General features: G+C 39.2%; 3 protein-coding genes across 5 annotated transcripts; 1 reads left to right on the top strand and 2 right to left on the bottom strand.

The window, feature by feature from the left end:
• Positions 1–2,220: 2,220 nt before the first annotated feature.
• HEBP1 (heme binding protein 1) lies at positions 2,221–9,231 on the bottom strand. The gene is made up of 4 exons (XM_014052246.2): positions 9,068–9,231; positions 4,423–4,561; positions 4,126–4,306; positions 2,221–2,778 (listed from the first exon to the last, which is right to left on the bottom strand). The coding sequence occupies exons 1-4, from the start codon at positions 9,143–9,145 to the stop codon at positions 2,598–2,600; spliced, it is 579 nt and encodes a 192-aa protein (XP_013907721.2). The 5' UTR covers positions 9,146–9,231; the 3' UTR covers positions 2,221–2,597.
• A 4,142-nt stretch (positions 9,232–13,373) lies between these two features.
• Positions 13,374–27,126, bottom strand: LOC148044086 (uncharacterized). 2 transcript variants are annotated; one of them, XM_087723273.1, is made up of 5 exons: positions 26,743–27,126; positions 21,821–21,877; positions 19,702–19,865; positions 16,406–16,535; positions 13,374–14,095 (listed from the first exon to the last, which is right to left on the bottom strand). In XM_087723273.1, exons 3-5 carry the CDS (start codon positions 19,826–19,828, stop codon positions 13,888–13,890), a joined length of 465 nt encoding a protein of 154 aa, XP_087579399.1. In that variant the 5' UTR covers positions 19,829–19,865; positions 21,821–21,877; positions 26,743–27,126; the 3' UTR covers positions 13,374–13,887. The 2 variants fall into 2 exon arrangements, with proteins under 2 accessions (XP_087579399.1, XP_087579400.1); XM_087723274.1 differs by lacking the exon at positions 21,821–21,877.
• Positions 27,127–36,089: 8,963 nt separating this feature from the next.
• Positions 36,090–63,226, top strand: FAM234B (family with sequence similarity 234 member B). Of its 2 annotated transcripts, none has more exons than XM_087723271.1 (13): positions 36,090–36,222; positions 39,549–39,941; positions 41,290–41,388; positions 41,747–41,935; positions 43,300–43,430; positions 43,861–44,008; positions 46,105–46,246; positions 49,468–49,623; positions 50,931–51,012; positions 53,093–53,248; positions 59,001–59,103; positions 60,021–60,244; positions 61,373–63,226. In XM_087723271.1, the coding sequence occupies exons 1-13, from the start codon at positions 36,186–36,188 to the stop codon at positions 61,376–61,378; spliced, it is 1,866 nt and encodes a 621-aa protein (XP_087579397.1). In that variant the 5' UTR covers positions 36,090–36,185; the 3' UTR covers positions 61,379–63,226. The 2 variants fall into 2 exon arrangements, with proteins under 2 accessions (XP_087579397.1, XP_087579398.1); XM_087723272.1 differs by lacking the exon at positions 36,090–36,222 and adding an exon at positions 36,648–36,666.
• The last annotated feature ends 8,675 nt before the right edge of the window (positions 63,227–71,901 follow it).

Here is a 71,901-nt window from a genome sequence, read left to right as displayed (position 1 = left end):
AGCAAAAGACACTGGGTATTTCTTGGCTTGAAATTCATGCACCTGTGTAATATTCTGTTGTTCTGCTTCAATAGCATTAAGAATATGAATTGTTGATTCCAATTCCAAGAAGCATGGCCAAGAGAGTGTTGGTCCTCAGAATCCCATTAAAGAATAAAGCAAAGAGATATATTCATTTTCCAAGGGTCTTCTTGGTCTCACCCTCTGAACCAAATCTGGAAGATCAGCTTTTGGTAGAGTTGAACTATTGACTCCACACCTGAATTACTTGAAATTGGTCATGATCCCAGTGAACCTGAGTCTGGATAACCTCAAAAAACTTCATTATCTAACAAAACTCTTGCCAGTGGAGGCATGGCATTTCTTCATATTCTTTAACATATGTTAGGTATTGAGGAAAGAGGAATTTATATTGAGATTCTAACATCCTTCATTATTAGAAGAGAGAGAAATGAATATCTTCAATCATACTAAGTGCACACATAACCACCCCAAAACTTCAGAGTATATTTTTAATTTATTTGTGCTAAAATTGAGATTTCATTTAAAAAAATTGCACAAACCAAAGATGTATCAAACATGCAACATAATTATAGGCATTAGAAACCAGAAATGATTGTACATCATGTGGCAAAAATAGGAAGGGGATATGTATGAAAAACTAGCAGAAGATGGTGTTTCTTATATAAAACGTTAACAGTAATAACTTTATTTCCCATGATCAACCTTCCAAGCCTGGCACCATCTTCCCATTGTGCTGAGAATATTTGCTACACACCCAGAAAACATTAGGTTGGTGTTTTTTTTGACATATTCAGGTCAGATTGAAAACCTGTCTGGATTTCTGGAATGCTGTTAGTTTAGTAGACATACTGATTCAAAAGTAGCCTATTTACATATTGTCATTTCCCAATAATGAAAATATCATCAGCAACACAGGAACTGTCTTTTTCAGCTTTCTCTCCTGCTCTTTATCATCTGGGAGACACCAGGGGGCCTCAGCAAGAAACATTTTTTGACTTGGCATCTCTTACCCTGCCAAGTTATCAATACTTTGGGTGATTTGCCTTTTTAGGTCAGTTGTCAAGAATTTTCTTTTGGAACAGGCTTTTTTCAATGGGATATAGCTTTATTTTGATAGCATACTTTGTTGCTCTTTATTGTGATGACACTGACATCATTTCCCCCCCCCCTTTTTTATGAGAGGAGGATCAGAGAGTATGCTATAAATCACCAAATAAATAAATTTGTTGGCTGGGATATAGGAATATTTGCCTTATTGAGACCTTATTCTGCATGTTATGCCATTCATTTATTGGCTGTGATATCTGCAGGTATGATTTAATGTGGGACCTTTGGACAGATGTCAAAAACCCACCACTTATCCAGTATTTTTTTTTTAAAAAAAATCACTTTTGAAGGGCTCAATAGAGTTCCAAAGAAATAATTTTCAATTTTCCATTCATTTATTTCTGCCCTTCCAAATGTAACTAGGGGAGACATAGCTACATTTTTTTTAGTGTTGAGTCCTAGTGACTGCCTGGGCAAATCCTTACACTGCATCATGTTAAAAAGTTCTCTCTCAGGAACAAGAATATGTTCCCTTGTCTAGGGTGAAGACACCTCCCTTATAAATATATAAAAAGGTTATACTTTATTCCTCTGCCATCTATACATTCCCATAGTATCCAGTGTCCATCTTTCCCAAGACTGCTACACTTGGAGATGGTAACTATTGTCATGTTTGTAGCAAGTCCTGTTACAGACCAAGTTGAACTATTGAACATAAAATGACTATTTTAAGTTTGAAGGGCCCTGGTTTAGGACTATGAATTGCCCAGTCAATTGCTGTTGTCAACAGCCATCTGTCATGGGCATCTCATGAGATGAATGAGGATATCTGCATATTGATGTCATCAGGTGTCATGATGCAGGGCTGTCAAACTTGTGGCTTGCAAGCCAGATGCATCATGCGCTGGCCACGCCCACCCTGTTTAGCAAAGGGGGGAAAAGTCCCAATATGTCACATGATGTCACCATGATGATGCAAGTTTGACACCCCTGTCATGATGCAAGAAAGTAGTTGCGTGTTTATGTCATTATGGTTTGTTACAGATCTTACCATCACTGATAATAACATGAACCAAGGGGAAAATAACTTACTAGAATAGAGTTTAGTTTGGCTGTATTTTAAGGTCTGGGTTAATAAGAACTGACAGAAAAGAGATAACCTGGATTTATTTGAATTAATATTTGCTCTTCCCACAATTCAATAATTGGTCTGTTCATTTGTTCTGGTGCAATAAAAAACTATTTCTTATGGCTCACTTAGTGCAGTTTAAAAATATTGTTCTTTGTAGAAGGCACTTTATTCTTCCTATTCTGTAAGGAGAAAAATCATTTCAAGAAATGTAAATATGTGCCTTGTGAAATAAATGGCAAATACAAAAGAATTTTATGAATATATGTTCATTAAAAATTTAAAAAAAGAAATGCTGAATGAATCTCAAAAGCAAGCCCTCTTAGTTTTCTTGTTTTCACTTTCATTGCTTTCCATGGCACTGGTGAATATTTTTCTAGAATTCCTTCCAGCTTTTTTAATTGGTCACTTTTTTCAACAGCCAAACTTCATTGCGCCGCCCATAGGGTTTCATGGGGGGATCGTAACCACTGCAAAAATAGAAGTCTTTGTGGAAAGATGCCTCATTTCCTAAAGCAGAAGTTAGCTTGGCTGCATTATTCACATAGTCTATTTCTTTTGCATAGCCTCCAAACAGCCTATGAGGGGGGAAAAGAACAACAACAATTAAAAAAAGCCCACAGTTCAAATCATGTGTGAATGAATTCCAGACAGATGAATCGGAAAATGAATGCATCAGGGATGACAGTATTTGTATTTGACAGGAAAAAAGTGAATGATTGAAAGTTAAATGTCAGTGATGGCTAACCGTTTTGTTGTCGCGTGTCGAAAGAGTGCACATGCACTTGCATCCATAGTGCAATGCACATGTGATCCCCCGCTCCCATGCATGAACACATGCATTCCCCCCACATTCCCCCCGCGCATGTGCAGGTGACCCCCACTGAGCCCCATTTTGGGCCTAGTAGGCCTCCTTGCAGCCTCATGGGATCAAACATGGGCCATGAGGGATGCACCACACCCCTACTTCCTGTGCATGCATGCACAACCTCTTTCTCCCCCTGTGCATGCGCATGCATGTCCCGCATGCGCCCCATGCATCTGTGGCAGGGACATGAAAATCAGCTGGCCGGTGGGAGGAATGCGCATGCGTGTTGGAACTGAGCTGGGGCAACGGCTTGTGTGCCTGCAGAGAGAGCGCTGCATGCCACCTGTGCCATAGGTTCGCCATCATGGTTATATGTAAATAGTAAAAAAATAGAGCAAGCAGATTAATTTGTGTGCTTCAGTAAATTTTAGTACTTTAGTAACTCATCCATTCTCAAGATCTTTGTCTGGATTGTTTCACAGTTATTCCATTTTACTTCTTCGCTCTATAGCATCTGAAATAGTCCAAGTTCAAGATCCAATTTGATACATCTAATACAGGGTCTTAATTTTGTTGAATTGTCAGCGTATATAATACCTTACAGAATTATATTAGCAAAATAAAATTGTAAAATGGAACTTCTTGCTTCAATTAACTTAAAAGCTAACGATTCAATACAGTAGTTATAATTCCCATTTGACCCTTGCATCCATAAGAATCATGCCTTGACACACAGATATTGCCCTTGAAATATATGGAAGCTATTGTGAAATTAAAGCTATATTTTTGGGTTGTGCTAATAGAAAAATGCTTTGTACCACTGCATGATGAAATAAGCACTCAAAATAACTCACTGATCCAAACTTAACTATGATTATAATCTGCTGAATATTAAAAATTAACAAAGATAATAAAATCCAAAGTATTCTTAGGAAATCTTGGGTCTCCCCAGTTGTTCAATCCTCATAGTCTCTGTAGCCAAGGTCAACAGCTTTGTTAGAGAGGCTGATGAGATTTCAGGTGGAATATATCTGGGAAGTACCAACTTAAGGAAAGTGAATGGCAGCCATGGACAAATCTATGAGTCCTTCACTCAAACTTGTTTAAAGAAACTTACGTAGAATAAACAACCATTTCTTCCCTTTTCTCAACCCGGATGCTCTCATCACTCGGTGAAGGGGGGTTGTCTTGGAACTGGCTTGGAATCCGTAGCAGGACTTTCACCTTCTGCTGCAATGATCCGTCCTCTGCAGGATAGACTGTGCTACACACTGGGGCCATCATGCCCATGCCAGCTCCTGAGAGTCAATGAATAATTGGTTCTTCATTGAGAAACAAAATTATGTTCACCTACACATAGGTTTTTCAGTGTTGCAAATATACAGCTAAACAACTGTGTTATAAAGAACCTCACCTTGATTATTGCTTCCTCCAACATATTTAAGAAGCTTCGGCACTGCTTCATGTAAAGCCTCGTCAAAGGGCTTTCCGGAGAGTTCAACACTGGCAAACATCCCACCTTCATATGTCCTTTCCTCATAGGCTACATCATCCTAGTATCCCAAGAGATTTTTGAAAAAAAAAGACTAATTGATGCATTGCTATAAATATTCATACAAAAAGTGGAACTCGTTGCAAGAAGTAATGCTGGTATAGAGGTTGGCTACTTATCTAAGAACTAGGAAGCTCTTTAAGAGAGATAATGAATTATCTATACCTAGGTTTTCTATTCAAAGAGAAGTTTTGAAAAATAAATCCCATTAATTCCATTACCCAATTCTAACCATAACACCATTCTACATGTGATGTTGTACAATTATTGAATAGTCAGAGAGGCAATAATAAGCCGAACTCTGTTCTAGCCTAATTCCCACTCCTGCCCAAGGGTTGGCCACCAACTGTCCAATGGGCGATATAAAGTGCTATAATGATTGCAGTATAAATATTTATACAACCTAAACATAAGAAAATTAAAGAGCATGGATGCCATAAATAAATAAATGCTTATGTTAAGCACACAGATAAACTTCTTGACAACAGAGTATCCACCAAGAAGTAGAGAACTTGCTTCAATCATGCGACGACTGAATTCATGAAATAAGTGTTTGAAACCATGTATATGCAGTGATACTCAGAGGTTTTGCAAACTATATCTTCTGTTTAAAAAGAAAATCTGCAGCAGTCTATATTACAAGCCAATGAGATACGGGCTGGCTTAGTTGTCCCAATATACTTAATGGGGTGGTGGGAGTAAATGGGGCAGATGTGGAACTGTGTAGCTGAGATAAGGCCATGGCTGGCAGGCTGGCATGCAGAAAAAGAATGGCCCCATTTGCTGCATATTTGATTGAGTTTCCTTATTTGCGTATGTATGTACAGATCTCTTTTATAAAGCGTTTTATTATTTCAATTACTCTTTTTATTCACTCTGATATTGTCTGTGAAATAAAGTGCTTGAAATCTCAATGAGACCATTTGGCTGCCCTCTTCCACATAGCTCGGCAAAGGTTGCTGATATGGTAGGAGATATGCCAGGAGAATAACTTTCCAGGTGCCTGGGCACCCCACACTCATTCAGTGCAAGTCGTAGCTTCCCTTCTCCCAATTCAACCAGGCAGGCAATACCAAAACCTCAAATGCTTTAAATGAAAGGGAAATTGTGTCTAAGTTCGCCCCAGCCCCACTCCATCTTTTCTCCTGTTTGAAAAACCTTTGCCTCCTTAAATCCTTAAATAAAATGCATGCACATATTTAAGTTGGCTGTGAAAAGACTGCTCAGCACTGATGTAGCTTGCCTCCTGAAGCATAGTCATGCTGATCTTGGCACAATATTGGGAGAAGCAGGGCTGGAAAGAGGTATTTTAAGCCAGAATCATCACTGGGATCACCCCACACCCTTCTTGTTCCCACAAGTTGGCATACAACTCCATGCAATTAGAGTAGATTTTCAATATACACATAGAACTCCTGTTCTATTTCATTCTCATCTATTTTGCAGGTCTGAGCACTACATAAACTTTCCTAAATTCCTTAGGGAAAGGTGGGATACAAATGTGGCAACTATATGATAGATTTGGAACACACACATTCATGCTGAGTAGCAGGAGAAAACACTACCAGCTGTGAAATGGCTAGTAATTTGCCTTCTATGCTTTTCATAGAAAGAAAATGTAAGATTTGACTAGCGTCTATGCTGTTGGTTTTCTATATCACAGTGCAAGCATTGGGCTGTGGATGTGTTATTCCTCAGTGTGCAATTTTCATACAAGAAAGAAAATGTTCACATTATTAGATAGAATAGTTACAGCCATAAGCCTACAGCTGGGAGCTATAAAGGATTTAAGATATGTGGCTTGCTATGTCATGTAAAATACTTCCAAATATCGCAAGGTTTCTCTGCAGATATTTTTGCATCATCCATTTTGCACCTGGTAGAAATTGTGTCTGGAGCCATAAAGGCCAGGACGAAGAGAATAATTAAGATTAGATTAACAGAGTTGGAAAGGTCATCTAGTCCAACCCCCTGCCCAAGCAGGAGACTCTACACCATTTCTGACAAATGGCAGTGTAATTCTCTTCTTCAAAGCCTCCAGTGATGAAGCTCCCACAACTTCTGAAGGCAAGCGGTTCCATTGGTTGATTGTTCTGTCAGAAAATTTCTCCTGATTTCTAGGTTGAATCTCTCCTTGGTCAGTTTCCATCCATTATTCCTTGTCTGGCCTTCAGGTGCTTTGGCAAATAGCTTGACCCCTTCCTCTCTGTGGCAGCCCCTCAAATACTGGAACATTGTTATCATGTCTCCCCTGGTCCTTCTCTTCACTAGATTAGCCATGCCCAGTTCCTGTAACCGTTTTCATGTTTTAGTCTCCAGTCCCCTAATCATCCTGGTTGTTCTTCTTTGCACTTTTTTTTCTGATCTCAACATCTGTTTTATAGTATAGTGATCAAAACTGGATGCAGTATTCTAAGTATGGTCTTAGTACGGCTTTATAGAGTGCTATTAGTACCTCACTTGATCTTGATTGAATTCCTCTTAGGATTCAATCAAATTTAGAATTGAGCTTTACAGGAGTTGGGCTGAAAAAACCTATCTGGAGTTCTCATTCAGCTACTGTTAAAAGATCAGATGGAAGCCATAGGCAGGAAAGCTTTCCTCAGTTTTGAATGGTGTACCTGTAATGGTCTTTCTTGACCAATGATCAATTCTGACATCCTATTTAGAGCACCATAACTCACTTAACAAGAACCTGCTTTTGAAGACTGTCCCAAAATTCAATTACTGTGTACAGAACATACTCACATACTAATATAGAGAATTCATGGCTACTGTTATAATAGTACAGCACTGGTTGCTGGTTTGTTCCAAACACAATTGAAGTTGCTGGTTATAACCTAATCAGATTGCAATCTGATTATCTTCACACGTATCTATTCCAAATAGAATCTAATAGCTGGTTTGTCCAAGGATGGATGTTTAAAGCATAGACACACACTGTCCTGTGTGGTATGACAAATAGCAGGTTGGAACCAACATATTGTGTTGGCCTTTCTTTATGGAATAGTTTCTCCCAGATGAGAATCCCCCCTTGTTAAAGATTCAATCTGGGTTGGTCACTGGGACCAGAGGTTTAGTCTTTTCGTGCTGGAGCCCATCCTCAGAGAATTTCTCTCTCACCAGAATGTGTGCTTTGAGCTATTATATATATATTTTATGTAAGCCGCCCTGAGTCCCCTCAGGGAAAAGGGCGGCCTATAAATGTTAATAAAATCTAAATAAAATCTAAATCTATATAGCATTTATATGGCGCCTGATTGTGTGGCCTTTTAATTGATTGGGCTGTTGATGGTCCACTATTAAGTTGTTGGCTGTTGTTTCCTTCTGTTGCCAAGTCTTCAGCTCCTAAGTACCTGATAAGCTGCTGGTAAATCAGCACTCCTGTTGATTGACAAGGGGCCCCATTTCCCAGTCTTGTTAAATTTGATTTGGTCCTTTGGGGACTGAGATTAGTATGTTATCCTGGAATGAGAAGATTGCTCCTTTCAAAACTTCTGGATTGTATCAGATTTGAGTTTGACTGAATTAAAGAGTAGAACAACTTCTCCTTAATGGGCAGCAATTGCAAATATTACCCATTCTAGCAGTCGCTCAGTTATTGTAGAATAGAATAGAATAGAATAGAATAACAGAATTGGAAGGGATCTTGAAGGTCTTCTAATCCAACCCCCTACACCACTTCAGACAAATGGCTATCCAACATCTTCTTAAAAACTTCCAGTGTTGGAGCATACACAACTTTTGGAGGCGAATTGTTCCACTGATTAATTGTTCTGTCAGGAAATTTCTCCTCAGTTCTAAGTTGCTTCTCTGCTTGATTAGTTTCCACCCATTGCTTCTTGTTCTACCCTCAAGTGCTTTGGAGAATAGCTTGACTCCCTCTTCTTTGTGGCAGCCCCTGAGATATTGGAACACTGCTATCATGTCTCCCCTAGTCCTTCTTTTCATTAAACTAGACATACCCAGTCCCTGCAACCGTTCTTCATATGTTTTAGTCTCCAGTCCCCTAATTATCTTTGTTGCTCTTCTCTGCATTCTTTCTAGAGTCTCCACATCTTTTCTACATCGTGGCGACCAAAACTAGATGCAGTATTCCAAGTGTGGCCTTACCAAGGCATTATAAACTGGTATTAACACTTCACGTGATCTTGATTCTATCCCTTTGTTTATGCAGCCTAGAACTGTGTTGGCTTTTTTGGCAGCTGCTGCACACTGCTGGCTCATATTTAAATGGTTGTACACTAGGACTCCAAGATCCCTCTCACAGTTACTACTGTTGAGCAAGGTACCATCTATACTGAACTGGCTTTAAGAAGTCTGTTAAACTACTGCTTGCTTAATCGCTCTTGGTTAAGCCAAAATTGACTCGGTTTGCATTATGAAGCCCTCAAGATGGCCCTTTCTTCCTGTCCCTCCCTCTGGGAGGCTCCCACTTCCTTGTCCAGTCGAGTAGGCGACCAAGGCCATCCCTGTGGTCCTAGGCAGACCCCGCCTCTTTTCCTACCTTCTCCCCTCTGCTCAGAACCCGGCAGGGCCAAACCTCCGCGGTCCCAAAAAGGGAATTTCTGATCATTCCAAACATGCTGGAAGGGCTGTGGCGGATGATCCGCTCCGTAAGAAGCAGCGTTTCCCGGCCGATTGGCTTTCGCTCAGACAGAGAGGCAAAGGCTGTCGCGGCTCTCTGCTCCGCCCTCGGGCCCGGCGAGGGAAGGGCGAAGGACGAAGGCAAAGCGAGCACCAGCGGTTGGATAAGCCGGCGTGGACCAGAGCACGAACAGCGCCGACGCCCGTTTCCCTATTCCTGCGAAGAGGGTGGGGAGGGATGGGGGGGGGGTGCCAGGCAAAAGAGGAAAAAGATATTTTGGCAGGAATTTTTGTTGTTGTTGAGCGGAGAAAGAGAAGACAAACTTCACTCCCCTGCCGCCTTCAACAGTCCGAAGGGTAGAAATTAATACTAATTGTTTATTGTCAGTGCACAACATTAAAGTGCCCAGCAGAAATTAAAGGGACGGAAGCTTTTCCCACGAGTGGTAGAAGCTTCCTGAGTGAAGTAGAGCAGGAACAAGTTTTGAAAAAAGTTGCTTGCGAAACAGGAGCAGTTGGAAGAAGGCAATGCGGATAGCTACCAATTTACTTTGCTGCTCTCGTGTAATCAGATGTCGCAGGCAGGCCATTTTAATGTCGGTGGCCTTTTTCTGATCTTATTATCTACGTTTGTTCTTTGTGATGGCTTAACTCAAAGCATATCTTGTTCTGTCGCTTTTTTCCATTGCATGAAGTAGTAGATAAAATAATTAGTTTATATTGATTGAAATGTTCCCAGGCGATCCCTTCCATGCTGTTCCTCTTTGATACAAAGTAGTGGTTTTCTCTGGCAGGTAACTTAATACAAGGTCCATCTGCTAATCCTGACCCTTTAAATCAGGGGTCCCCAAATTTGGCAACTTTAAGACTTGTGGATTCCCAGAATTCCCCAGCCAGCTGACTGGAGAATTCTGGGAGTTGAAGTCCACAAGTCTTAAAGTTGCCAAGTTTGAAGACCTCTGCTTTAAATGTAGTTGAAAGGCATCATAGACAGGCAAACCTGTCTATGCTGTGATTCCAGTCTGAGTAGGAGCTGCAGATGCCAAGGGCTGAACATTATTACATGTTACTTGTGATATGTTATAATGGATGAAGTGGCAAGGAGGTAACTATAATCATTGTTTATTTAACTGAAACTACCAGAACACAGACCAGGAAACAAACTTGATATCAAGAATTTTTTCCTAAAGTCTATTCTTTTTCTCAACCAAAGGACAATAAAGAACTTTAAAATAAAATTTGAACAATTGGGGGGGGGGGGGAGATGTTTTGGAATTGCATTTATGTTACAATTTTCCAGGCCTTTTTGTACATGTCAGCTCTGTTATAGTTGTGTCTCTATTACTGTGTATATTAGTGCATTTTTTTTTTACTCTATCGGGCCTTTGTGTTGTAAATTAGATAACAGGATGACAGTTGTCACTCACTGAAAAAAACAGATTGTGATGAATAAAAAGTGGATGGAACAAATTTTCACAGCTATGCACTAAAATAAAGGCTAATGAAAGACTAATGTAAAACTCAACTACTTTGGCCACCTAATGAGAAGGAAGGACTCACTGGAGAAGAGCCTAATGCTGGGAAAGATTGCGGGCAAAAGACGAAGGGGACGACAGAGAATGAGATGGCTGGAAGGAGTCAGCAAAGCAGTAGGCGTGAGATTAAATGGACTCTGGGGATGGTATAGGACAGGAAGGACTGGAGGAGCCTTGTCCATGGAGTCGCGATTGGTCAGACACGACTTCGTGACTAACAACAACAAATGAAAGACAAAGGAGTAGAAGTGGCATGCTTTTAAAAAAAAATCTGGAAAGTTTCAGGTATATGTGGATTTCAGGTATTTTGGAGAGGGTTTATAGGCGGGAAAATATCACCTGTGAGGATTCAAAAGAGCTTCAATGTCTGTAGGGCAATACAGAACCACTTATTTTTGGAGTAAAAAGTTAAATATTCTAAAGAAATGTAATTTTCTGTAGAAAAGAAAAAAATGTCGGAATTAGTTGAACGTGCTCATCAGTTCTTGGCTAGCTCATGATTAGTCTCAAGCAACAAATAAAGCAGATGTGCAAAACTTAAGAGTTTCCATATGAATTGGTTTCCTTCCCATCTATATTCTGAATCAAATAGATTTAAATGCCCTACTGAAGATATCTCCAGAGAAAAGAATGAGCCGATTCCTTTTAAAGTTTTAAATATGCTTTATGCTTCTGATGATTGACTATAAAACAAATTCTTAAAACAGCAGCCGGTGGAGACACTTATTCACACGCTCCTGAAAGAGTCATGGGGAAATAGGTCGGTGCAGATCTATAGTGAAGTATCTTGATTCAATAAAGTTTTAATCATTCACACAAGTCTTAAAATAACTGAAGCATGTTGAAGGTGCCCATTTTGACTCCATGCATTGAATTTCTTAGCTAGCTGGATAGACGTTTTCACTTCTAGTTCACTTATGGCGTTGGCTGAATCTACTATAGTGCGATCACCACTTCCATATCTGGGCAAAAGTTTAGGGTAGGAAATTTGTGACAATTCTCTAAAATTAATATGATTAGCCAGACTTGCTTTTTTCAGAGCATACTTAGGGCAAGATTTGCTTTTATTATTATAGCTTTCTTCTGACCATTCTATTCTCCTAGCTGGATTTTGTTTAGGCAGATTTGTTTGGAGAGAAATAAATTGTTAAGGTTTTTTCCCCTTGTTTCTTTTATGATCCTCAACCCTCCCCCAAATCTTATCTATATTTTCATTTGTCTGGCATACATACCCCATTACTTTGCAAGTGTGTGACTATCTCAGTTTTTAGTTGCTTTAATTCCCAGAGACAGCCTGGATGCCCCTGCAAATTTTCTTGGCAAGGTTTTCCAGAGTGGTTTGCCTTTGGCTCCTTCCTAGGATGGAGTGTATGTGACTGGCCCAAATTTACCCAGCTGACTTTGTGCCTGAAGTGGCATTAGAATTCACAATCTCCCTGGTTTTAGCCCAGGTGTTGGCAACCTTAAACACTCAAAGAGCCAGAAAGGTCCTAACTGGAAGCCCCCCGTTCAATTCTGGAGCCGACTGGAAGTTCGGTTTCCCCATCATAGAGTCTCCTCCTAGCATGGCATCCTTTTTCCTCTACCTGTCCTAAACGAAAGTCCTATCAATTGTGGAGCTGACTGGAAAACCCACCCCTTGCCATAGAGTCTCCCCTGGTCCCTCCACCCCAACTGGAAGCTCCTCTCAAAATTGTGGTGCCGAATGGTGACAGGGAGCCGCAAGAAAGAGCCACATGCGGCTCCAGAGCCATGGGTTGCTGACCCCTGTTTTAGCCTGATGCATTAACCACTACACCAAACTGGCATTCAAAATAAAAATTTCTAAATGGAGGGAATTATGCACAAATAGTTCTGAGTTTGTCCGTTTGCTTTCAGACTGATTTATATATTTTATTTAGAAGACTATTCAACTCAGTTGGCCCGTTCCAGTGACCTGAACCATCTTCTACTTTAGTATTGACTATTTACTGCCTTTTATCTTTATACTCACTGCTCTCAATAAGGTGCCTTCTTTTTTCTTCAGATCCTCCTCCAATATTCTTTCTTCTGTCTTTCATACAATATCTGTGTGATTTTCACCATTTCTGATGAATCTTGAAAAAGAAATACTTCTACCTTCTAACAAGAGAGATGCCTACATTTGCAAACTATGAAATTAGTATGATACTCAGTTAATTCAAACCTGGTGGTAAACTTCACTATTAGGTTTCCAACAAATGCTAACACTGATTTGCTTGATCTCTCTCCCTTGCAGTTCTGCCCCATTCCTCTAATTTTTGTTAGTTCTGTTGCTTCTTCTTGTGGTTGAAAGGTCCTAGGTCACATGTCCTTTTGCCAAAGTGTATTAGCTAAGAATGAGCTGCTAGCTGAGGAATGTGACTCTGCTTCCTCTCATCTGATCATTGAATCAGCTACAATTATAAGCTCCCTCCTTAGACATACATTCAACAAACAAAAGTATACTCCTTTAACCAGAAAACCACAGAATCAATCATTCTTCCTCAAGGTTCAGCAGATCAGTTTCACAATCATTTGATTCCCTTGCAAAACTTTCCTGACTTTTTTTTTTGCTTCTTCTCATAACAACCATCTATTCTTTTTCTAAAGAATGCTGGCTTTTAGGGTTGTTTTTTAAAATTTGAATCTCATAGCAAGATCAAATGAATAATTTTGAAATACAAAATTGAATTGAATGTTGATGCATCAAAATTTCAAATCTGAATACACAGCTTATATGGATTGAAAACTCACAGTGGGAAAGGAGATTTCTTGAGACTTCATGGGCTACATCAGGGCTGTCAAACTCCCAGCCGGTGGGCTGGATGTGTCACGAGCTGGCCGCGCCCATGTCTGGTTTAGCAAAGGGGGGGGGAAGTCCTGATACATCACGTGACACTGCCATGACGCCGTAAGTTTGACACTCCTGGGCTACATGGACCAGCCTAAAGACTGGAGATTTTTGTTTGTTTGTGTTCTATAGAAACGGTGCTTCACTGAATTTAGAAATAGGGTTGAAAACATCAGTTGAAGAGTAAGAAGGAATTATTTTTCCAAATAGTCACAAGTTGAAAAAGCACTTGTGAGAAGAAGCATCTTCAGTGAATTAGCGTTATGTCCTTTTAACCAGGCTTTTATTGTGTGGTTTCTTAAAAATCTCAGGAATTGCTAGTCGTCTTCCTTCATAAAAGACAAATTAATCCCTCTAAGCTTGCCTCCATGCATGAGTCCTCTTCTCAGGTAGTCTTTGCAGCTGGAGATTAGTCAGCTTTTGACTCCTTCTGGCCTTGTAGCGGATAATAAACAGAGCCCTTTCTATGATCCCAAGCCTCTCATTCAGTTCTGCCAGTCTTGACTTTATTGAAGCCACTTGTTTCAGGAGATTATCAATGGCTTCTGAAGCAGGGCGGAGGCTGCAGATTAAAAAAAAGTGTCATGAGGTGGTGTACAGATTGGTATTCAACAGAAACCATAGCAATCTGTTGCCTATGTCACAGTTTATGATAAAGTATCAACAAAGTCTTTCCCTTCCTGGAACTCTTCAGATATGGCGGACTGAAATTTCTGCCATTCCTAGCCAATGTGGCACTGACAATTTAGACAGGGAGATGTAATCCAATTCTTCTGGATCAGAGGTCTCCATCCTTGGCAACTTTAAGACTTGTGGACTTCAAGTCCCAGAATTCCTCAGCCAGCAAAGCAGAACTGGCTGTGGAACTCTTGGAGTTGAAGTCTACAAGTCTTAAAGTTGCCAAGGTTGGAGACCTCTGCTCTGGATAACTAGTTAGCTTTTGACAAGAAAAAAAATCTAAGTTTTTTGCTAGTTGGGTTAACCCGACTTCCTCTGAGGGAACCAGCTTACACTGGTCGGGTCTTTTGATTTGTACCAGATTTAGATATATTTTACCACCGAGGAAGCAAAATAATCTTTTGAAAGATGGGGCACATTGTACATTAAACTTGCTTTAAAAGCATAACATAGACAACTATTTAAAATGTTACAGGTTAATATGCAGCTGTTTGCTAGTTTGAAAAATGTTTTGATACAAAGCAGAAGATACATTCACCGACAGAAAATAAAATCCCTAAATAATATTGTTTATATGACTATGTATGACACTGACCAGGACATTTTACAAAGTAGCCTACAATTTAAATTCAGCATTAAAGACGTCTAAGATACCAATAGTACAAAGTATTTGAATACTGCAGATATATGTCATGAACTGCAGATACATATATTGGTATAAATTGTTAGGATTTGAAGCTCATGATGTTAAAATAGACCTCATTCTCCTTCATGTGATCAGTATTAGTCATCTGAAACAAATATGCATTCTAAGATTAATAATAACTGATAGAGGATCATTTGAATGTTAAAAGTGCTTCATTTATGTTATTTCAGCAATCCTTATTACATAGACTAATGATATTTTATTTATTTGATATTCATTTTAAACAACACGCAAAGAGAAATGGTTATGTTGATATTTTTCTATGGATCACAATTGCTTGAATTCATCTGTCTGAAGTAATGTCTGATAAAGGATTTTTTTACTGTATATTCTGTTTGTGTTTATATAAATGCCTGCCTACTGATTTCAGTCAGCCCAGGTAATAATATATTAAGTGTCTGTGTGCATGGCTGTATGAAAGAAAAAGAGAGGGAGGGAGGGAGGGATGGAGGGAGGGAGGCTCGTGCTGAATATATCTTTAATCTTTGGAAAATGGATTAGGAAAGGCATTTTATTATGTATTTAGCATGACATTTAAAATCCTTTGGAGACTCCTGTACACTTAACTACCACTTTGCATTTACTTTAAGAGCATATTTTACACAGGGGAGCATTTCATGCTTACAACTGATACCATAAATGTTTCAGAAGATAAGCAAATAGCACTCATCTTTTCTAATATTGAAAATTCCATCCTTCTTATTTAAAAAGAGGTAAGTGCAGTAATGTATTTGTTGTCAATGGGAACCAGTCCTCCTCCTCCTCTCCCGTATAACCTGCACCCAATCCTACCTACCCCACCCCACTCTCTCTATTTTTCTCAGTTTTCTCCTGCTACTTTTGAATGATGAACAGCAATTTCTTGCTTTCTGGTGGATCACTTATCTCTTGATCTTTACAAGTCTAACTCATTTGTTAAACTGAAGCATCACTATCTAAGCTTGTTTAGATTTATCTATCAGAGATGCAGCCTGATCCTTCACACATTTACTCAGAAATCAGTTGATGAGATCAAAAGAACTGTCTTGCTTCTTCAGTCCTGCTCAGGCTTGTGCCTATTCTCTTGTAGGCAAATCTTAAAGGTGCCAACATTATTCTAAACACATTACATATTTCTATAATACCATTATATTTGCTGTTTTTATTTCTAGAACACACACACACACAAATGCATACGCTAACGACAGAGTATTGTGGTTCCAGGAGAAGACATGATAATTGATAGCTGAAACTCATTTTGTCTTCATGGAGGTGCATACAAGTGAAACATGTCTCAAGCAAGAGGAAAGTGGAACCACCACCCCCATTTCTCATGTACTGTTAAGCCTCTTAGAGCCTTGGGTGGCCAATGGCAAGAAAAGTCTGGAGCTGTAGCTTAGCAGCAATAGATGTGAGCCACACAATCTCCCCATCATCAATGTTAATCTAGTCTTTCCTACAGAAGGACAGATGATACAGAATGATGAACTGCCATTTTCTTATTCTTACCTGGACAGTTCTGGCAGCAGGGTGTCAGGGTGACTCAACAGAGAGAACTTTATTTGCCAAAAGATGCTGTTCCCCCACTTCTCCAATAGGTGTGTGATGCTCTTGATGCCTCGAATGTTGACCTTGTCAGCTAAAAAACCAAAATTGACATGATTTCGTGCAGGGAAAAACAAAGACTCGGAAACAAAATAGTTTTCTTATCAACTATCAATACACAGCTACTTTTGTGAATTAAAGAACAGCTTTGAATAGTGTAATCTGCGATACAGGTACATTTTATTCAAGTCCTGATTATGGCCAATATTGGGAGGGTACCAATAAAGAAGAATATTTATGGCTCAGGGTTGAAATGAGGGGTTCTTAGTGCTCTCTGAGCTTGCTTGTTTTCTTGCAGACATTTCATTACCCAAACTATCACTGATGATGTTACCTAGTTTGGGCAATGAAACATCTGCAAGAAAGCACAGAGAGCACCAAGGACCCTTCACTGCGAGGGGAGGCAGGGAGAAAAAGAAGAATGCTAAATGAGAATGCTAAACCTACTCCATTAAACTATTTTCTTCATACATATGAGAGCAAGATTGCTTTCAGTTTTCTAAGATTAGCTTTAGAATTTTTTAAAGACTTTTTAGAAATGTGGGTGGCTGATCCATTGTCGACTTCTCTTTTGTACTCCTGCAGATTGTCTAGTTTGCACTTCTGGGAAGAAGAGTTCCTGCCAATTTTTGGAAGGAAACTAGAGGTAACAGATACATCAAACCTGCATTAGGCTTTGATTTCATTGAGGATGTACACATCTCCCACCAAAACCCCACACAAACCACATAAAATAAGTTCCCAGATTGAGGCTTTATTGCCATCATTTAGAAACCTAATAAGGTTTAATGTTTTTATTACAATAATGCATGTTGACTACTGTATATGCTCGAGTATAAGCCTAGTTTTTCAGCCCACTTTTTGGGCTGAAAAAAGCCGCCTCGGCTTATACTCGAGTCAGTGAAAAATTTGCCCGAAATGGAGGAGAAAAAGGGGCGGGGCCATGCCGCTGGGTGACACTCGTGAATGGCCCAGTGCCCCTGTGAGTTTCCCCTCCCTCTGTGTCAGTTTGCCGCGCAGCGCGCACCACACCATCCCCCCTCCTCACGTTCTAATGTAATGCAGGGCTGTCTTACGATTCCCCTTCCTCCCCCTCCTGCCGCTCTGCAACGATGTCCCACCTCCTCCTTGTTATGGCAAGTAGCCACATAGCAATGTCCCACCTCCTCTGGTACAGTGATCCAATGATAGGAATCACTGTGCCGTGTGTCATAGGAGGCGGGACATCATCATCACAGCGGGACATCAGCATCATGAGGTGTATGAAGTATTTCATTGAATACACCGCTAGTTTACTGTTTTTCTTTGAAATAAATATTCAAAAACATTATTGGTATCTATTTTTATTTTTGAAATTTACCGGTAGCTGCTGCATTTCCCACCCTAGGCTTATACTCAAGTCAATAACTTTTCCAATTTTTTGTGGTAAAATTAGGTGCCTCGGCTTATATTCGGGTCGGCCTATACTCGAGTATATACGGTACTTCTGAAATATCACTACCTTTATTTTTACAATATTGTCTTCATATGCACTCTCTTTTGCTAACTTTAAATTCCAGTTTAAAAATTAGTGTAATGTTGTGCTTGAATTATATTTGGATAGGTGGTGCTAATTTTCTATACTTATTTTTATTAGTCTGATTTTTGGAAAGATGGGAACTATGAATGCATATAGAGATAGGGTAAGTTAAGGGAACCAAAAGCTACAGAAAAATGAGTGTTTCTTTTTAGCTTTCTCCCAACACTTAGAGGTTTTTATCTTTAGTGCACCAGTATGTTCTAGCACTCCTATCTCAATGTCTACATAAAAATTGGAAAAGCTGGCCAACTGAGATAGGGTTTCTATGGAGAGAACTCTTCCTGGGTTTAAGCTTTTTAGTAAGGTTGGGGAACTGTCCATGCTTCATTGTTGGAGATGAGTTTACACATTTCAAAGAATAAAAATGAAAAGAATAAAAGTCTGATTAGGTACTTTCAAAAGTATAAGCATAGATAGGAATGTCCGAACCTCCAACTCTGGAAACTTATCTAGTATTTTACTGAGAGGTAACTATTCAGTGGGGCTGTACTAAATGAATGTGGTAGATTTTACCTAAAATACATCCCAGTAATAGCTGCACTGACAATACAAACTGGAGTAATACTTTTGTTTGTCCAGTTGCGAGATACTGGAGATATGTGATATTTCAGAAAAGCAATGGCAGTCCTTTGAGGAAAGACAACCCAACCGTTTCAGGGAGGAAAATGCAGGGGCAGTGGATTAACTATTGTAATTATTGTATGAGAATACAATAATGATACAGCTTGAAAACAGTGATGAAAAGAAAAGAATATTTGGAACCACCCCCTGAGTTTGATAAAATGTAATTCACAGATTATTTCAAAGGCATGTTTTGTAGAAATGTTGATTGCTGATGTAGATAAGGGAGATTGAATAAATCAACCTCCATTAATTGTTTTTTCCGAATCTACAGCCAGCTCTCCTTTATTTCTAAGGGACAATATAATGAAATTATTTTTTCATTGTGGTCTAATGAGCATGCTATGTTCATTGTGGTCTAATGAGCATGAGATATGCTATTAAGAAATTTTAGAGTTTTCTTATTTCTCATGGAGAACTTTGGAGAAAGTTCTCCATCAGCATTTGATGGAGAATTTTGAAAGATATGTGCTCTTTTCTCAACCTTTATATTAAATTCTAGAGTTGTGCAAATCAGGTTAAATCTCACTAGAATGATGGATCTCTGAATTGGATTGTTGAATTCAGTTGATCCAATCTGAAAAGATCTGATCTGGGAAAAGTCTTTCTGTGTGAAAGAAAAGGTCATTAAATTGGCAGATAAATTCAAATTGATTTATCTGTTTTATCAGACCTGATTATGTGATTTGGAAAACTGACTGAATCTAGAAGTTATATTGTTACTTTGTATTATATTGTTACAATACCAGACATACATATATGGACAATATCTTCATCTTGCATTTGTTTGTAGTTTAGTGTTCTGTACTCAGATTGTAAAAATAAAGAAATCATTCAGTACCTTACAAAAACATTCATATTTGTATTAATGCAGAACCATCTGTACTCATGAATTCTTTGGAGGGTTAAACAAGCAAACTTAGATAGCCTTCCTCCCTCAAGAATGTGACTCATGCAATGTTCCACAACTGCTGTTTTCTTGCCTTATTGCATCACTTACCTCCGTCTCTGTAGTCCCACTCCTGAATCTGATCCAGAAACTCCTTCTTACAAAGGCTATTGGGCAGGGAGTGGAACAAGAGAAGAAGTGGGAGAACACCTATGAAGGGCTTGGTCAGAACTTTCATCTTCTAGGTCAAGAAAATATAATCCAATTCTGAATTTCTTTTAAAAAAGAAAAGAGAAAAGAAAGCTAATTCAAAGAAACAGAAATAACAGAATATAAATTAAATCTCTATGGAGATTCTCAGTCATCCAGGTCATGGTTGTCCCAAAAGTGCTTTTTCAAGAGGCAACTGGACTTTCTGGTTTTTCTTTGAAGATGTTTTGCTTCTCATCCAAGAAACTCAGCACTTTTGGGACAACACAATATAAGTCCTTGCTAGGCTATACATTATATTCAACACATGAGGAATTATATTTTTGGATAATTTTTATCTTTGAAAAAAATAGCAAGTTGTAGAGATCACTAAGGAGAGAATGAATGAAACTCCCTTAAAACCTGCTATATGATGCCAGATGCAATTTTCCCAACCAAATAATTTTGCCCAATTTAATGAAATTTGAACTTACTGGATAAAGGTCATTAGACGATTGGCATATTAGTAACACAGTGACCCCATATGTTCTGTTAGTTTTCACAAATAAGGCTTTAAAGAAAGATGTATGAAAGTCTTCCCATTCCTTAACTTCCTTGGAACCAATACAACAATCTGTACCCTAATAAGGAACTAATACAATTGCAAGGGAAGGTTAACCCTTCCCTATTTCTTCTTGGTTGACACAATTTTTGGATTAGAAGGCAAAGTGCCACCCCATCTCTAATCCTATCCTGCTTGTCTGGTTCACTGCAGAGAGCCAAGGACTAGACTCTGAGAGAAGGAAGCTAAAAGCCAGCATTCTCAGTTTAGAGCTGACATATCTACACCAAAACCTGCTCTCTTTCAGGGTCACCAAGCACAACAGAAAGACTGATGGGCACAGTCTGGGATAGACATTTTGTACTGATGTCTCAATGATGCACACAAGTGTGTAAAGATGGAACTTGCATCATGAACTTGTCTCTTATGCTGTGGAAGAAATCAATTCTTTTCAAGATCAGAAGCAATGAACTATATTGTAACACTAAATACCAGATGACCTTTTCTTGTTTTTCCTCCAATGGATTAGCATAATTGTGGCTGTGATTATGGCTACTGATCGTTATTGCATCTCACACTTGAGTTTTGTTGAGCTGGGTGTTCGGTACAGCTGATCACAACAGGTTGCAGCACCCAGCCGGCCTTAGCCATCTTGAAAAAGCTGAGCAGCTGATTATAATTAAATAAGAATTACAAAGAAATTCCCAGACTTTAGGCTATATTGGGAAGTTAGGAAACCATCCAAGACAATGGCAATCCACTTCTGTCTTAGTGCCAAAAAAGCTGGATAGCCATCTGTGTTTATATAGGTTCCATGGGTTGAACTGTGACTGATTTTGCATTATTATGGATATTTGATGATTGCTATAGCAAGGGCTTCTAGCAGCCAGTAAGCAGTTGCAGTAATTCTGTTAGTTCTGTTAAATTGCAGAGGATTAAAAGAAACCCCAGTACTCTCAGGATTACTAGTAATAATTCAACAAGATTTATATCATTATAAACTTAAGTTCTCATATGAGAAATGAAAAGTAGATATTTCATGTAGAATTCATGTGTCAATTACTTATGGTAAGCTTTGAAAAACCTAAATTATCCTTCCAATTAAGTATGATTTGCATTACTTAATGACCTAGAAATCATCATAGCCTCTCTTCTGAATACCCTTAGGAATTATTGGGAATTGACTCAAATATGAACAAAGGTGAGCATTTTTCCAAATTGGGGAGTGCAGCTATAGTTTAAGAAGATTTAATACTCAATGGAACATTAAAATTTATTTCATGCTTTCCCATCCCACAAGTGCATGGTGTAAGTTTCACAGTTTTTAGATTAATGATGTTACACCTTTCTAGTATTATGACATTTCCCCCATCAACACTCATATCTCCTTCTCCTCATCCTTTAGCAGGAAAGAAGGAAGTGAGTTAAAAAAAGTTTTGTAAATTTTATTATTGACAAATGCTTAACTATGCAATGTACCTTTGATCCTAATGTTGGACTTTTAGGCAGATTAAGTGGAAGCAGGTACCATGATCTCTGAAATAAAAATTGCATAGTGGCTTACTAGTTGCCCCAAGATATTGTTGGTAACTTTGTACAGGAAGAGTTATACACCAATATTTTTTCACAGCAAGATTTGTGAACTTCTCTCTCATGTGAAATATGTACAGCCTCACTGATTTTCTACAAGCTGCTAAAGATTTTTCTTAATCCATTTGTTGAACAGTGCTATATTTCACTAGTATTATCCTTAGTGAGTTTCTCTGCCAATTCTGATTAATAATTGAAATTTCTCCTTTCCTAATAAACTGCTATTCCTTTTTATATTAAATTGGTAATGAAAATGCCCAATCATTTTCTCCCAGCAGAGACAGATCAAAGTTTATTATATCAAAAGGCTGAAATTGTAGCACAAATCTCATAGGTCAAATAAATGAAAGTGGAGGCAATCTAACAACTCCCACCCCTTTACTGACTCAGTCCTATGAGATAAAATATCTCAACTCTTTCTCCATTGAGGATATAAAAGGCAGAAATAATCTCTCTCATATCTGGAAATATCTTCTTGACTGTAGATTCTCTATAAGGTATTTACCTTATAAAGGTACCTTTAAAAATTGCACATATTATATTGTCAGGGCATTGTTAGACCAATCTTCCTCCCCAATTTCTTTGTAACAATATACTTTCAATTTATATTGATTAATTTGTAATAGGTATGATGGCATATTACAAATTAATCAATATAAATTGGTTAGGTAGTTGCATTTGGATTACTATGCTGTTTTCCTTCTTTACTATTCATAATTTAAAACTGAAGATTTAAAAAAAATGTATTTGTCTTTCAGACAGGTGTTGGAACAATCAATTAATTATTGTTGAGAATAGCTTCTTATAGTCCTCTCCAGATAGTTGACTATGAACCAATTTTCGTTGTATTTAAGTACAATGACAATAAAGATTATACTTATACTTATGACATCACAAAGAGAGACATAGCAGTTAGAGGTTGGAAAGAAAGTTATAATCAGAAGCCAATAAGTGTTTGTCAAAAACAGATCATGCCAGACAAATCTTATTGCATTCTTTGACAATGTGACAAAATTAGTGGATCAGAGAAATGCTGTGGATATAATTTACCTGGACTTCAGTAAGATATTTGATAAAGTAGACCCCAACCTTCTACTTTATAAGATATAAAAATGTGGGTTAGATAGCATCACCACCAGGTAGATTCATAACTGGTTGACCAACCACACTCAATGTGTAGTCCTTAATAGAACTGCATCTACATGGAGGGAAATACATAGTGGGATACCCTAAGGCTCTGTCTTAGGCCCAGTACTTTTCAATATCTCCATTAATGATTTAGACAAGAGAATAGAAGGGAAACTCATCAAATTTGCAGACCATACCAAGATGAATAGCCAACACTCCAGAAGATGGGCTCAAGATACAGAAGGATCTTGACAGACTTGAACACTGGGTCCTATCTAACAACATGAAACTCAGTGGTGAGAAAAGTAAAGTTCCAAGCTTAGGCAACAAAAACCAAATGCAGAGATATAGAATAGGTAATACGTGACTCAATAGCTGTAACTGCGAGAGTGATCTTGGAATCATAGTGAACAATTACTTAAATATGAATCAGTAATGTGCTGCAGTTGCCAAAAAAGCTAATGCAGTCCTAGGCTGCATTAACATAGGGATAGAATCAAGATCATGTGAAGTGTTAGTACCACTTTATAATGCCTTGGTAAGATCATATTTGGAATATTGCATCTGATTTGGGTTACTGCAATGTAAAAAAGATGTTGAGATTCTAGAAAGAGTGCCGAGAATAACAACAAAGATGATTGGGGGATTGGAGGCTAAAGCATATGAATAACAGGTGCAGAAATTGTTATGTGTAGTTTAATGAAAAGAAGGATAGGGGAGACATGATAGCAATGTTCCAATATCTCAGGAGTTGCCACAAAGAAGAGGGAGTCAACCTATTCTCCAAGGCAGCTGAAGGCAGAACAAGAAGCAATGGATGGAAACTAATCAAGGAGAGAAGCAACCTAGAACTAAGGAGAAATTTTCTGACAGTTTACAACAATTAATCAATGGAACAACTTGCCTTCCAAAGTTTTGGATGCTCCAACACTGGAAGATTTTAAGAAAAGAATGTTTGAAATGTTATAGGACTTTCTACTTGAGTAGGGATTTGGACTAAACTAGACGATCTCCAAGGTCCCTTCCAACTCTCTTATACTGAAATCCACTCAAATGGAGCTGTCCAAGCAATGTTGCCCCCCCGTCTCCAAGTAATATAATACAGTTTCTTATTACTGCCAGCATCTGAACTAGAAGGACTAAGGAATTTTAAAACAACTCTTACTTGCCATTCGCTTTAAAATAAAACTACTAGATTCATTGTGGTTACAAAGTCCTACTTCCAGACCTCTGCAATGGCATCTTTTTCAAGTCCTAATCATATAATAATTTAAAAATATTAATTAAAGAGCCAGGGAAGAAAGATGGTAGTTGGTATTCCCTTGAAAACTGAAGTTCACATTTTAGTGACTTGCAAGATGTATGAATCGGACTTTGAGTGAGAGAGAGCCATTCAGGCTGCCAAACAAGCTCTCTTCTCAGATCTTAAGCTCCTATATTGGCGAGGAGTGGAAGTTCTAGAACAGGGGTTTCCAACCTTGGCAACTTTAAGACTTGTGGATGTCGACTCCCAGAGTTGAAGCTGGCTGAGGAACTCTGGAAGTTGAAGTCCGCAAGTCTTAAAGTTGCCAAGGTTGGAGACCCCTGTTCTAGAGACAGTATGAGGAACTGTTGGGTAACTGTCCAAGGTAAACAACTGTGTACTTACCTTGAATATATAGAGAATATACAAAAATGGGATGGAACTAATTTTCAATATTTCAGTTGTTGAAAATAGCTGTTGCTATCCCTGATTTACATGGGCTTTTCAGGTATACTTTTACAAAACGTTTTTTTTTAAATCCAGTAACCAAATCAATTTATATTTGTCTGTACCATTGGCAATAATAGCTATTTATCTTTTTTACTGCCCTAAAATTATGTTCTGTTTCCAGTTAGCAAGATAAAAAGAAAAAAAAAATAGAAAAAGCAAAGATGACAAAGGGAGTGCAAATGTTTTGTTTTATTTCACTGGATTTTCAGCCAATTTGTCACTGCAGAAAAGTGATTATTTTATGGCTGCTGTTCATTTAGTTGGATAATGATGATATTAAAGGTTCCTGGGTCTAAATTGGGGGAGGGGGAGTAATACAAAAATAAGTAATAATAATTTTAAAAACTTTATTGATTTCTCTTCCCCTCCCCCATCTTACACATTTGCCAATTTGCAACATTTGTAAGCATTCAGGCCTCCTTAAAAGGCATACTGTAGGTCAGTGGTTCCCAAACTTGGCAACTTTAAGACTTGTGGACTTCAACTCCCAGAATTCTCCAGCCAGCTCTGCTTAAAGTTGCCAAGTTTGGGAACCACTACTGTAGGTGGTTATGTCTACCATGCTGCATGAGATATTGCATGTATGGTAACCATTCTTGCTTAAATTTAATTAGATTTCTGTTGTACATGTACTGTATCCTGTTAGTTTTCCCATTGCTGCATATTCTTCATGTTTAAATTCCCAATCAGATCATTCTGGATTGTGTTTTTCTTCTAGAGTTGAGCAGTTTATTCTCACTGCTATGAACATATCATTAAATTGATATTTTTTCTGAGATTAATGCCTAATAAAAACAATTGTGGTTTCACTTCAAATTTAAAATCCAAATTTTTCTGCATTATACCATGTATGTCTTTCCAATACTTTTGAATTTTTTTTTACATGTCCACTATATGTGATAAAATGTTCTTCCTGTATTATGGCATTTCCAACATTCATTATTGTAAGATTTGTCCATTTAAAATATCATTGATGGAGTGGTGTAACATTTATATAACATTTGGTACCAATTTTCCTTCAAATTATAAAGTAATGTTTATTTTTATAGATTTTTATAGATTTAGTCTATTATCCTTCTTATTGTTATAGTGTAACTGTGACTTTGAAATTTCAGTCTCTAGTTGATTTATTTCATGGATCATTGTGTGAGATTTTTCATGTACATTCCATATTCTTACTGTCTAAGTCTGTCTTTGCAGCTTCAAATTTTCCTTTCGTTCCCGGCAGCATCAGCAACTAGACATCCCAAAGGGTTTATTCTAACCGGGCAACAATTATGCCTTTTAGTTTGCCTACTATATTCATTGCTTCTTAGGCTATAGGCCTATGCACATTTACCTAAGCGTGAATGTTAATTGGTAGCTGCCTTTATTATAAATGTTTTTATTTTTAGATTTTGAAAAATGAATCTTTTTATATGAAATGAAGAAAACAAAGGGGAAAATTAGATAAATTAAAGTGAAATAAATAAAATAAATTTTGGTAAACAAAGTAGCAATAAAATCCAGAGAAATTCAACCCTGCTTATAGCTTCTACAACTTATATATTATTGAGTACATATTGTTAAGCAACAAGTTGCTTTGGAAGGAATAAATAAATGATTGAAATGAGTTAAAATTTATGACTGTTGATACAGATATATTTCAAAAGAGGCATAGTTATTTCATAACACAGATAACTTATATATGTCCAGAATCTAAACATTTATGTACAGAAGATCTATTCAAAGGTTCTCTCCCCGCCCTCTCTCTAACCACTTGAACTACTGCCTCATTTGTAAAAAAAAGCACATACATTTTCACATTTGGGTAACTAGACTCATCCAGAGAACTGATAGAAATATTCACAGGTCACATAATACCCCTTGAATATTGGACATTTACCTTATTCCTGGCTAGGTAAGCAAATATATTCTATGTAAAATTTACCTGGATTTCACAGGACGATGCTCTCAAAAAGTCTCTGTTTCCTCTTCTTCTCTATCACAGACACTCTTCTATGTTCAGCTGGTAAGTGATGTATCCTATTATGTACTATTGTGCTTCTTATTCCACATGTTTCCCCAAACTGTGTTCAGAGTTTTGTCCAATTTCTTCTTTCTCAGCCTCCCAATTTATCCATTCAAGCTAAACGTATCTTCCCCAGTATAGAGGACTAGCAGAGAACTGAAAATATCATTAACTGGCTTTTTTCAAAGCTACGGTACTTCTGTCCAGCATCTTCTGATTCATCTTTCTACTTCCCGTTATAGCCCCACAATCATTTGGCAGCCTCAATGATGATATAACCCCATTTGCTGTCCACAGTAGTTCTTACTACTCTGTTGTTTTCCTTTATGGAAGACAAAGTTTGTAGCCAACTCTGAATCTGTTCCCCAGGATGATCCTGCTGTTTGTCAAATTAATTCTTCGTTGATTACCTCATTTGGGATATATTATGCCAAAACTTTTTTTTGTAAAAGTAAATAAGGAAAAGAAGGGTGTTTCTGTTTTTTGCTTTTTCTTTTTTTGGTCACGCAGTCTCTTACTCTCAAAGTTCCTGGATTGTCAAACTAAACAAAACCAGAATTACTCAACAGTTTCATAATAGCACAATCCTAAACATGTTTACTTAGGATTAAATATTATGGAGTTCAGTGAAACTGCAATGAAAGAACTTCCAAAGAAATATATGGCATGATAAGAAGTAGTTTTTGTGTCTGAACTTCTGTGTTCTTATTCATCTTTCAAAAGTGAACTGACAATTCAGAGGTACCGTAGAATAAATCCTATATATCACTCCTTCAAGGTAGACAAATTTAGAAAAAAGGAATTATTAGGAGTCTTGTAAATGTTCTTTAATATTGTTAAGGTATTGTCACAGAATCTTGAAAAACTGTCAAATATCCTCCCTACTTCAACTTATATCTAACCCAATCAAGCTGGAGTAGTTTTGAGTTTCTTTTTATGCTTTATTTTTCCGGGGCTCCAATCTATTTTCTGTAATGTCTTGGCACTTCACTCCTCTGAGTCAAACATGTTGCCTTCCCAACCAGAATTACTCTTGCTTGCCATGAGGCAGATCTAGCAGCTCATCATGGTAGGCCAAGGTGACCAAGTTAGGCCAAGGTAGGCCAAGGTAGAAAACTTATGTATTTTTTGGAGTATAAAATGCACCTTTTTCCCTCAAAAAAGAGGCTGAAAATCTAGGTGCATTTTATACATCAAATACAGCATTTTTTGCCTCCCGAAGCCCCGCCTTCTTCACCAAAATGGCCCTGCATAGCTTATAGGAGGCTTTCAGAGAGCTCCTGGGGGCTGGGGAGGGCAGAAATGAGCAAAAAAGGGCCATTTTTTGCCCCCCAGTCCCCAGCAGCACTCTATAAGCCTCAGTAAGGCTATGCATGCATTTTTTTGACAAAAAACGGGCCCGCTTTTGCGAAAAATGGGCAATTTTCTGCTCATTTTTGCTCCCCCACCCCCCAGGAGCACTCTGCAAGCCCCCCCCCCCAAGGCTATTCATGCCTTTTAAAAAAAAACGGCCTGTTTTTGCGAAAAACTGGCCGTTTTGGGGAGGTTTGCAGAGTGCAAAAACTTTTTTTTCCCTTTTGGAAAGCTCTTTAACTGATTGATGAGAATTACATTGATCAAGTGCTGTGCCAGCAAAAACAAAGTCTTAGGTGCTGCAGATTGTCAGCGATTTCCTCCTCCAGCACATGGATAAATACACCTGGAATATCTACCTACATACCTACTCTCTCTCTCTTCCTGCCTACCTACTATATATATATATATATATATATATATATATATATATATATATATATATATATATATATATATATATATATATATATATATATATATATATATATATATATATATATACTTAAAGTCACAACCCCTGGTATGCCCAAGTGTGGGAGGAAGGTCACACTTCCACTCTCTGTCATTAGGCTCGTCACAAGAGTCCATCCAGACAGAAACCCAATATTTTTACTGTTGCCTTTGATATATTTGTGTTTTTATTTGTGCTGATAAATAAATAATATATATATCCCCCTCCCTCTATCTACCTAACTATCTACTCTCTCTCTCTCCCTACCTATCTACTGTATTTCTCTCTTTCTGTCCCCCTTTATCTACCTACATACCTACCTATTCTCTCTCTCTCCCTACGTATCTACTGTATTTCTCTCTCTCTCTATTTACCTCCCTCTATCCCTCTACCTGCCTACTTACCTATACCCGCTCTCTCTCCCTCCCTACTTACTGTATTTCTCTATCTCTCTTCTATTTCCTTCTATCTCCCCATTGAGATCCGGACCCTCACTACCCTTCCGGCCTTCCGCAAAGCGACTAAGACCTGGCTGTTCCGGCAGGCCTGGGGCTGTTGAGTTGTCCAGCCCCACTTCAGGTTTGTGACTGTTGTGTAATTTTAAACTGTTGTTTAATTTTTTTTATCTATCCCCCCTCCCTTTTATTGTAAGCCGCCCTGAGTCTCTTTGAGAGTGGGCGGCATACAAAATTTTAATAATAAATAAATAAATCTCTATCATACCTACCTACCTACCTACTCTCTCTCTCTCCCTACCTACCTACTGTATCTCTCTCTCTTTCTCTCCCACTCTATCCCTCTATCTATCTACCTACTTTAAAAAAAATGCCTCTTCAAAACCTTTGTGCGTCTTATACTCCGGTGCGTCTTATATTCCGAAAAATATAGTAGATTAATTCAGAATTCCCACCCCAGCCTACCCCCTATTGCCAAGCAACACCAACTAGAAAGACTAAGGTGGCAGGAAACAAAGTGTTCATTGTCTAGTGAGTCTAAAGTTCATAGAGTTGGTGCTTGCATGGATATTTCATATGATATTGTTAGGCCAATTATGATGCATGTAGTAGTACTTGTGAGGGATAGCCCTTCCATTTAATTAAATATTCATTCCTCCTCTACTTGCACCCAGAATTAAAAAAAAACAACCAATACTCCACCTTGTATTCTTCTTCCATGTCTCTGAAACTAGACAGGGAGGAGAAATTGCTGAATATGAGGAACAACTGCTCCAACCACTGGCTACCAGAGCACTCTGAGCAAAAGATGCAATCTGAGCACTCTGACATCTTATTTTAGAGTTTTGGCAATATTACAATATATTTTCTCAGAGAGGAAGAGGGACATATAAATGACTTTTGTGAAACAGTTGTCTGTCAGTACAGAAGGAGGCGGCAAATCAGTGTATAGGTCTCCATCTAAGCTTTGATTATGGGTTTGCTGTTGTGATAAGTAAATCTCATCCTATTTATCTATTTATTTATCTATTGGTGATCTTCCTGCCTTTAGCTTCTTTAGAATGCACTTTGAGGGGTGGTGCTGGCAAAATTTTCAGATATCATGATTGTGATAGAGGGAAATGGACAGGAAATGTTAATTCAGGTTTGCATGATGGCACATTTGCCAATTTATTTTATGAATTAGGACTATAGGTGATGTAGAAATTGAAGCAGGATAGAAATAGCACCTACCTGATCTTCTATTGAGAGACTATCCATTCCGCACGTTTTCCTGATTCTTGGGGTCTGTCTCCACTTGCCCAAGATGGCTGGCTCTTGTTAAAACGTCCTTCATCTTATTATTGATATGCTGCTTTATTATCTTTGATGAGGGTATAATAATTCCCTTCCGCGGGGGGGAAAATAAGGTGAAGAGGGCCTTGTAAGGTGAAGTAAGAGGGCCTTTCCCCCTTCCACTGAAGCCTCGAGGAGTAAAGTTCAGTGTATCAGTTTGCACAAAAATGGAGATCTGGATGTCTGAATAATGGTTTGGATGAAAATGTACTCCAGTCGTCAAAGGTGTTTTGCTTTTGATTAGACATTTAAGTTGGCATTCTTAGTTAAAGTTACACATTCTGTTAAACAGGAATGACGCTTCTAAAAAATGGTAATATACAGAACATTTTGGAGATCTTTAACTTTTCTAGGTGTTTGCATGTAAATATGGAATGAACTTTTATAGGATCCATCTGCACATTATTTATAGAAATATGATACCTCTAATAGTCCAATATAAAAAACACTTTTCCCAACTTGGTATACTGTTTGTCTTCATGTTGGTGCTGTATCCTGACTTGAATTGAATATAAAGGATATCTGGAAAAAAATGTTGTTCAGATAAATTACTACACAATTATTCAAAATATCAGAGAATAACTTACCCATGAATCTAGAGAATATAACAGGGCAGGTAAGTACACCACAGGGCATTACTATGCATTCAAGTTTGTCACATCAGCTGCCAAACTGATAAATATCCATGTTCCCCTTTCATTCAAATGGCTTTGTAAGCTCTTTCAATTTAATGAAAATGCATTTAAGGAGAAGGCGGGGCAGAACGTGGGAGAAGAGTTAAAAGAGGGCTCAGCCTAGAATTCCTATGTAGCCATAAGCAAATTATATGGAGCAGGTGTTAACCATTAGTTGAGAAGACTCTTGTGCATAGGCATGATTAGCAATAAATCAGTTTGATTGGACCTTCATGTGTGGACCTGATGTTTTACACCTGACAGCTTTCTTTCAAGACAATCCAGCAAAGAATGCCAGGTAATGGGCCCTAATAATCACAGGGGTTAGAAGTCCAACAGTTCTAATAGAAAAACAATCTTTTTAATTAAAAATGTGCAGGTGCAAGAAAGAAATAATGTTTTTTGTCAGACTGATACAGACTGATTGCCTTTTGACTGGGACACGGGGTCAAGGGCACACATCACACCCATTCAATGTACATATCCAGAAGCAAACCTTGTTCTAAGCAAAATGCTGGAAGAATAGAATAGAGAAGACTCGGACCCTTTGTTTTCATGCTAACAATCTGCTTTATATTTCTGGGCTCCTGGCTACCATTTGACAGAATGAGAGCCACACAACTTTGATCAGAATTTCTGTGAGGAAAACCACATGATTTCCCTGGGTTTATCAACAATCTTGCTTCAGACAGCTAAGTTCACACTGCCATTTGTAGACACGTTTGGCTATTGGGAAGTACATATTTTTCTGGAGACTGTTCCCAATGCAATCAATCTTTCCAATTGCTCAAAACTGAACTGATGGATGAGGTTACAGGGATACTATGGTGGGCTTCCAAAGCAGTCTGCAAGAGCCACAACTATCAAGCCAGAGGATCTAGTATTAAAAAAGTAATGTATATTATCAGATTTGTAAGAAGAGGAGCTTTCAAAGCCATGATTGTCAAGATGTGTTCCCCTGCTTAATGGAAAACAGCAATTCTTGCTGCCAAAACAAAAACCAAGAAAAACAAATAGTTTTAAGAAATGTCCAAACAATAATCTGTATCACATGGGTTTCTTACAGTTGTTTTCATTTCAGAAGGGCAAACACATTGCAGTTTCCTTCATCACCATTCAGCAAACCAAAATTCCTGGAAATATTTAAAACCTGAACAAGTAAGATAAGGAGCACTTAATAAAGCTGTGATGGCAGATGGTTTCATACTGAATAGCAATTTCTATGCTTCTAACATTTACCCATGTAAAACATTGTTAAGAAATGTGTATTTTGAAATAGCACTGGCTAGAGGCATGACCAAAAACATGGAAAAGAATAATTAGCAACAATGTTTAGATAACTTTTCATTAACCTGCATGTTTTTTTTCAATGAATGAATAGGATTATATTTGGGATATATTTATGCCATCATTTTATCTAATGTATCTTGGGCAACGTACCAGAAATCCATAGCTGTTCTTAAATTAAACATAAGAATCTTGTCTTGGGACAGAATCTTCAAATCATTAGCCAGTTGGCAAAATTTTCAGACTGCAGAAGTTCTTTCTCAAGATTGGATTGATACTATTTTAAACAGAATTCTCTATGGGAAACAATTACTCCATTTTTTGCAAATAAAAAGTTGGAAAGTCCTTTGATGTCAGACTTTTCTATGCTTTGTTCATTGATATAATTTATGAAGAATGACATATAATATTCACACACTCTAGATTTTGCATGGGAGCTATCACTATACTGAGGCAGTGAAGCCAGAGAAAATTTCCATATCTTTGTTGCAACAAAATAAAAAGTCCAGGAAACTATCAAAAAGCAATGGTTTAATTTAGAATCAATGTTTACAAAACAAATCATTCCCATGTCTTTCAAAAATGACTTTAAAGTGCAGACATAATAAGTCCTATCATATGTTAATAATCCATACATGGATTTTGGTACTAATACTTCTGCATAAAGAAAGATCTAGGAACACTTATAAAAATAAACATCCTCTGGGTGATATGGGCAGCATACAAGTCAAATAAATAAAAAATATATTTAGAAATAGAATTTACAATAGTCTGTACATTTTAACAAGGGCAGTTAAATATGGTAATATTGACTTTTACAGTGACCAATCACCACTGGGACATTAATGCAAAGGTGGTATTCAGCAGGTTCTGACCAGTTCTGGAGAACCGGTAGTGGAAATTTTGAATAGTTCGGATAACTGGTAAATACCACCTCTGACTGGCCCCGCCCCCATCTACCCTCTGCCTCTGCTGATTGGGAGGAAATGGGGATTTTGCAGTAACCTTCCCCTGGAGTGGGGAGGGAATGGAGATTTTACAGTATCCTTCCCCTGCCATGCCCACCAAACCACGCCCACCAAGCCATGGCATGCCCACCAAGCTATGCCCACAGAACCGGTAGTAATTTTTTTTCAATTATTGCTAATCTGCTTCCCACCATCACAACATTCACCTTATCACACCCCAATCCTCCTGGAGGGAGTTTAGACTCCTCTTTTCTTGCCACCATTCCACATAATCGACTCCAACCACAGCTAAAATCTTTCCTCATTAACTTCCAGGTTTGTTTAGGTTGTTTTGATGCTGCATAAAGGTCTTTGGACACACATTGCCGTAAGATAGCAAAGATGGTATATGATCCTGTCCTCTTCAGCCTCCCTGCCACAGGGACAAGTTGGTTGCTGCTCAAAATGATGGGCCCCAAGGAAGCTGTAAAACTCAGGCCAGCCTCCAACTTAACTACCAGTCTGATTGCTCTCCTGCTGTCAATCACTTTTAGCACCTGGGTCCCCACGTCTTCTGCAACACTTCCCTGGGTCTTCACTACTCCTACAGCTGAGCAGGACAACACTGCTCCCCAAAAGATATCGATTGCAGTCAAGTCATTATTGTCACATTATTGTCACAAATCAAAGATGTTCACTGCTCCACTGCAGTCAAAATGCAGCTAATCTCCATGAGATGATTGGTGGAGTTCTCACTTAGTGTTAAGCATTTCTACTCCCCTGAACTACTGATTGGTTATGTTGTTGCGCTATCACTATGCCACCAATTCCTCAGGCAGCCTGATCCACATCAACTTGTCTGGCTTTGGTGTTTTTCTTGGTTCCCGATCCATCTGATTGTGTCCAACCATCCTGGAACCCCTCAATGTTGTTATTCTGGGCTTGCTAATCCATAACCCTGAGGCTCTATGAAAAGCTATCCAAGCAGTAGTTGCAGCAGAGAGAAATGAACCCCGTCCTGCCAGAGCAGCAAATGTTCTGGGAACAGAACAGTTGTTCTCTCCAATAGCTGCTGGAGCCTCTCTCCATGTCTGCCAATGATAGAAACAGAGGTTGAGTCCATCTAGATATCCACTCAAGTGACTACACAGCTCTTACAACCATGCTTTAACCACAAACTCCCTTATGTTGACACCATCCCTATTCTATCCTGACACCGTTATGAAAAAGAAAGTTCCTTTTGAGCAGGTCAGATCAATCACTATTGTACTATTTCTCCAGAGCGCTAAAAAAACATCTGAAGAAGAATTTGCAAGGACAGCCAAGCTGTTAATATAGATCTTATTTATAATAATGCAATATTTCCATCCAAGAAGTAATGGGTAGAAACCTGTTAAAGAGAGATCTAACCTAGAAATAAGGGTAAAAATTCTGTTCAATGGAACAGCTTGCCTCCCAAGGTACTGAGTGCTCCATCACTGGAGGTTTTCAAAAATAGATTGGACAGCCATTTGACAGGAATGATATAAGATTTCCTGCCTTGAGCAGCAGGTTGGACTAGGAAACCCTATGATTTTATGTTTACCTATTCACTAACTTGCATGCACTATAGTTTCTTTTTAAATGGCATTACAGTGTCATTCATCTTTGAAAAGATATTTTGTTATCCAAGTCAAGACTGTGGCATAACACATACTCTCATCCATGGATTGTTTCAGATCACTGTCAGCTTCCTTCTGTAGGCTGTAGTTGTTCTTAGCTGGAGCCAAAGTCCATCTTGGCTGCAAATCAAAACTGTGTTGAATATTGAGGCGTTAATGTTTATATACCTGGGACTACAAATATTCATGGTGCTATTTGCAGAAGCGAAAATGTTGGTGCCAAGAAGAGATGCCCCCTAATTTCCCTAGAAAGGACAAGAAACGTGCGTTCTAGTGGTAGAAAAACATTCTGATCCTGGATGTACTGTAAGCGGAAACCCTAATGGAGTATCTTGATCGTAAAGTTCATTTTCATTCTCAGATGCTTGAACGACTGTTGGCTAGGGACCAAAGAACTTGAAAGGCGCTTCTTCTAAAGACGCCTACTAATGCCCCCCTCCCCCCAACGTTTGAAACGTAAGTAACCTTTCCAGCCAACTTCCTCCCTCCCTCCCCCCCAATGAAAATACGGCTCCCCAAATGGGAACTGTAGTCCCAGTATATCAAGGGCAGAAGCGTTCTGTTTGGTCTGGCTTTTTCTGTCGAAAAGCAGCGGGATAAAGTAATCTGAACGTGAAAGAAACAGCAAAACACTTGTCGACTCTCGTCCCTTCCAATGCCTGGCAGCTGTCTCCTTCGAAGGAAGGGAGTATATAAACGGAAAGCCTTTGATTGAAAAAATGTGATTTACTGTATTAGAATTGCCGAGGTGTGTGTGGGTGTGTATGGGGGGAGGGGAGTAGGAGAAGTCCTGGCGTCAAAGTATGCGCCAACCGAATATTAATTATCTCCTAGAAGTCCCAATATTAGCAAAGTTTGGCTCATCTCTTTAGTGTCCTAGCCGGAAAGGCTCCTTTAAAAAAACTGGTACCCAGCATTTTAGGAAAAGCTGAAGGGGATCCCTTGCATCATGTCATATGATCCAGGCACTTAGAAAAACAAAATTCCTTACGCTGATCACCTTAAGGCGGTCTCAGTTGTAAAATATATGCACCCGCAAAGCTAATTACAAACGCAGACCGTCGGCTGTTTTCCCATCTACGTAATTTTCGTGCAAGCACGCTAAAGACCATTAACACCTTAATGCCTGCTGTCTGCAAAACTACACTTCCCAGGAGGCAGAAGAGTCGGGCGCATGCGCGTCTCCTGCCTCCAGCATGGCTACGGTGTTGTCACGGGCGCTGAAGCTGCCAGGTAGGGGTCTTGACTTGCAGCGTGCCAAACGGTGGTGGGAAATGCAGAGTGGGCAGGATGAGGATGACATCCCTGGAGTATGCAGGGCTGGGGGTTTTAGACTCTGATTCCTGAGTCCGAGGGAACATCCGGGTCCCATCTGGAGAATAGACCCACCAACCTCCTCCCCGCGTATATCCGGGTCCCAGCAGGTGCCCTTTATCTCTGACCATGATAGAGAAAAAAAAAAGATAAATGGATTGAAAGAATAAGGATAATTATTATGGGGAATGGAGAGGCGAATGAGATAAATCCTGGCTGTTAAGCATTTGTGTGGATGCGCAGGTGCAGAGACCACCCAGTTCTTTTGCAGGGAGGAAAGGTTAACCTTGGTGGCAGAAGGAACTGGGGCAGGGCTGGTCCCAGGGAAAGTGATGGGGTTGAAGCTTTGAGATGGAGGAATGAGTAGGTATTGTTTTACTGTTGCGACAGAGATGGAAAATAGGTCTGCCTTTTTGTGCAATCTTTGTTCCTAAGAACAATTTGGATCAAAGTATTGCTAGCCAACATTTTTGCAAATATTTACATTTCACTAGGAATAACTCGTTTTTGGAAGTAAATGAATTATTTGAGAACTCACAGACAGTGATAATGGGAGCCAGATACTTTCTGGCTATGATACTATGTTGCAGTCACCTTCACTTTCATTCATGGAATTTTAGGGGGCTAAAATAATGCTTTTGGATTTTTGGAATATTTTCTTTTGTTTATTGGTAGAAAAGGGGAAAGGTAGAGCAGACAGAATAACAATGCAACCCTTGTTTATTGGCTGTGGTAACAGCTGTCCATTTGGAATCAGCCCAGCTGTTAGTGAGTGCTGAAGATTGTGGTTGATTTAACTGAGTTTTTGTCATCTCTTTAAACTTCAAGAGATATAACTATAATTAAAGTCTTATTTTAAGCTTATTTTAAGTTGAGTGAGGCTGCATATCACGCTGCGTACAATGGTCAGTGAATAATACCTTTCTTGTACAGCTTGACTTATCTTGTCCACTATTTTTTGTTGGGCTAGTTTTACCTTAAGAGTGAAGTCAATTAGGTGAGATGGATGATATAGGAATATGATGAATAAGCATGGTGGGTATTTTTTTTTACATTTTAATAGGTTTAACGGCTATAACCTGGTGTAAAGATGCAGAGAAACTTATTTAGAGAGAATTGAACAGTGAGAACTGTGAGTTGTTCTCTCTTCAGTGAATTGGGAAATTCTGGAAGATTAATTGAAACATTCCAGTTAAACACTGAATGAGTGTATTTTGGTACATAATTTGATTTGGTGAGTTAGAGCCCGAGAAATTCCAGACAAAAATGAGAAAGTACACCTAAGAAGATGACCTTTTCTTCTGAAACTTAACCTCTTGCTATTAGCTATAAATTTGGGTTATTCTAACTTCTAGTAGTTGTAACTAGCAAAAGTAAATCACATATCTTATAGCAATGTAAAGAGAACCAGTTTGGTGTCATAATTAAAATCTGGATAGAAACTGAAAGACTGAGTTCTAGTCCTGCTTTAGGCATGAAGCCAGCTGGTTGACCTTGGACCAGTCACATACACCTACTCCTAGGAAGGAGACAATAGCAACCACTTCTAAAATCATGCCAAGAAAACCTCAGGAAACCTGTCTGTGCAGGTATGAGGTGTTAAGGCTGACTTAATGGCAAAAGAAAAAGAAAAAAAAGTTCTGTAGAAAAGCCCTGTCATCTCTTATGCTGGAATTAGATTAATAATGGTTGACTTCAGATTCTGGTTTTCCTTTATCTTGTTTGCTCTGGCATAGATCTACAAATTCCCAGGAAACGAAATCCCTGGAGAATTGAGATAATGCACTTCTGATTGGGAATTCTCTCAGCTGTCTTGCTCATCAGACTTGAAACCACTTAATCCCCTTTTAAAGCATTTCCCCCTTTCTATCAAATACAGCCTTTTCTCTGCGTTATTTTTCCTTGTAGAATGCAGCCGTAGAGCGTGTATCCTATATTTTCCTTTTTAACCACAGGCATTGAGAATATTTAGCTCCAGTTGAGTTTGTGTAGTATGTTTTTCTTCACATTTGATATTTGATTTGGAATAGGTTTTTGTTACTGACATTTTAAAAGTATTTTTAATCCTTACTGAAAGAAAAAAGAGAAAAATAAAGAGTTCATGAGGAGTGAGGTAGCAGATAAATGGAATAAAATTGAAAATTTTAACTGGAATATCTGCAGAGATGTAAAAGTAATAGCTTTGCTGCTTGGAATAAAGCTTGTATATCAAGTACTGTTGTTACACATGGGATGGGACAGTTGTGCAAAGGAGTGGTATTGCATTAAAAAATGATCACAATTATATTTGTGTTCAATCTGAAAGGGTCTATCAATGTCAAAGGTTTTCAGGAAACAAAACTTTGGAAAAATTTCATTGTCCAGTGTAAGTTTACAGTACTAGGCTGTAAACAATAGGCTACAAAATCAAAAGTGTTTTAATTATTGTGCTTTGAAAGAAGTTGACAAAAACCTTTTAACTGCCTTACCAAAAAGATGGTTAAGAGCAGAGTTCACCAATCTTTCCGACATTGCGGACCAGGGATGGGGAGGGTGGAGGGGATGGTTTTGCACGAGAGGCGGGCAAGTGTGTGTGCACATGCAGCTCCATTTGTGCGAGTGGCAGGTACGTGCACCTGCGGCTTGTGCAAATGGAGTGCATGTGCCGACACTTGCGATGTTCCGAAGGGCTCAAGGCCTGCTAGTAGGCCACAGCCCGGCAGTTGGGGACCCCTGGTTAAGAGGACAGAATTTTGGCACATATAGGTTAACCATAAAGAAACAACATAATAGCTTCAGAGAGTCTGCAGGTCTTTAAGAAGATGTTGGATAGCCAACTGTCTGAAACGGTATAGGGTTTCCTGCCTAGGCAGGGGGTTGGACTAGAAGACCTCCAAGGTCCCTTCTAACTCTGGTATTGTATTGTATTGTATTGTATTGTATTGTATTGTATAATTGTTTCCTATTATAAAAATGAAGGCATTAACAATTATATAACCCATACCCTTTTTTTCTTAGAAAAACTCTGCCTATAGTGAAATGGTAGTAAATAATTTTATTAAATAAAAATAAATAATATAATTCAAAATAAATTTTGAAATATAGACAGACTTTTTCTTCTGTCCAACAGTGTCATCTCCATGCAGCAAGCATGCCCATTACCTTATCTAATAAATTGCCTTCCTTTCCTTTGGATCATTTTTAGTGGTCCTGAAAACACCATAAGTTCTTTCAACAAATTTCTCACTTTCTGTTTACCTTCTCAGGTAAGAAAAGTCCAGACCTTGGAGAGTATGACCCTCTCACTCAGGCTGACAGTGATGAGAGCGAAGATGACTTGGTCCTCAATTTGCAGAAGAATGGTGGAGTTAAAAATGGGAAAAGTCCCCTAGGGGAAATCCAGGATATTGATTCTGATGTGGAAACCTGTATTGCCAAGCAACATCTCTCGGAGGGTATGATGGAAGAGTACCCAAGTGAAATGAACAATGATTTGGAGCAGAAGACTGCCAGTTCCTTGATGCCTTTTTTGCGCACAGCCATGTTTTTACTCACTGTGGTTATCTCCATGATCCTTGTGCTGGTCTGTGCTTTCCTCATTCCTTGTCCACCAAGAGACTTGCATAATACTTGGATTCACAACTTAGGACAAGTAGCAGGTAAGAAATAATTGGAAATAACATTTTAGATTATGAAATGTATACCCTACCAAGAAATGTACTGAGTGGTTTGTTGAAACTATAGATTCCAATAAAAGAGAATATTGGTAGCTCAGGGTTGAAATGTGGGCTCCTTTATGCTCTCTGAGCTTGATGTTTGATTATCCAAACTAGGTAACATCATCAGTGCTAGTAAGATGTGCGGATTGCTGTCAGTTTATATTCTGGTGGCTTGCCTGTCAGTGTTGGGGTCTTAGAGATTATTTGGTTGGTTCTTTGACAGCTTCTTGATTGGGGTATTGTATTTATTGAAAGTTTTGTTTTAGTTTAGTAAAAACTATCTTAGGTTATGTCCAATTAAGCAATTGTTCCAAATTGTCTCAAATTCCATGAACAAAACATATTAAAGCTTATTTTTAAATCAGGTACCAGGTTTATAGCTATTTAATTCTGTGGCAGTTATTCTGTTCAAATATTTATTTTCTTTGATTTTGAGTATAGCAATTACACATACATTGGATTAAATGCTCTATCCAGTTGAACTTTTAATGGCTAGATATTTAATGTGCATATGTGAATCTTTTCAGTCATACATGGGAATGTTAACTAAATTTGATCTTTGGACAGAAGAAAAAAAACAATGGAGAGCTGAAATTTAAGTTAATTTACTACTCCAAGAAACAAAACAATTATCTTTTATTTCTTAATTTGCTTAATTTGTTATTCTGTAGCTGGAAATGCCATGTCTAAATGCTGTTTTTGGTATCTCCATGTTTCCCACTTCAGAATTATATGGAAATGGTATAACTACTTTGATATTTAGTATAGTGCAAGATATTTCATATGTGCAAGAGCCATTATGTTGTAGAGTGAAGAGCAGAATTTGTAGTTTCTAAAAACTGCAGTATGATAGGAAGTAATCCTCAAAATAGCTTTACATTAATAACTTATCTTTGCTGTTGCATAGATTCCAGTTTGTTACTTTGGGCCAGTCCTGACGTCAATTTTGTTCAATTCCTCTTTTCCTCATATTGAAATATTGCAGAACTCGAGAGGCATCTCATTCTGAATTTTCCTTTACATTTGTAGCAATAGTAGTGACATTAAGTTTCAGGATATGGGGTCGGGATCAAATGCTTCTCAAGAATGTAGTTTTGTGAGATGTTAGCTTAACTGATGTGATTACAGTGGTCAAGAAATATATCTGAGTGGGCTAATCTGCAGAAAGTAGTGAGATTACATTTATAACAAGATTTTTATGATACCTGTATCGATAGCCATCCTGAATATGCTTAGAATAGATGGGAGGTACACTTTGGAAAAGTGATTATTCCACCTTATTTTTCAGATGGAGTTCTGTTTCCACCAGAACTTTTTGATGTAAATAATGATGGTCTCCCTGATGTCTTACTCTCCTTCACAGCTTTGAAAAATGCTAGCGTGTTGGGTAAGTGTGCAAATTGTAATAAGTAATTTCAGAATTGAGAGCTTAATGAAATTGTAGCAAGCTGGCAGTCCACAAACCCAACCTTCTCTCTAGCAAACTTGCCTGCAAGGAACAGGAACACAATTTCTCCATATCTGGGTGACAGTTTTTAAACTAAATATTTAGTCCCTTTGATTTCTGACTGAACAATCACTTCAATTAATCAGTTGAATTAATTCACTTCCTGCGATATGTTGCAATGTATACTTTACTTTCCAAGTAGCCTTGGAAAAATTTGAAAGTAGCACAACCCTCCACAGCAGGTTTTTCCCTTTTCATTATAGAAAGATCAATTTACCTCTTCTACATGTGTCCTCAGGTGTCTCCACGCCATGGGTAACAATAATGGCACTTTCGGGTATGAACGGCAGCATCTTATGGTCCAGTCATGTTAAAGAAGAGATTCTAGGTGTGCAGTGTAAGAATTTGGACTCTGCGTTCTCTGCAGAGCCCGTCTGCCTTGTTACTGGGACCTCTACATTCCTCAGTCTTCTGAGTGCCTCATCAGGTAAGGTGACTTAGTGTAGCTAATAATCCACACTATTGAAAATGGGGAGTTTGGTAGCCCCTTTTCTGATTCATGGGTTTTATTAGAAGGAATAATGATAATAGTGTTGGACAGCTGCTTCCTTTTCTTCCAATACTTGAACTTTTAGATGAGAAGTGTCAAGGGTCTACTGTTCCATTGAATTGTCAACCTTCATTCTTGAGAGCGAATATGGATGATGATGATGATGATGATGATGATGAATTTTAAGAAGATAGATGGTTGATATCTAGGATGTTGGCAGCAACCTGTATCAACCATCAGCACCAGTCAATTATATTTGTGATACATTTTTAAATGTTCAGTTAACTGAGTTTCATGTTTAATGAATAAAAGAGATAATAATAATAAAGATAATAAAAGGAGTAAATAATAAATAAATACATCAGCCACACTTTGTGGGTGAGTATACATACACATTAAGCAGAGAATTAGATGTTCAGCAGAATGATGGCACGAGGGGGAAAAACTCTTCCAATGTCTAGTTGTCCTGGCATTCAATATTTTATAGCACCGTCCCGAGAGAAGGAGATGAAACAGTTTGTGTCCAGGATGTGAGGGGTCTGCAATCATGTGACTACATTTTGGACGATTGGTAATTGGCTTGCATTTATGACAAGTTACAGTAGGCTGTGGTCATGTGATTGCATTTTGTGATTTTTTAAAAAAAAACATTTTACAGCAAAAAAAAAACACCTATTGAATAAGCTGGATTTGGACTTATGATCATGTGGCTTGCTTAATGACTGTGGTGATTCAAGTAACAAATAATTGGAAAATAGTCATGAAATCAAGTCTGATCACATGCGACTTGACCTTAAACTGCAATGGCTTATGACCAAAATTCTGAGCTCAATTGTGGTCGTAAGTCAAGTCAATAAATCCAGAACTGCTGGGCTTTGCAACATTGTCACCAAATATTGAGGGGGGGGGGGGAAACCAAGATAAAAAGATTCCCAAACTTTTTGAGTTCATGTTGCTCCTCGTGGTTCCCAAACTCTGCCCATCGGCAATAAGAGTTTTGTTTATTAAGTAATAACTGTGACACTTCTGTAGGTTTGCTGGGGCAGCCCTGGGGCAATGCAGTGCACGGTTGGGAACCATGGACGTGACTTAATTATTGTATTTCCAGTGAACTTTAGAAATTAAATCATTGGAGTTGCGATCCTAACATACCTGGAAAGTGCTAAATTGAATATTTGATAAGATGTGACCATCTTGGTTGAAGTTTGTTCAATTGCCACCTTCCCATGCACCCTCACCTGTAAACCCTAGCCAGCTGGTAAGATGCTTCTTGGCTGATGCAAATGTATATCACCCTTTAGGTAAACCGGTTTGGACCTTTGATTCCCCCCACTTTTCCAATGGAATCTTGGCTGCTCCAGCTGTTATTATACCTGATGTGGATGGAGATCGGGTCAGCGATTTGATGGTCTTAACCCTTGGAAAAACACAGGTAGGATGCATTTCGCAAGGAAAGAGGAAGATTTGAACACACTATTTTTTTTATAGCTTATCCCAACAGGGTGTCCAAAATATTTAGAGAATAACAGATTAGGCAATGCTAGAATAATTGCTTAATGAATAGTCTTCCACAATGTGCCAGCCTTTTTTTCTGAAACAGTAAAATATTATAAACTTTTGTTAATTCAAAAATGGCTAACTCAATTTTTCCTACATCATCTGACCCTCAGATAGATTGGCTAAAGAGACCAATCTAACCAAACCAAGAACCAAAGAAGTAAGAAACCTGATAAAATCTAACAGGATGCAGCTAGAAAATAATTTAATAATGTTTTTCATTCAGGGTTTCTTGGATGTGCATTGGATAGAGTGTGATTGGACTTCCATCTTCACATTCCCTCTACTTTTTTTTTCTTATGTAGCCAGAATTAGGCTTTATCCTGATATCGGGTAAAACTGGAAACCCAGTGGGAGGACCTGTGAAGTACAGCATCAATAGAAGTGGAAAACTGATTGATCCACAGACTTACATTACCTGTCATGGAGCAGTCTACATCCTGTTTGGCTTTGGTAAAATGTCCATTTGCTTTCTTATTCTTATTTCTGAAGCATCCTGAAATTACATAAAAAGAGTTTGACCCATAAACCCTGGCAGCATTACTTTGGTCCTGATGACAAGCATTTCATGGGCTTCGTCTCCAGGATACTTATTTCTTTAATTAATAAATGCCAAAATCATAACAAGCATAGCAATTTACACTCCTAAAAATGTCTAGTTGGCATGGTGGGTAAAAAATGAAATCACTGTGGGCATAACTTTTCTGCAAAGCCCAACCCTATTCAGTATGTCTTTTAAAAGCTATCAACTTCTTTTATTTCACATATACATATAACTGGTACCATATTGCTTAGAAAGGTACCAATTTCTGTCATATAAAAAAGCTAAAAATATAATGATACCTGAGCAGAAAGGAAATGGCCCAAAGAGTAGAGGAAACAAAAAAACAAACAAACTCAGCTCCTAATTGACAAGATGATTTTGGAAACCTGCAATAGAAGGAAAGTCAACTTGAATGCAAAAGAAGGCATTCAACTCCCTGCCACATGAAATACAATCAAGGCAATGAACACCTGGGCAATTCGAGTCATTAAATACACATTTGGAAGGATGGACTGGATGCAAGCAGAATTAAAAGCCCAAGTTAGGAAAGTGAGAAAAATAATGAACAATGACTCATGGTCTTCATTCACAGTCATGTTGACATACTACTTAGCAAGGATCGTGAATGGGTATGAAATGTTGCAAGTACGCAAAAGTTGAAAAAAGGGGATTGGAAGAATAGCTGAAGGACAATGAAGAAGATACAGTGAAGACTTACTGCGTACCAGAGAGACCAAACTGGCTTGCGAAAGACCAAATGAAAAATAGAAAAGAGATGTGGAAAGGTAATTACATGATCAGTACACAAACAAAAACCTAGCAGGCAAAGTAGAGAACAAGAAATTGCTAGGAGCAGGAAAATTGAAAAGAGACACAAAGGGACTAATTCTGACTGCACAGACTTAAGCTTTAAGAACAAATGCATACAAAACTAGAATTGCGAAGATGTTACCAGACTGCAAATGCCATCTCTGCAAAGAAGCTGAAGAAAGAGTGGTTGCCTGTTTAGCTGCTGTCAGACAATCACACAGACTGACTGCAAATAGTGGCATGACAGAGTAGCACGAATGGTGCATTGGAAGATCTGCAAGAAATCCTATTTGTTTGCAAGCATGAACTAGTAAAAACAAAGTAGACAAAGTAATGGAAAATGAAGAAGATAAAAGTGCTCTGGGATTTTAGAGTTCAAACATACAAACACCTGCCACAAAACATCCTAGACTTAACAATTGTTGATGAGAAAGGCAAAAAGTTGGGTAATGGATGTTGCAGGACCGGGAGACAGAAAAAGAGAAGGAACTCTCTGAAAAATCACAACGTACAAAGGCCTACAAATAGAAGTATAGAACTATGATGGCAAAAGAAAGCAAACATAGTATCAATATTAATACACACCTTGGGTGCAATCCCAGAATATCTGGAGCACCACTTAAACACCAGCATCGACAAATCACCATCAGTCAATTACAAAAGGCAGGTTTATTTGGAAAAGCTTACATCCTGCAGCAATACCTTTATCACGATCAAACATCTGCCTATCCCAGGTCCTCAGAAAGGACTTGATAGGTAGGTTAAAATGCCAAATCCAGCCTAAACATCTGGCTGACTGTGTGATCAACCATAATAATAATGTAGATAATAGGTCACATTAATACCAATGCAAAGAGACTTGTAGGAGTATTCTATAGTGCAGAACTAGTGCATGTGTTCTGCACTAAATGAGTCCATGTCTCTTCTTGGAAAACATGGAGAGTATATGTAAAGAGCTCTAACAGAAAAATCCACTGCTCCAACTTAAAGATTCCAAGATCAACTCAACAGAAATATGATTATTGTAGAATAGCTAGAATTTTTATCTGTATACATAATAAAGGCCCCATAGTGATGGGATGTCCCTGTTTAATGTCTGTAACTTTCCAGCTGCTGACTGATTTCGCACCTGCTTTATCAAACTGCTTTATCAAACACAACAGAATTTTAGACTTTGCATTTCCTTTCTACCTAGGTCGGGTCTATGCAGTTGCTTTACGAGATATCTTTGCGCAGGCCAGAAATCACGATAATTTCCCTCCAGTGCTGCAGCACGAAGAACCAGAGTGGGAGAAACACAGATCGATCAATTTGTCAGAGTTCATTGATATTTACAGGTGGGACACTTACCTTTTCTCTACAGTGAAATTTGTGAATCACCCAGTTCGGTGTGAAATGCACAAATCTTCAGCTGGCTAAAGATTCAAGAAATGAGTGTGATGATACAGGTTTTATTTTTTTTAATGGTTGCCATTGCTCAAAGGGGTGTTTTTCCTTTCATTAAAGTTGACTGTCCAATAATATTTGTTGTTGTGATCCAAGTCCAAAATACATAAACTGTAAATCAAGTTTAAACTAAAATTGCAATTGGGCAAAAGCAATGTGTCGTGCACTAGAAATATCTATGTATTACAAAAAACTCTTATTGTCATGACGTTTAATTGGATGAAAGAATGAATGACAATATTTGGCCCATGACTTCAGAGAGAACAAGGGAATGAAATTTGGGGTGCTTGCGGCTTTTGCTGGGCTGCTGCTGTGGTCATATGATCTCCATTTTCAATGTTCTGTGACAGTTTCCCAGCCAATCTTGCAATCTCTTGCTCCCTCCCTCCTTCCCTGCCCCACCCAACAGCATCAACTTGCCTGCCCATTGGGAAGGAATATGGGGGCAGGGGGAAGGGATGGAGGAGTCAAGGGAAGGAGGGAGATTTCCAATGCCCCTGCCAAATTCCCACAAGAAAATTCAATAGAGAAACCAGCAGGAAGTTAGAAGTTGCTCCCGAGCCCACTGCATTTTTATCTATGTATCCTTGATCATTCTGTTTCAGTGTTTTAGGTAAGGAAATATCCTTGAAATAATGACTGAGTGGGGAATTGGTTGTCCATTAAACACTAAAAATAAACTATGTAAAACTGTACAAAACAAATCAAATTTTTAAAAAAGCAAAAAATGACAAAGAACATAAAAACCTGAATCATAAAGTAGCTAAAATTAGCCCTAAATTTACAGGTGGTAACTAAGAATTAAGATAATAAGAGCTATCTAATTTGAAAACAAAAATTAATATTTAGTGCTTAAAAATTATAGTTAAAAGGTTAGGATAGGAATAGTTGTTTCAGATTAAATTACTTAAAATATTTATGAGCCTGGGCACAGACGCATCTGTAACATCAGCACAGGGGTTGTACTTGGAGATAAGTATATTAGGCTGTATAGATATAAATCAGGGGTAGGCAACTATGGCCCTTTTATGACTTATGGACTTCAATTCCCAGAATTCCTGAGCCAGCCACACTGGCTCAGGAACTCTGGGATTTGAAGTCCACAAGTCGTAAAAGGCTCAGGGTTCCCTATCTCTCATATAAATAATGGTCTGCTTTGGCCCAAATTAGAAAACTCTGTCAGAGTCCACTGTGTTTATTATGCTGCTACACAGAATTTTGCAATGTGGTACGTAATAGCGGGAGATTGACTGTCCTGCAGCATTGAACATTTGACATGCTGCTTCTTTGTTTTTCTCTAGAGGCACAGACCTGGGGCCTCAGGCACAGGCAGCCTCCGAAAGCTTTGAATGCAGACCTTGGAACCTGCCCAAAAGTGATTGTTGAATTCTAATATCTAATCTCGCAGAAGGGAATTATTATTCAAGACCATAGGCTGTAACTCTATTTCTTTATTTTAGTTAGTTTAATCTAATTTAATGAAATTAAATCATTTTGGATTTTTCCTGCTTTTACGTGTTTTCGGGGGGGGGGGGACCCCAGATATCTAAAAACTTTGCATACAGGCAGTCCTTAACTTACAACAATTCATTTCACAACAGTAGTGACGTGATCATTTTTGCACTTATGACTGTCACAACATCTCCATGGGTGCATCATGCTTCGGGTTTACTCTCCTAAGGAGGCGGGCATCAAGAAGAAGGGCCTTCTCCATAGTGGCTCCCTCCCTGTGGAACATCATCCCTGCAGAGATAAGATTGGCCTCCATTTTGACACTCTTTCGCAAGGCTCTGAAGATATGGTTATGCCAATGGGCCTATGGACCCCAAAATGACATGGAGCTCATCAATTGGCTTGTTTGATTATTGTCACTGTGTGTGTGTGTGTGTGTGTGTGTGTTTGTATTGTTTTGGTATTGGGATTTTATACTTGTCCACCCAGTGGACAAGTGTCATATAAATAAAAAGTAATCAGAATTTAGGCACTTGTCAACTTGCATGTATTTATGAAGACTGCAGTATCCCAGGGTTGTGTGATTCCCATTTGAGACCTTCTCAGTTGGATTCCAACAAGCAGAGTCAATGGGGGAAGTTGGATTTGCTTAACAGCCACATGATTCATTTAATAACTGCAGTAATTTACTTAACCACTGTAGCAAAGAAAAAGGTTGTAAAAATTTCCAACTGCCTTGCTTAGCAACAGAAATTTTGGTCCCAATTATGATCCTAAAGCAAGGACTACCGATATACCATAATTATTTCTTAGCAAAGTGCAGGACAATTGCCTTAAACCTACCTCAAACATTTTATGCTGGAATTAGTTTTTAGTATTCTGTTCAAATTATGCTGCAATATTTCTGGTGGGCTTAAAAAGTAAAAGTCTGAAGGGTCTCTCGCAAACTCCCAGCAATAGCAATAAGACTTATATACTGTTTCACAGTGCTTTACAGGCCTCTCTAAGTGGTTTACAGAGTGAGCATATTTTCCCCAACAATCTGGGTCCTCATTTTACCCACCTCCAAAGGATGGAAGGCTGAGTCAACCTTGAACTTGAGCTGATGAGAATCAAACTGTCAAACTGCAGTCAACTAGCAGTCAGCAGAAGTAAAGGCACTAACAATTCTTCCTTTTTTTCTTGCATAAATGTCTTGGCTAAAGTACTCTCTCCGAGTCTCAAATACCCAACATAATTGTTTTGTGGTTAAAATTAGAAGATTCCAAGGACAGAAATCACAACAACAACCAGCTGAATGGTAGCACTTACCCAGCCTTTGTAAATCTAGAAAAGTTAAACTGAGACAGAACTATTTTTAAAAAAATATTTTTTGTTACTTTTACAATAATAACAGAAAAATAAAACAGATGGTGCAGACCTGGTTAATACTTGAAGCAGAGACCATCAGAAACTTCTAGGCTTATACAATAGACTGGAAATTGGGCGGGGGGGGGGGGAACCACATTAGAAGAAAAAATGGGGAACCTGTTCTGTACTGCACTGCTGCCATAACAATGAGTCCGTGACCAGAAAAACAGTGGGAATTGAGTGTACTGGGAAAATGATTGACATTACTGTAATTTACTCGTTACTTTTGTTTGCTCTCTGTATCTTGCAGTGGTGGCGTTGTGTTTCTACAGGCAGTGAAATCTCCTGACAGCAATTGCAGTGACCTTTTGATCACCACTGAACATGGTTTGACTTTACTGCGAGGTCAAGATTTGGAACAGCTTTGGACTCTAAAGAAGCGAGATATGGATATGGATATTGACAGGTTACTGGGTTTGAGGGGTGGAGGGAGTATGATCTTTTCTGCTTCTCCTGTTAAGCTCATATGTAATGGCAGGTTAATAGGGAACAACTGTTGTTAGTGTTAATCTATAGGTGCTTCCTCTCAGCTTTGTGGAATGTTTTCCCTCTTAAATCAGTTTTCCTTAAATCTAGTTAAGCTGGCTTGGGTTTTGGGGAGTTGGCATTCAGTGCTTCTAGTGAATCATCAGGTTGGGTCAGGTTGATCTGGAGAACAGCTCTAAGCAACTGAAAGATATATTCATCTGAAACTTTGATGGCTGGTCTTTTTTTTTTAAAATTATTCCATTAATATAACATGTCTGTAATGTCATAAATTGAGTCTCAGACATGAAAATAAGTTAAATTGTAGAGGAAAGTAATTACTGACGTCAACATCAACATTTATCATTATGGAAGCAGGGAATTCATTCTATTTTTGGCTAAGCAGTTATTCACTTACCTGTCACATTCTTGTTAGTAACCCTTATTAGTAGAAGTTTCTCCTCTTAGAAATCTGGCTGGCCTTTGTTGCCTTCAAGGGAGCAATGAATATATTTCCCCCTTTTAGTTGTTTGACTCATTTAAGTTATTCCCTTGGTGTTAGATGAACAGGTACATCTTTAGTTTATGCCTAAAGCTTCCAAATGCAGCAGCAGCCCTAACTAGATGAGAAATATTATCACATACATTTTAGACAAGCTACCTCTGACTATGAAAGTAGTTATGAGTTTGCAGTTGAAACAAGAAGCTTGGTATTACCAGTAGCATTAAAAAAAGGTGTTGGTTTGTTCAAGTCCAAATGTGTGGTGTACCTATGTGTATATGTGTGTGTGTGTGTGTGTGTAATCCTAGTCATGTTAAAAAGATGCATAAAAGAGTCATGAGGCTTTGAAGGCTACCTGTTTTTGTATTATGTGAAGTACGTGCACAAGATTCATCTCCAGGCACTACTCTGAACAGGAGCATAGTGGCCATAAAGGACACAAAGCTTCAAATGAAGTAGAAATTTAGCTGAATCCGATTCTACTCAAGTGGGAAAAAATGCTGCTAGGAAATTCAAGATATTACTAGGGCCCAAAACTGTAACTTTGCTTTTGTTTTAACAACTACTGGTCTCCTGATTAAGAGAGCAGATTAAGTGGACAAACACTCTGAAAACTTCTCACGAAGTCTAGGCTTGTAGGAATGCAGATGTGCTCCAATGAAGGAAAAGTTACTTCTTTCCAGGCATGGACATAAGATGTTTCATTTGTCTACATTTCAGTGTGAATTCTTTCTTCATTTTTGCAGTCAGCCTTGCCCAGGATACTTCAATGATGATCAAACTTTGGACTTCATGCTTCAGGGCCAGCATGGAAACGTCTCTAGAAAGGTACAGTTACGGCTTTCTTACAGTGGTGGGATTCACATTTTTTTACTACCAGTTCTGTGGTGTAGCTTGGTGGGCGGGGCAGGGGAAGGATACTGTAAAATCTCCAATCCCTCCCCACTCCAGGGGAAGAATACTGGAAAATCTCCATTCCCACCCCTCTCCAGGGGAAGGATACTGTAAAATCTCCAATCCCTTCCCACTCCAGGGGAAGGATACTGTAAAATCTTCATTCCCACCCCACTCCAGGGGAAGGATACTGTAAAATCTCCATTCCTACCCCATTCCATGGGAAGGTATTGTAAAATCTCCATTCCGTCCCCACTCCAGGGGAAGGATACTGTAAAATCTTCATTCCCACCCCACTCCAGTGGAAGGATACTGTAAAATCCTCATTCCTACCCCACTCCAGGGGAAGGATACTGTAAAATCTCCAATCCCTTCCCACTCCAGGGGAAGGATACTGTAAAATCTTCATTCCCACCCCACTCCAGGGGAAGGATACTGTAAAATCTTCATTCCTACCCCATTCCATGAGGTTTCGCTCTCCCTCCCTCAGTTGTGTAGCAGCGGCAGCGGCAGCTCTCAGCCTATGGCGGCAGCGTCATGCAGGCTGTGGAAGGAGGAGGAGGAGGAAACCAAAGAGAGGCTTTTACCGGGTCTGCGCCCCACAGCCAGGACCGTCCTTGCGCCTCAAGCCGCGTTTCTTCCTGCAAAGCCCTTCGGGCAACCCGAGAGTTCCGCTTGACGCCAGAAGGGCTTTGCAGGAAGAAACGCGGCTTGAGGCGCAAGGACGGTCCTGGCTATGGGGCGCAGACTCGGCAAAAGCCTCTCTTTGGTTCCCTCCTCCTCCCCCTCCTTCCACAGACTGTGTGACGCTGCCGCCGTAGGCTGAGAGCTGCCGCTGAAACAAGTTTGGGGAGGTCCTTTGCGGGCAGCCAGTTCTAGCCGCCTGCAAAGGACTTCCCCACGTTTGCTTTGAAAGAAATCTCTGCGCGGCAGTTAGAAACCTCTGCGCGGGGGTTTCTTGCCATGTGCGCGGCCGCGCAGCCGCGCACCTTAGAGGGAACAGTGATTCCGTCCCCTCTCCAGGGGAAGGATACTGTAAAACCTCCATTCCCTCCCCTCTCCAGGGGAAGGATACTGTAAAATCTTCATTCCCTTCCCTCTCCAGGGGAAGGATACTGTAAAAATCTCCATTCCCTTCCCTCTCCAAGGGAAAGATACTGTAAAATCTCAATTCCTTCCCCACTCCAGGGGAAGGATACTGTAAAATCTTTATTCCCACCCCACTCCAGGGTAAGGATACTGTAAAACGTTCATTCACACCCCATTCCAGAGGAAGGTTATTGCAAAATCCCCATTTCCTCCTGATCAGCTGGGACTCGGGAGGCAGAGAATAGATGGGGTGGGGGGGCATTCAGAGGTAGTATTTACTGGTTTTCTGAACTACTGGTTCTCCAGAACTGGTCACAACCTGCTGAATACCACCTCTGATACAATCCTCTGCAATCTTAACTATTCAGGCAGGTAGCTCCAAAGTAAATGTTTATTGCATTTTTCCTCAACCCAATGCTGGTTGGAAATTCTGCACTTGAAGAGCACCAGATCGGGAAAGCGTTGTATAGCTGCCCAATGTGCAATTTACAGTCAATCCATTGTGACAAGAGTATTACTTGAATTCTAATTCAAGATAAGCCAGATGGTTCCCTCCCCTTGGTATTTTGGATTTTAATTCCTACAAGTTGTGCTTAGTGGCAGCATAATGTAGAATATGTAGTTCATGCCATTCAAATGTGTCTGCTGTTGATACAGCTATGACCTCTCTTCTAAACAGTGACCACAAGAAGTTGCTTCAGCTTGTCATGTGATCATTCATTTACAAGAGTTGATAAGCTCAAACTAGACATTAAAGCACCTTGGCATTTAATGTGCATCTTTTAAGAATGGTAATGAAAGGGAACACAACAGATGTGCAAAGGGTGTTTAATCCCCTTTTTCACTTCTCTTCCACTTCCCACACTCCCCCCCCCCCCCCCCCGTGAAGTTTTATCTTGCTAATTCTGGGTTTCTTTGTTTTCAGATTCTGGTTGTGGATGGTAAATCAGGACTGCCAGTTTGGAATTATGAGCTGCCGTATCACATGAGAAAATCAGATGCACAGTCAGTGCTGACTTTGGACAAAAAATCTGTCTTTCTTTTCTGGGCTAATGAGAAGCAATCTCTCTTCAAAAGCTTGGTGAGTGCAGAGTTCTTGAGTTTGGAGGAGGCATTTGCCCTGAAACCACACTATCTAATTATGTTTGAAAACAAGCTGCAGTTATGTAAGGGCATGAAAAACATTTTGCCCATTCTATCTTCCTTTTCTGATTGTATGTGTTTCCGTACTTTGAAACAATTTTTTGGGGAAAGAATTATTTTCATTTCTGTGAATATTTTCCTGGCCCATTTCTTTATTTAAACACATATATGCACATCTGTCATCAGCTTGAATCAAAGGCTTATTCCCTGAAAGTTATGGACCATCATCTACCCTGCTGTGTAGATCAGGTTGTTAGATGGAAGGTTTTTAATTTTCCCTTGTAGGGCTGAGAGAGAGACAGATTGGCCCAAAGTCAACAAACCAATTTTAATGCCTATAGGACAGAGATGCCAAACTCACATCATCAGGGCATCACATGATGTATCGGTACTTCCCCCCCCTTCATTATACTGGGTATGGGCGTGGCCAGCTTGTGACGCATCTGGCCCGCAAGTTTGACAGCCCTGCTATAGGAGGACTAGATCCTTGGGTCTCTCTTCTCCTAGTATAGTAAACATTACATTTGTCGCTCTCTTTCCCTTCCCATCCCACAACCCTACATTTTCTACACTTTAAGAACAACTTCCTTTGGCAAAAAAGCATCAATCCAATGCAGTATAGCAGCTGCAAAACCCAGGCATTATGCATTTAAAGCATATACACGGAAACTGCTTTGGTCGCACTGATCGATGATCTCTGGAGAGCCAGGGACAGGGGTTATGCCTCTGTCCTAGTGCTCCTTGACCTCTCAGCGGCCTTCGATACCATCGACCATGGTATCCTTCTGTGGCGGTTGCGGGAGGTGGGAGTGGGAGGCACCGTCCTTCGGTAGTTCTCCTCCTACCTCTCGGACAGGTCGCAGTCGGTATTGGTTGGAGGGCAGAGGTCGACCCCTAGGCCCCTTAAGTATGGGGTGCCGAAGGGTTCAGTCCTGTCCCCCCTCCTGTTTAACATCTACATGAAGCCACTGGGTGAGATCATTCGGCGGCACGGGATAAAATACCACCAATATGAGGACGATACACAGTTGTATCTGTCCGCCCCATGCCAACTCAGTGAAGCAGTTGACGTGATGTGTCAGTGCCTAGAGGCTGTTAGGGTCTGGATGGGTGTGAACAAGCTTTCACTCAATCCCGACAAGACCGCGTGGCTTGTCTTTTTCCCTCCCAATAATTGGCCTTGTATTCCAACTCTCAGGCTGGGGGGTGAAATTATACGCCCCTCAGACAGGGTGTGCAATTTGGGAATCCTCCTGGATCCACACCTGACTTTGAGAGCATCATTTGTCAGCTGTGACCAGGGGGACATTTGCCCAGGTTCGCCTGGTGCACCAATTGCGTCCCTACCTGAACCAGGAGGCACTCAGAACAGTCACTCACGCCCTTGTGACCTCAAGACTGGACTACTGTAATGCGCTCTACATGGGGCAGCCCTTGAAGAGCATTCGGAGACTTCAGCTTGTCCAGAATGCAGCCGCGCGAGCGATTGTGGGTGCACCTCAGTACACCCACGTTACACCTATCCTCCACGAGCTGCACTGGCTGCCTATTGGACTCTGGATGCGCTTCAAGGTGCTAGTCGTTACTTTTAAAGCCCTATATGGTATCGGACCTGGGTACTTGAGAGACCGCCTTCTGCCAATTACCTCCTCACGACCAATTAGATCCCACAGATTAGGCCTCCTCCGGATCCCATCAACTAGCCAGTGTCGATTGTCGACCCCCTGGGGGAGGGCCTTCTTTGTGGCTGCTCCGGCCCTCTGGAACGATCTCCCCGTGGAGATTCGGACCCTCTCCACCCTTCAGGCTTTCCGCAAAGCCGTTAAAACCTGGCTGTTCCGGCAGGCCTAGGGCTGATGAGTTCCCAGCCCCACTCGAATTGTTGCGGCTGTTGATGAGTTTTTAATCTGTTTTGTATTTGTCTGTCTTTTCATTTTTTGTACTTCCCCTTTTCCCTATTTAGTTTGTTAGCCGCCCTGAGTCCCCTCGGGGAATAGGGCGGCATACAAGTTCAATAAAACTAAACTAAACTAAACATGATAAGAGATAAGAAATAAGCTTTTAAAAGCCAATAAGTGTTTGGACCCACATTTTTTTTCCTAGGCAAGGAAATTCCCATGGGGCTTGAATTTCTCTTGTACCTGCCTGTCTGGACCGTCTTTATAGTAGATTGACAAGTAGGGTCAGAGTAATATAGATACAGGCAATGCTTAAATATATTAGTCTCAGATTATGTGATTATCAGAATCTTAAACTGGAATTGGAAGCAAATTCCAGTTCTGAATAGGCGAGCTTTTTATTCCTATGTATCCTAGTTAGCAAAACCATTGGCAAATTATGGAAGCTACAGACCTAATCATCTGAAAACATCAAATTGTGTCTCCTGTTGAAATTTCACACTAGCTGCCTTAGAAAAGGTAAATATTACCTTTCCATTTCTGGAATCTTGATTATTTTTTCAAATGTTTGCCAGTTCCATTAAACTTATAAAACCATAATGGCTTTGAGTTGGACATGTTTGTCAGATCACACATGTTGGAAGATGTAGCTATGTTTATTTTGAACCGGTGTTCAACCTGGCATGCTATGGAATCGCTGTTGCCCTAGATATAAATCCAAGCTGGGGAACACACCTTACATTTTAGGAGAATTATTTAGCAGCTACAAAAGTTTGAAAACAACAGTGTCTTTTAACAAAGGGGCTTATTACTCTGTCAGTGAGCAGTAGTAATATTCATTACTGCAATGCAGCTTTGACCACCTTGAGATAATCTTCATGCTAAGATTGCATAAACAATCGTTATTCATCTCAGCCAAGCTATTTCGGCTACACACAGTAAAAGGAAGGATAACGTTGACCAAACTCTTAATGTTAAAGTTGATAAATGCATACATATAAGGAACTGAATAAAATACGTTTAATAAACATAAAGGACTAGCACAACTGGAGAGAAATCTGGTACAGATAGTCTTCGACTTATGACCAGAATGGAGCCCAAAATTTCTTTTGCTAAGTAGAACATTAGTTAAGTGAATTTTGCCCTGTTTTACCACCTTTCTTGCCACATTTGTTAAGTGAATCACTGCAGTTGTTAATTTAGTAACATGGTTGTTAAGTGAATCTGACTTCCCCATTGGATTTGCTTGTCAGAAGGTTGCAAAAGGGGATCTGCAGGACACTGCAACCGTCATAAATATGAGTCACTTGCCGAGTGTCTGAATTTTGATCACATGACCCTAGGGATTCCACAATGGTCTTAAGTGTGAAAAGTGGTCATAAGTCACTTTTTTCAGTGCCAGTCTGAACAGTTACTAAACAAAATGTTGTAAGTCAAGGACTATCTGTATTCCTATGTTATTGTGGTGTTTCTATTCTGACATGATGACATGATAGCAGTCTTCCAATATCTCAGGGGTTGCCACAAAGAAGAGGGAGTCAAACTATACTCCAAGGCACCTGAGGGTAGAACAAGAAGCAATGGGTGGAAACTAATCAAGGAGAGAAGCAACTTAGAACTGAGGAGAAATTTCCTTACAGTTAGAACAATTAATCAGTGGAACAACTTGCCTCCAGAAGTTGTGAATGCCCCAACACTGGAAGCTTTTAAGAAGAGATTGGATAACCATTTGTCTGAAATAGGGTTTCATGCCTTTTTTTTTTTGAGCAGATTTTTCCCCCCTTCTACAACACCTTACAATGATTACATCAACATTGTTATGTCATCATACCTGTACATGTATATAATATTTCGCTTCTATATTTACATAACTTTATACACAGTTCTATATATATATTTATATATTGTTTTTTGGCTTAATTAATTTTATTCTTGTTTGGCAGGCATTTGTACCAATTGTTCCAAATTTCATAATATTCCAACTCTTCTTTATCTTTTAATTTCAGTGTTAATTTGTCCATCTCAGCACAATCCAAAGTTTTTTTAATCACTAATTCGTCTGAGGGGGTATTATTTTGTTTCCAGCATTGGGCAAATGCTATTCCAGCTATAGTTAGCAGATGTGTTAATATGTATTTAATTTTCTTTGTATATTTCCCTTTCAGTATTCCCAGTAGAAAGATTTCGGGTTTGTATTTTATCTGTTCTCCTGTAATTTCTTGCACCCATTTCCAAATTTTTGTCCAATATTTTTGTGTTTCCGGGCAGGTCCACCATATGTGATAAAAAGTCCCTTGTACTTTTTTACACTTCCAGAAGGTCGGCTTCATGTTTGGGTACATTAGCCAATCTTGTTGGTGATAAATGCCAACGATAAAACATTTTGTATATCTTTTCTTTAAGTGCTGCTGATTGTGTTAGTTTATAATTTGTGTTCCAAATTCTTTCCCAATTCACTAGATCTATGTTGTAACCAAAGTTTTTGGCCCACGCTATCATGCAAACTTTAACTTTTTCTTCTTCTAATGTTACTTCTAATAAATATTTGTAAATTTTCGTTATGAATTTATTTTCCGGGCCAATTAACATTTTATCTATTTGTTGTAATTCTGTGTATATTCCATATTCTTTTACATCTTTTTTGTATCTCAGTTGCAGTTGGAGATACGGCCACCAATCTGTATTTATATTTTGCTCCATTAATTCTGGATTTGTTTTCAAATTCCCTTGGCTGTCTAAAATTTAACTATATCTAACCATTTTCGATAGATCTAGTGTATTGGGAGGTGTCATGGCTTCCATAGTGGAAAGCCATGCCGGTATTTTCATGTAATGTTTTTCTCTAATTTTATTCCAGACCTGTATCAGTGCATCTCTAATATAGGGTCTGTGAAAGTATTTTTGTTTCTTTTTACCCTCTTCCCATAGGAAAAAAATGCCACCCCATTTGCAAGCCGTGGCCCTCTAATGTTAGGGTTTCATGCCGAAACAGGGGGTTGGACTAGAAGATTTCCAAGATCCTTTCTATTCTATTCTGTTCTGTTCTATTCTAACTCTACTCTATTCTCTGTTATTGTATTCTTTCAAATGACTTTTCCTCACCCTGTCTGTGCTTTTCCTCCACTGATAGCACATGATCATTGGAATACCAGTAGTGAGAAGAAAACATTAGAAGGTTAAAAACTAACCTTTTCTCATTTTTTTTCATTTTAGCTTCCTTCATATCACATGACTGTTGCTATCATTATTAACTTCAGTTTATCCAATACAAACTATCATATAAAGTGCAGTCCTGATCCTTCCTTAAATCTATGGATTTGGGCAAACCACTGCTCCCACCTGCCCCCTTCTCTTGGAATAAAACAAAATGAAATAAAAGCTGCCTCCCAAAATTTTTTTCAAGGAACCCTTGCAGTTATTTGTGAATCTGGTACTTTAACTTTACGAGCAATATTGAGGTTCGTGGAGGAGGCAGCAAGATGACATCATGATCATTGACATGTATACATAGGCTGATTTTAATGGGAATTTGAAGGTGTTAACAACTGGAAACATCCATGTACTGATTGCTGTTTGATCATTAGAAGCTTTTCTCATCTCTATTCCAAGTTGCTTTAGATTCTTTTTATTACACTGTGCAATCTTGTGTTTTGCAGTGTAGCTGTTGTTATCTTTTATCGCTGGCCAAGCTATGGAATTGGTCTACAGGGTCTACTTTAATTCTGTTGAAATGAGTGAGATGAATTAAGCAGGGACCTTTTATGACTGCTTCTGTTGTTGCTGCTGTTTTAGGAACCCAGACCAAGGATTCACCATCTTTATCTTCTTCATCCTACTTTCCCTTCAGTCCTTTTGGATCTGAGTAATACGACAGACCCAGTAATTGCTTCATCTAGTGAGTATGCCAGCAAAAATCGGAAAAGCCAAGTTTGCTTAAATAAAGGCTGAAAGATATCCTAATTCTGTGATGGCGAATCTATGGTCCACATGCCACAAGTGGCACGCAGCACCCTTTCTGTGGGCATGCGAGCTGTCGCCCCAGTTCAGCTCTGCTGCGCATACGCCTCCCACCGGCCAGCTGGTCTTCAGGTCTCTGCTTTGCATGGACAGAGGGTGGGGAGCATGCGGGGGGGGGCGGGATGAGGCAGAGTGCATATGGGGCATGCACGCATTGCATTTTGGGTGTTCGGGCACGCACATGTGCATTCGCGTGTGCACTCATGCGCTTTTGGCACTCGGTCCGGAAAAGGTTAGCCACACTGTCCTAGTTTGTGATGGCTAATAATGGCTCAATTCCCTTTTTTGCTGGGTTGTTTGTAGTACTTAAGCCTTTTAGTTAAATATTGATCTCTCCTTTGAATGCACAATGCAGTTCATTATTTGCATATTTCATTAAACTGGTCTAGACTGTCAAGGAACTAAAATACTGAAGGTGTGTTTTTCTTGGCATCTTATATTCTTCTAATGAAATGGTTGCGTTTTTTGACTGTGGGTGTTAAATGTTTTGTTGCAATTACAATTTCTAAGATTTAGAAGCAGTTACAACGTGCTGAGACTTCAGATTATTTGTTTTTGCTTGTGTTGTAATTGTGCAACCAAAAACGCTATGTGATTGTGACCTTGTATCTGTGCTGCAGAGCCATTTGTATTCATAGCACTTTCAGACCGCTGATCCCCGTTCCTAGCTTTTAGCTGTAACTAGAAGCTGAACCTGAATTCATTGAAGAACAGCTAATAAATATTAGCTTTAGGAATCCAAATGTGATTTATTGTTTACTGGTGGTTGTTTTTGTTCCCCTTTTCCTCTGTTAGTTGGAATAAATGATCTTCAAAAAGATGCCTTTTATATTACGGTGACAAGGAGTCCTACTTCCGAACACCAGCCAGGGGTTCTGTCAGTTAGGAAGCTCCGCCTGAGGTGGGCCTTGATGACACAGAGCCGAGATGTACCTCTGAAAGACACAGATCCCAAAATCAATCATGGGGAACTGAGGCGGATTCTTTCTAGGATCAAATTTATTGATTTTGCTCAGAAGGTGAGATTCCTTGGGGTTAAAACATAAGCATGTAAGAGGGTGGACTGTTCTATTGAAGAGGAAGGCAAATGGCGTTTTAGTAAATTACAGAATAAAAGAGTTGAGAAACTGCTAAGCTATATGATTTCTCTGTTTTGATACGGGAGGAATTGGCCTTGGTCATGTTCTGATTCTACAGTGGCTCCCTTATCTGGAGAATGCTTAAGTGAGGCCTCAAGTAAGCAATTGCGGATTAAAATTTAATGTTCTAATTTGCCTTCCTCTAATACAGAAGTTAACTTGCATGACTCAGAAATGTGGTATAGTAGCTAAATGTAGACAATATGGATGTTTATGTTTTTATTTGCTTTCCTAAAATTTAGTAATGTGCTTTTGGGTCAAAAAGTTAAAATAAGATTCAGATTGGGCTGTGAGACTTTTGGGAGAGGAAAGAATCCTGTATCCATGGATGAACTGACCAATTCCTCAAATACATAAAAAAGATCAATTTTCAGTGACATCAGAGCTATTATGTGGAAATACGATTGAGACTTACTGGCCAATTGCCTTTTTCTGTACTTCTGCAGAGTAGTTCCATATATTGGAAGATTACCAGAATCTCTGAAAAGGAAGTCTTTATTTTTAAAAAAATAGAAGAAGAAGAAAATGAATATACTCCAGTAGATAAATTGGAAATTGCTTTCTTTGTTAAGATTGAAGTTTCAAATATAGTTAATGGTATTCTCTGGCAAGATCATTTTTCTAATCTGTTGTGATTTTTGGTGCAGGAGAACCACATGTATCCTAGATAGGTTCAGACTCAGAGAGATTTATATAGTTCACATATTATTGTAAGCCATTATGTGTTTGGTTAACACAATATGTGAATTCCAATTGCAATTTGTGTATTGTGGCTTACAGATTGGCTTGACATGAGAACCTAGTTAGTTATAAATTATTCAATAAACCCCACTTAACTAAAATCTTGGTTCTGATTACTGTCTGGCTGACATGATATAGTTGATGTTTCATCTCCCCTTCTCCCACATGCTGTTAGTGTTAATTGTGCCTTGCCTAAATACTAATTTATTACTAATTTTATGAAGCCAGACTTAGCATATCTGATACCTTTTCTTCTCTCTACCTCAGTTCTAGCCATATATCTCAGGTGTTCTAAGTGACAAATATGGAGCTCAGTGTCTACAACCAAGCTGGTTAGTCAGACTTCATGAAAACTCCGGTTAATGAAGAATGGGAACTAAGCCCAGATGTTTTAGCACTGGGGAAGCCGAACTGTTCATCCTTAAGTATCCTGACTTGAAGGAAAGCTGCTTGTTCCTTTGTTTGCTATTCCATGTCTGCATACCTCTTTCCAGGTGGATTGAATGTATGTATTTAAACACGGATATTGGAGTATGGGTATTGCCATCTTAATTTATGAAATATATTAAAAAGTTTCTATTTATATTGTAGAAGTATTTAAGCTCCTATTTATATTGTAGAGGTATTTCAATGTACTCTGCCTTTTACCACTAATCCCTTGGCTGGCACCCTTCACTCCGAGTTCCTTCAGTTTTTTTAAACCTCCTTTTGTTTTGGGATTACTCTTTTTTCCCACTTACTTATTCCTATTTTCCATGTCTCAATCCATAATCCACAGTGAATGATATTGTGTGTCCTAGTGCCATTTGACTGCATGCATTCACATTCATTCATTCAGAGTCAGATGGATTAGCTACTGAAAGTTAGTCTAGTGACCATCAAATCTCTCAAATGAATCTAGAATCAATCTATTTATAGGGGAGTTTTATATGACCAATGGATAAAACATTTGTTGTCATGCTCTTGTGTATTGACCAAATGAATTTTGATCAGGCATGCCCAAGGAAACAGCATGACAGATGCTTTTGATGTTAGTATTACACAGACTTTGGTATTGCCTCCCAAAATATAACTTTTCTATCGTTAAATAAAGTGATGACAATTCTACTATCTTCTCATAATGTATGTTCTCAGTTTTGCTTTAAAGTATTAAAAAAATACCAATTCTGAAAGAATATACAATTGAAGCTTTTTCATAAAAACATAAGAGCCCTAACGAGTAAGACCAAGCATCCGTTTATTCTAGCATCCTATACTGGCTAAGCGTATGCCTTTAGAAAAATTGCTAGCCATTTCCTGCTCCTGTTCCCCAATACACATTTGGGTGACTCCGTTGCTTACATTCCTCCTTTGTGAGAAATGTTGATTTATTCCTGGATCAGGTACAAATAGGACTACTGCCTTGGCAATGTAAGAGGAATTGCTGTACTGGATTGAATTCAGGATCTGTACACAATCCCTTTCAAATGTTTTTTTCTTTATCAGCTTTTATCCTCTCGGTAATTCTGAGGCAGTGCCTCACTCTACTGCTCTATTTTTATTTGTATATGTTGGAAAGGAGTTTTGCTAAATGTTAGCACAATTTATAGCACTTGTCTTCCTCACTGCCACCTCCTGGGTTTGTTCTGGTTTTTCAGATAACTTAAATATGTAAGATAGTCTTCCCTAATTTGGTGTCCTTCAGCTATATTGGACTGCAACTCTCTTAACAGTTTAAGGTCCTACTGAGTAGCAGTAACAATCTAACACAATCATAATATGTATGTCGTAAATGTTTTGAGTGTGTTTCTCGTAGCTGCTTCATGTGGCAGTTTGATGTATCTGAAAGGCACCCAATTGGAGAAAGCGGTATCCACATTGCTTCCAGAGCTTCTTTAACAAGGAAAAATCTGTGTTGCTCATCCTGCTGGCAAATTTTGAAAACTACTTGAAATGATGACAGGCAACCTGAGTTTCTCCTTTCAGTTCAGATTTGAATTATGCCATTTGATGCTTCTGAGCTTTCTGTGATTGTTTTTCTTCTTCTCTCCCTCTATTCCCTATGCACTTTAAAGAAAAGGCTTGTCTATATGTTGTTCTAAGCTATAAACCTTATCAGAATAAATAAATATGTACAGCATATCTCTGTGTCACCTGAGTTTTTCTGGCTTCTCTATGGCAATTGAAAATGGGTCTTGAAAAGAACAGAATTAGAGTCTGTATGCTGTCAGCAGTTAAAAGTGCCATGAGAAGCTACTGTGGGAATATGCATATATCAGCTGTGATGATAGACAGCCTTCTGCCTAGAACAGAACTTACAGAAGTACTCCCCCACCCCGGGGTAAAATCTGATTTATGGAATATTGATAGTTTAGCCATGACACTACCCTGTTTCCTCAAAAATAAGACCTCCCCCAAAAATAAGCTCCCTGAAAATATTACAACACAACAGCAGCTATGAGGTGACCACACTCACCGCTTCCTGCACCTCAAAAATAATAAGACCTCCCCAAAAATAAGGCCAAGCACTTATTTCGGGGGTCAAAAGAAAATAAGACCGTGTCTTATTTTCGGAGAAACATGGTATGTTAATTGGCCCTTCAGTTAATCATAAAGCTATTCTTCCTAATAAGTAAAGTTCATATCCACGGACGCACATTATTTAAATTCCAACAAAGTTTGACAAAATGCAAGACATACGGAATGAAGACAAGGAGAAGCTAAACACATCATTCAGTAAAATAAATCCATATTGTTCAGTCACTATGCGGCATATGTAAGAAAAGCCCAGGTTGTCCGAGATAAAATGTCATTGCCAATCAGTATATATGAGTCTCGCCAACTTTCTGTTATTTTATGCTGTTAGCAAGTCCTGAGGCTGTTTTGCTGTAGAAGGAAATGGAAACACATTTATAGGCCAGTATATTATCTAATAACCTGCATTTGTCATTGGATTTTATAAATATTGGTTTCCCCATCATTAAGTAAATAACACAAGAGGGCAATTTAGACTTTAAATATTCATTTCTCCCAATTCTAACTGAATAGAGCACCACATTCGTATAAAGAGTGAACAACTATGGCCAGCCAGCATAGTCTAGCTCAGTGTTTTTCAACCACTGTGCCGCAGCACACTAGTGTGCCGTGACATAGTGTAAGGTGTGCCGTGGGAAAAACACTTTATATATAGTCAATATAGGCACAGAGTTAAATTTTTTTAACATTTTCTAATGGTGGTGTGCCTCGTGATTTTTTTCATGAAAAAAGTGTGCCTTTGCACAAAAAAGGTTGAAAAACACTGATCTAGCTATTACAAACCAAATGTTCCCATACGTCAAAGTGCTCCTTACTAGTGGTCTAAACTTCAGCTCCTATTGTCTGGAGCATTGTCTTGCCTCCTGTGGCTCTAGGCAGATGACAAGGCTGTCAATTGGAAAAAAAACTTGCCAGCTCTGAAATATTTGGAGTATATACAGTATGATACTTGTATGCTTACACCTGCCTGAATGAGACTCTTGGTTATTTGTTGCTTCTGGAGAGTAAGAACATGGGAAAGTGTTGCTGCCTGAGCTGTTTTGCTTTGGTGTCCAAAGGTCCTATTTTTATGAAAAGCCACAACAATGGAAACAGTCCCAAAGGCAAGCTGTTTCTTATCTTAGCTGTGAATGCTGTTATGCAATGAATGCTAAAAGCAGAATCCTTGGGACGTGGAAGGCTGAGACATTATTTCACGGCAAGCTGTGAATAGATTAATTTGTTTTCCATGAATGCTAGTTAATGCTTATACCACATGCCCGGTTTAATGGCAATGTCATTGGAATGATATTAATTTATGGCATTTCTAGATAAATCTGTAATAAAGGTGGTCTGTCAGGGCACTTCCTCTCAGCCATGTTTAATGTGCTTTCCTCCCATACTTGAGGTGGGAAGAAAACAGGCCAACCTAATTTGTGTTGCTTCCCATAATATACCTTGACGATGATAGCTTTAGCTTTATTGATTAGCCTATAGGCCGTATCAAAGCACAAGGTTCAAACACATATCGCCAATAACATCTTATATAATTTAAAATAAGGGTGAGGTAAAATACAATAGTTATAGGATAAGATACAATATAATTTAATACATAAATATATAAAATAGAATAAAATGACATAAAATTATATTGTGGTGTCACCCTTACAATTTTCCTCCAATCAGTCCCACACATGCAGATCTCAACCGAACCATTTTTTTAAGTACTGTGTTGTGTTAAATGTTATTTTCAGGTTCTGGACACACATAAATTAACTTGGGGATCCCAATGGGTCATTTGTTTGGTATATGGACCAAGGTACCTGTCTCTCACTCCCTTATACAAGCAACAATCAAATAGGATGTGAGCCAGGTCTTCTACCTCTGCCGCTCCGCAAATGCAGAGACGCTCATTGCAGAGTGTAGAATGGAATCTCCCATATCCAGTGACGTGCGGTGAGGTTTATGGCTGGTGAGGCACTGACACAATTTTTTTTAGACTTGTGGACTTCAACTCCCAGAATTCCACAGCCAGGCATGCTCAGTTCCGATTTAAAGTGACAGTATTTGTTTTTCTCCTTTGCAAAATAAGTTTCCTTCTTTCTTTTTCTTCTCCCTTCCCTCCTTCCTCCCTCTCCCCCTCCCTCCCCCTCTCAAACACACACACACACACACACACACACACACACACACACACACACACACGGATTGGAGGGAGTCAGGGAGACCACAGGAGGAGGCAGGAAGCCAGTCAAAGAGCCATCCTGGAGCACACACACTTTCCCCCAGCCCAGAAGGATCCAGTCCAGCTTCACTGATTACAGACAACGTGGCTCTGCCTGCAATCAAACTACACTTAGGGAGGGAGAGCACTTCCCTCCAGCCTTTGCCCAAAGCCCTGCACCAGGAGGATGAAGTTTGAATTCCTCCCCCTCCCTCCGACCCACATGTACCTTTTCCGGCTGTTTCGGAGAGGATTTCAATTCTGCTCTTGCCTGCCATCATGAAAAGAAAAAAAAAATGTAAAAGGAAAAAGGCAAGAGCTGAGGTCAGGCTGAGCTAGTTGCTGCCAGAGTCACTGTGGATGACTATGCTTAACTGTTTAAAAAAGCCTCTATTAAAGCACCCTCTACAGGAGAAGGCAGGAGAACGATGTGCCTCATCTATGTAAGGAATTTTTTGGCTTTTAACCCTTGCTTATCTCTGCTCGAGTGATCATAAAACGCCTAAAGTCAGACTAGATGAGGCACGTCGTTCTCCTGCTTCCTCCTATAGAGGGCGCTTTTTAAAAGGCTTTTTAAAACAGTTAAGCACTAAGCAGAGTAATCCACTGTGACTCTGGCAGCAACTAGCTCAGCCTGACCTCAGCTCTTGCCTTTTTCCTTTTACATTTTTTTTTCTTTTCATGATGACAGTGGTGAGGCTCTGCTTCCCCTGCCTCCCATGACTGCACGTCACTGCCCATATCTGACCATTGGGTCAAGCTGTTCGAATCTTGCTCACGTAAATCTCTCTAGGATGTTTTGGCAGTTGTAACGTCAAATAGCTGCCTACTTGAAAAGTACATTTGTATTTGCTCAGCAATTTCAGGCTACCCACCTTACTAAGGATAGCTACTATATCATTGTGTGCTTCTGTATCCTTAATTCGTTGGGCAGCTGTTTTTTTTTTTTAGTTGTTCTCCTGTTACGCAAGAGACTGTTGCTGCCATCACACAAAGGACATGGAGTGGTTTCAAGAGCAGTAAATACAGGTAGTCCTCGACTTACAACAATTCATTTAGTGACCGTTTGAAGTTACAATGATACTAAAAAAAAAGCTACTTGTGACTCTTTTTCACAGTTATAACGGTTGCAGCAGCTCTCTGGTCACATGATCAAAATTTGGACACTTGACAATTGGCACATATTTATGATGATCACAGTTTCCTGGGGTCATGTGATCCCTTGTTGCGACCTTCTGGCAAGCAAAATCAATGGGGCAGTCTGATTCACTCAACAACCATGTTATTAACTTAACTACAGCGATTCATTTAGCAACTGTGGCAAGAACGGTCCTAAAATGGGGCAAAATTTACCACAACTATCTCACTTAGCAACATAAAATTTGGGCTCAGTTGTGGTTGCAAGTCGAGGACTACCTGTAATAGATTCCCTGCTAGTCTTTTTCTTCTCCCCATTCAGTTTCAGCCACTAGTGGGAAAATCATGCAATACCCATCCCCATGAAGGTGTGGTGGGGCAAAGTTGGTTTGCCATTTTATTATTCACTGGATATTCGTAAAGGAGCTGGAAAATGCTCTGAGTGGGATCTGGGAGGAGTTGGTCTAGCGTGGGAATCCCCTGTTTGAGGCGCCCAGAAGTAAATGAAGAACGACAATTAAATGAAGTAAAACTAAATAGTTACCGTGATAAGAAAGCTACCCACCCAGAGTGATTTTACAAGAAAGGCGAACAAGGAAAACTCTAAGAGTAAATAGAGTCCCTTCTTGGCTATGCAGTTTGCTGTAACTTCTCTCTTCCAAGACTGGATTGGAAGAGCAGTTCCATGAGTTAAGACGCTCCCACCAATAAAATAAAATAAAAATTGGGGGAGTGGGGGCAGAACTCTCCTGCTAGAATGGGGAGTTTGCCTTTCTCTAGGGATTAGTAATCATATGCTGATTTTTTAAAAGTTCAAGTGTGTTGGAAATATTGATTTCTCCTCATGGAAAAGATCAATATTCCCCCTGCAGATTCAAGCTACTGTTCTGCACTTCTGGGGCAGAGTAGGCTACTTAAAAAAAAATTGTAGGGACCGGAGCTGTCTTCCTTCCCTCCCATTTGAACCTTTTCCTCAGTGTCAGCATGGCGGAGTTGCCAATAAAACAGCAACCTTGAAACAGATTTGGGAGGAGACGTGTGGTCTGGGAGCTCGGCAGCCACCAGCAAATAAAGAAAAGCAGCCAAATAAAATAATGCATTTTTTTTCCTTCAAAGGGAGTGGATTGTTCAGAAGAAAGAGAAGTACAGGTGTATAGGCACAGCAAATCAAAGTGCAATGTGGAAAAGTGGAAATACATGCCAATCATTAACAGAGAAGAATAAAGCAGAACAACTCCCAAATAGAGAGGAATTAAGGCGGAAGGCAGAAGAGGGTTTGTAAATAAACGCAACGCAACGCAACTAAAAAGAAAATACAGCTAGTAATACTACTGAGTATAGTAATAGTAAAAGTAAAAAGGAAATGTTGTAATAATAGTTATATTATAGATCAGGGGTTCCCAACCCCTGATCCGTGGACCGGCCCAGGGCAGCAGGATGCCAGTAACTGGACTGCACAAACAAGCGAAGCCCCATCCACAGGATGCAGACAGCATGTGAAATCACGCCCCCTCTAGTCCACGGAAAAACGTCTCTCCATGGAACTGGTCCCTGGTGCCCAAAAGGTTGGGGGGGCGCTGCTATAGATTGTGGCAGTGATGGGGAACTGAGTGCCGAAAAGGTTGTGCAAAAATGTCGCTCGCGCATGCGCTCATCAAAACCACACTCCAGAAAAGCCAATCTAGCGTGCATGTGCACCCAACGATCAGCTGGCTAGTGCGCATGCAGCACTGCTGCACATGCCAAGGGATCGCGCTCTGGAAAAGCCAAACTTGCGGGTTCTGGTGCATATGTGCACACTGGTTTTCAGCACTGCTGCGCACGTGAAGGACAGCTGATCACTGCACGGACATGCTCACCAGAAACCCAGAAGACAAACTGGCAAGGTTGTGCATGCCGGGCGACATGGCTTCACATGCCACTTTTGGCACGCATGACATAGGTTTGCTATCACGGGATTATAGTATAAAGGAAATATTGTAGTAATTGATTAGCAGTATAATAGAGTATCGTAATCATGATAGTGATGGTAATTAGCATAGTAATGTAGAAATAACAGCTTTAAAAATAATTCATGTAAAACCAAATGGTACATTTTGGGATAATTGGAAGAAACAATTCAAGATGATCTATGGTTAGATGTTTCGTGTGTCCTTCTATCTTTGCTAAATAAGGCATTAATAAAAGCATGCAGGCCTGGAAAACTTGCAACTGACCAAAACTAAATCAGCTACATCAATCATGCTTGACAGCCTGGCATTTATCTGATTTTGGCAGATTCAGCAAGCAACTTAACTAGTGTGGCACGGCACTAGTAGCCTGTCACATGTAAAATAAAAGGTATGGCTGTACTAGGCATCACAGTCCATTTCTAGGAACTGGTAAGGATTCTCATATATCCCTAGGCAACAGTGGATGATGGGCAGTTGCAAGGAAACAAAGGAAATGTTTTGTGTTGTTTTAATTTTTTGTTTGTATCCCCCTTCCCTGGTTGAGTTGTGAGCCGCCCTGAGTCCCCTTCGGGGGGGGGGGGGGAAGGGCGGCATATAAATAAAATCAACATTCAAAATCAACATGTGGCTGTAATCTACAATTATAGCACAGTTATATACTGCTTCATAGTGCTTTACAGCCCTCTTTAAGTAGTTTACAGAATCAGGAGATTTCCCCCAACAATCTGGGTCCTCGTTTTACCAACCTAAGGCTAAGTCAATCTTGAGCCAGTGAGAATCGAACTGCTGGCAATCAGCAGAATTAAGACTGCAATACAGCGCTCTAACTATTGCACCACCATGAAAATGCAACAAGGGGACTAAATGTGGCTATTGGTTATTCTCTCTAGGGCCTGGAAAGCCTCCATGGCCTACTTCTGTTTCTCTGACACCAAATGGATCAAGCTGAAGAGTGGGAAACACATTGTAGATTCCCACTCATGCTGGCAGCAGTCTGGACCAGAAATCATTTGAAAAACTGATCTCCCTGGATCCTACTAAAAACTGGTGATGTGCTGCAGAATTTTTTTTAAACAAAGGGTGAGGTGGAGAACAAAGCATCCCCTACTAGTGACACTGCACATATTGTAGAAAAAAAGAGAACAATTTTATCTTCCTGGCAAGCATTTTAAAGACTACCAATGATAATGGAGAAGTAATTATTGCAGCATAAGCATGTGGGGATCATGCATACATATGTATAGCCTGTGACTTCTGACTACTAGATATAGTTCTCAGGGCTGGAAATGTGACTCATCCTTCTCCTAAGTAACGAGGATGATGGATGGACACATCCTTGTTACTTGTCTGATGTTTCTGAGCAACAATTCTTGATATCATTTATCATTGGAGATACTGGCTGTCATTACTAGAAACTGTAATTCAGCAAATTTCTAGGAATTGATAAGATTCCCTGACATTACTAAGAATTGACAAATTATTGATATAAAATTCAAAACTGGAAAAAAACCCAAATAATATCTTCAGCAATACAAAGGACTGTAAAGAACAACACCTCAGAGTATATTTTTCAAAAGGCTGAAATATAATTAGGGGGTTAAAAAAAAAGCCTGGATTAGTTCAGGCAACAGTGTCTTAAATATATATGGAAGGGAATGATGAGCATCAGACCTGCCATGTCCTTGAGATACCTGGACATTTGGAAAAAAACATCTAGATCCTAGGTATTGTACTAAGAATAAATCACTGTTGTATATAATCTGCAGCAAGACTCAGGATTGTGGAACTACAAGTGATCTGGCTAAACATTTTTGTAGCTGTTAATACTATTGATCATAGTAAGTTACTGGACCACCGCCAAGGAGTGGGAATAGAAAGCACTGGTTTGCAGTGGATGTTCTCCTTCCTGAAATAAAGGTTCTGGTGAGTAATAGTGGGAGGGGAAAAGTCATGCTTCCAGGGGTTTCCAATAGAAAGTGCAACAATATTCAACATTGCCATTGAATATTCTGGACTGGAGCTCCCTGCTCACATTCATCATGCCTTAGTTATCTGATGGTCTCACTTATCTGATCATTCCCTAGGGAGCATCTATTTCCCCATCTCCCAAGGTCTTTCCCACATAGCATTATACATACATACATACATACATACATACATACATATGTGCGCGCGTGTGTGTGTGTGTATGTATGTATGTATGTATGTATGTATGTATATGCAACGCCAAGACAATCTCAATCTTACACGGGAAATACACACATCTAAACTAGGTTAGTACAGGATACTTGCAATTGTTAAAAGTGAGAACAGAAGATACCAATAATACCATAGTAAAAATGTAATCCAACACACCACCAGAAGATCTCCAATAGAAAAAGACCAAAATTAGTAATGACTATTCTCCATTTAATCTAGCCTCAGTATGAATGAATTTCATTGTCACGATGATGACCTATTCAGCCTGTGAGTAAGATAGCTTTAAATCATCCTCATCTGTACCATTGTTAAAAGTAGTGTTTTCTTCTTAAGGTAATAGCAACTATGGACAGTTCTATGATATGTCAAATGGGACACCCTATATCATTCATGCTATTGATGATAACAGTCAGGAGACTGTAGGGGCAGAATTATGCCAGGGCCTGTAGGTGGGTTGCAATGATGCATACAGGACTTCCAATCACTGAGAAAAAGTTGAAGTGCCTGATTATGTTGTCAAAAAAGGCAAGATGGTGGCCATGATGGAGTGGTCAAAGCTCTACTCATTTTAATGTGTGTCACACACACAATACATAAAAACAAACAGCTTTAATGTCATTATCCTGGCTGTCATTTTAACTTTTTTTTTTCCAATTCTGTGCGGATATTCCTGGGCATTATTTTTGAAAGAAGCCCATTTTTCTGCTTTCAGGAGAGTGCAATTTTTCTACAAGCCTCTGAACAAGTGACCAGGAGGCTAGCAAAGATGCCAGCCTTTCAAAATGCCAAAC

The sequence above is a fragment of the Thamnophis sirtalis genome, unplaced genomic scaffold (assembly GCF_051295495.1).
Source record: "Thamnophis sirtalis isolate CommonGarterSnake01/CBP01778 unplaced genomic scaffold, rThaSir2_p1.2 scaffold_9, whole genome shotgun sequence".
Classification (NCBI taxonomy): Eukaryota; Metazoa; Chordata; class Lepidosauria; order Squamata; family Natricidae; genus Thamnophis; species Thamnophis sirtalis.
Note: the sequence above shows the minus strand (reverse complement) of the source record. Positions and strands in the feature narration are given on the sequence as shown.

Coding starts and splice junctions, on each gene's coding strand:
- HEBP1 (XM_014052246.2), bottom strand. CDS start 9,145: ATGTTTGGAATGATCAGAAATTCCCTTTTTGGGACCGCGGAGGTTTGG. Junction 4,307..4,422: donor TGGAGGAAGCAATAATCAAG/GTGAGGTTCTTT, acceptor ATTGACTCTCAG/GAGCTGGCATGGGCATGATG. Junction 2,779..4,125: donor GAAATGGTTGTTTATTCTAC/GTAAGTTTCTTT, acceptor CCCCCCTCATAG/GCTGTTTGGAGGCTATGCAA.
- FAM234B (XM_087723271.1), top strand. CDS start 36,186: ATGGCTACGGTGTTGTCACGGGCGCTGAAGCTGCCAG. Junction 49,624..50,930: donor ATGGATATGGATATTGACAG/GTTACTGGGTTT, acceptor TCATTTTTGCAG/TCAGCCTTGCCCAGGATACT. Junction 53,249..59,000: donor AATCTCTCTTCAAAAGCTTG/GTGAGTGCAGAG, acceptor CTGCTGTTTTAG/GAACCCAGACCAAGGATTCA.
- LOC148044086 (XM_087723273.1), bottom strand. CDS start 19,828: ATGAAAGTTCTGACCAAGCCCTTCATAGGTGTTCTCCCACTTCTTCTC. Junction 16,536..19,701: donor GTGGGACTACAGAGACGGAG/GTAAGTGATGCA, acceptor TTGGTTTTTTAG/CTGACAAGGTCAACATTCGA. Junction 14,096..16,405: donor CTGCTGCCAGAACTGTCCAG/GTAAGAATAAGA, acceptor TTTAATCTGCAG/CCTCCGCCCTGCTTCAGAAG.